This window comes from Euleptes europaea, chromosome 13, assembly GCF_029931775.1.
Source record: "Euleptes europaea isolate rEulEur1 chromosome 13, rEulEur1.hap1, whole genome shotgun sequence".
In the NCBI taxonomy this organism is placed as follows: domain Eukaryota; kingdom Metazoa; phylum Chordata; class Lepidosauria; order Squamata; family Sphaerodactylidae; genus Euleptes; species Euleptes europaea.
Genome location: NC_079324.1, coordinates 50,596,623 through 50,647,512, shown reverse-complemented (window position 1 = coordinate 50,647,512; position 50,890 = coordinate 50,596,623). Strand labels below are relative to the sequence as shown.

Genomic DNA, 50,890 nt, shown 5'->3' with positions numbered 1-50,890 from the left:
GCAATGGCAAACCACCTCTGAACATCTCTTGCCTTGAAAACCCTCTGGGGTCACCAGAAGTCAGGTGTGACCTGAGGGCATTTTCCATCACCACACAATGACCCAGGAACACTGGAGGCTAAAAGCGGAACTTGTGAACCTCCTTATGCTGGTACCCAGAGTTGTCTATTCTTGCCGCTGATAGTTCTTATTCCAAATGTGGGTCTTCCCTTCCCCTACATTCCCTCTGTGCAGGAGTGCATGCATACATCCCAGTAAAACACCACACAAAAAGAAACTTGGGGCACACTGTTAAGTCCAGATTGCTTTTTGGCAATGTTTTATCCACGCACATCAAAATCACAAACAGTGGACAAAAAAAGACGCAAAGGGCTGGAAAGATGTGTGCAAGCTCTAATTCTGAAATTAATTTAGAAGTTAAATTGGAATTCAGAAGGGGTATGCAATGCAGGGTAGCAATGCAGGGTAAAATAAACCCATGAAGCAGTAATAAACCATGTGGGGGCACATCCCTATAATGCAGCAGAACACTGCTAAGTGCAACCCTGGCTTCTTCTGAAAGAGTGTGGCGAATCCTGGTCAACCCCCTTGCTGTGAGATGTCTCCTTGCTGACCTATGCTGTCATCCCCATCATAAAGACCCTCCTTGGAGATACCAGCCTGCCATGCATCAAAGTTCAGCCTCTGGACTAGGCCAACAGTTGTGGGTCCAGGCCCTTTCCTCCCCCCCCCACTTTCTCAGCTTGCTTCCCCCCCCCCTTCTTCTTCCTCAGGAGGCAAGGAGTTAAAACCTCAGCCCCGGTCTCCTTGCGATGAATATTTAACAGCAGCCAGTGCACAGGCTGGGGCTCCAGATTTCTTTGGCTGTCTTGACAGCGGTGGCTGGTGGAAGAGCCTCCTCCAGCCGGAGTTGCTGCCCTGCGACTGGGGGACCGAGAGAGGCTGCTTAAAGGTGGCTCAAAGCTTCTGTCTCTCCCTCCTCTCCCCCTTTAATGTGGCACAGAAAAGGCGAGGACACGGCTGGCTGCCTGGGTCTCTCTGTACCGCTCTCGGCTCGCGTCTCTCTCTTGCCAGCATCTTCCAGGCACAATGAAGACGTCAGGTCTGGGCTTAACTTTTCTCACTTTGCCTCTTGTCATCCAAGTGACCACAGCAGCAGGTGAGCCGGCAAACATCGCCTTTGTTGTTTTCAGCAGAGACCCGGCGGGTTTGGGAACATCCCCCTCTACGTTGTGGATGGGTTGCCAAATAACTGTCCTGTTTGACAAGGGCCCCCTTCCCCCCCATCTTTTTGCCTTTCAAATTCACCATGCAATGAACACCTGTCGATCTGGGGACAGCTGCTTGTGCCTGTTGGCATCTCTGGCTTTTGTTGAATCGGTGGAAGATCCCGTGGGTTTCCCCCATCTCCCTCCCGGTCCTTAAATAAGGGTGCTCATTGCGAGAGGGGCTTGTCGTCGTAATTCTCAGCCGGTGCATGTCAATTTAGATTAAGAGCTCCGCTTTGTAATTCCGGATGGCCCCCAAAGTGACTTGCGGTGCTACGACTGTGCTAAGTGGGAGTAACTTCGGAGTGGCTCGGACGCTTTCTGGCATGTTTGTGCTCGTGTGTGAGAGAGCGCAAGCATAAGACAGAAATGTTAAAGGGTGCATTACCAGCAAGGTCTGATTCGCACGAGGCTAGATGCAGCCAAACGTCTTGTGAGTACGCAGAGTGAATTTGTACGCCTGTTGACGTGACCACGTGGCTGTTACGGCTGCTCTGACTTTATACCCCGAAAATCTGCTGGACTCGAATCTAACTGTTCTGATGTTTCAGTACATGTTCCCGGCTTGCTGTGCCACCCCTGCCCAACCACAGTGATAGTTAATACAGGTGCTGCAAAGGGTGAGGGCGCATTGATTCGGGCGCATGCTGAAGCGGTTGCGCTATATGTTTACTGAGTGCATGATTCAAAAGACACTTTGGGTCACGCAGACCGGACCTCGTTGGGAGTCAATCCAGAGTGATTCAGGAGTTGTCAGTGGGGATTAATCAAAAAGGCATACTAGAGACAGTTATTAGAGTTACTACAGTTACTAGAGCCAGTTTGGAGTGACTCTAGTAGACTTTTTTTGGGGAGGGGGAGGTTTTCTGGATTGATGCCTCAGATTTGGTGAGTGATGGAAAGGCCATAATAGTGGGGGCACATATATTACTCAGATTTTTTTTTTAAAAAAATATTTTTTATTAAAAATTTCAAACAATTACATACACTCTAGTCATTCTTCAAGGGAAATCTGTAAATAATTATAAATACATCCGTAAATAATCAGAGAACACTCGTTTAAGCCATACAATAGATTTAACTTAATGATGAACTACTCTAAGTTACATATGTCATATAAACATCTTGCTCTTTAACTGTTCCAATCTTCTGATTAACCAGATCTTTAAGTATAAGATGTTGAGGCTTAGAGAGGTCTTTTGGAGAGTGGGGAGGATACATGAACACGTAAATCTGCCTTATACTGAGTCAGATGATTGGTCTATCAAAGTCAGTATTGTCTACTCTGGCAGCAGCTTTCCAGACTTTCAGAGTTCTTTCACATCACCCACTATCTGACCCTGGGACCTTCTGAGCAGATGTTCTTGCCACTGAGCCAGGGCCCCTTCCCAAAGGAGATGAGCCCTAAGAGGTTTTCTGCCTTGACTGTCTGAATGTGGTGTTCCTGGTTGATCTCACGGGCCTTATGAATGTATGCAGCTGCCTTATACTGAGTCAGGTCAGTGGTCCATCAACCCTTTTTTTTGTCCAAAACTCTCAAAGGCTTCCTCCTTGACTCTTTCCATTACTTGCTACCTGAGATTCTCTTAAAAAGCGATTCTGGAGAAACTGAGTCAGGACCTTCTGCATGTAAAATCTGTGCTCTGTCTCTGGTACAATGGTCTCAAACTGAACGTATGGGAGCAGGTGCCTTCATAGGGTATAGGGTTTCCACTGGTCTCCATCTGACAAACCACCCCTTTTATCATTTTCATGCATTCTGCCATGTCTAGACACCCCAGAAATATATCACGACTCCGTAGACAGTGGTAGAGCCTCTGCTTGGCATGCAGAAGGTCCCAGGTTCAATCCCCGGCACCTCCAGTTAAAGGGACTAGGCGAGAAGGTGATGTGAAAGACCTCTGCCTGAGACCCTGGAGAGCTGCTGCCGGTCTGAGAAGACGATACTGACTTTGATGGACCGAGGGTCTGATTCAGTATAAGGCAGGTTCATGTGTTCACCTTAAAAGCCCAAGGTTATAAAAACGAGTACTAAAAACATCTTACCACTTTGCTCAGCTAATGGTGGAACAGGCTCTTGCATTGGAGGAACACATGAACACATGAAGCTGCCTTATACTGAATCAGACTCTTGGTCCCATGAAGTCAGTACTTCCTACTCTGACTGGCAGTGGCTCTCCAGGGTCTCAGGCAGAGGTCTTTCACATCACCTACTTGCCTGGTTCCTTTAACTGGAGATGCTGGGGATTGAACCTGGGACCTTCTGCATAATAAGCAGATGCTATACCACTAAGCCACGGCCCCTCCCAAGAAGGCTCCTTGTGCCAGCGGTAAGCAACACATTCAGCTGAATGGAATGGTAGGGTATGACTCCTGATCAATGATCATCTGTATAAAGTGCCATCCAAACTTATCCGCTTCCATCTCTACCAAAATAATGACCCTTATTTTCTAGGAACAGGGCTGGAAAATCTTAACATCCTAGACCCTTTGTTGAGAGGGATCCAACTGGAAACGTACCCCTACCTCCCTTGGGAGGGGTGAATACTCGCTGCCTAGAGCAATGAAAGGCAAATTTCAATATCCTTGGGAATCTTTATAATTTCCAGGGACCCAAGAGTGTGTTTTCCTGAACCATATGAATTATATAGGGTGGCAGGCTCATGCCAAACCATGGGTAAGGAACATGGGAGGGGGTATAGCTTGGTGGTAAAGTGCGTGCTTGATGCACAATCCCTGGCATCTCCAAAGATGAAGAATCACAAGGAACAAAAGAGACCAGACAATGGAATATTATGAGAAAAGACAATGCAGCGCTAGATGAACCAGCTTGGGACCCGTGACACTGGAATTCTGTGTTTGGACCACCAAGGGAGATTGGAACTCCCCTTGGGGAGACCCAGTTAGGTGAGGAGAATTTAATTCGTCCTGTGCCCCTTTCCTGTACAGAAGCGACCCTTTCCTCGGTCACAATATGGATATTTGCCTTTTCATACTGGTGTGTAAACCGGCCAACTGGGGTCATCGCCATGCTGATCCTCAGTACAAGGCAGATCCATGTATTCAGTTTAACTAGAATTTGCTAGGATGTCTACTGCCAGACTACAATTACAGCGGTTTATTGTGCCTCTGCAGCTTTCTGCAGTCGTAGAGATGGGCGTGCTGAGCAGAAAGCCGATGTGCAGCTCATGGCTTTCACATGAGTGTGGAAGCTCAAGCCATGGTTGGGATCTAAACTCTGTTTGGGGCCATGCCTGAATTTACAGTGCAGTCCTAAGAAGATGAGGAGTTGGTTTTTATTCGCCGAATTTCTCTACCACTTAAGGAAGAATCAAACCGGCTTACAGTCACCTTCCCCTCCCCACAACAGACACCCTGCGAGGTAGGTGGGGCTGAGAGTGTGTGACTAGCCCAAGGTCACCCAGCTGGCCTTATGCGTAGGAGCAGGGAAACCAACCCAGTTCACCAGATTAGCCTCCGCCGCTCATGTGGAGGAGTGGGGAATCAAACCCGGTTCTCCAGATCAGAGTCCACCACTCCAAACCACTGCTCTTAATCACTACACCACACTGGCTCTCTAAGCAGAGTTACACTTTTCTAGGTCCATTGCAGTGACTGATACCTCATGATTGGGTTGGATAGTTCCATGGATGTTACTCATGCATCTATTTTCTTCACACAATGCATAGTTCAATTGTGGAACTCCCTGCCCCAGGATGTGGTGATGGCTGCCAACCTGGAAGGCTTTAAGAGGGGAGCGGACATGTTCATGGAGGAGAGGGCTATCCGTGGCTACTAGTCAAAATGAATACTAGCCATGATGCATACCTATTCCCTCCAGGATCAGAGGAGCATGCCCATTATATGAGGTGCTTTGGAACACAGGTAGGACGATGCTGCTGCAGTTGTCTTGTTTGTGGGCTTCCTAGAGGCACCTGGTTGGCCACTGTGTGAACAAACTGCTGGACTTGATGGACCTTGGTCTGATCCAGCAGGGCTTTTCTTATGATCTTATCCATTCATGTGTGTAATGTGGGGAAAGAGGATGCCTAATTTTTAAAAACAAAAATGGAGCGCTTGGGCAAGGGGAGGTAAGCCCTGCTTTTCCCCCTTCCCTCTCTGTGCATTGTTGCTTCATGTGTGAGCATTTTCCACTCAGCCTGCCTCACTTCCAGAACTGGAACTTGGCGTGGCTCAGGGGTGGAGTTGGTAAAGTAGGACAGAGTACCGGTGCCTGGTGGGGGCAGGGGATGGGACCTGGGTGCAGTAAGAGAAGAACCTGGGTGTGGGACCAGACGGCGTTGAAAGAGGATTAGCCACATTCATAGAGGTTAGGAACGTTGATGGCAATTGGTCATGATGGCTAAACAGAACCTCCAGGTTCTGGGGCAGTGTACCTCTAGGCACAAGCTTTGGTTGGGGAAACAGCAGAGGAGGATGGTTGCCTTCATGCCCTGTTTCCAGGCTTCCAAGGAGCCTCTGGGTCGCCATTATAGGCAAGAAAATACTGGACTTGATCGGCCTTTGGTTGATCCAAATGGGCTCTTCTTATGTTCTGAAACTGCATAGTGGTGGGATGAGTTATGAAAGCTAAGCAGAAAATAGCTTGCACCCTTGATTTTGTCATGTCACCCTGATATTTTTAGTTAGGGGTAAGAGATATTAAGAAGGACAAATACAGCCTGAAACTTTGGGTGACACCCTGGTACCTGAGCACCATAGAGGACCCTTTCATGAACACACGAAGCTGCCTTATACTGTAGCAGACCCTTGGTCCATCAAAGTCAGTATTTTCTACTCAAACTGGCAGCAGCTCTCCAGGGTCTCAGGTAGGGGTCTTTCACATCACCTACTTGCCTAGTCCCTTTAACTGGTGATGCCAGGGATTGAACCTGGGACCTTCTGCATGCCAAGCAGATGCCCTACCACTGAGCTACGCCCCCCCCCATCTTGCTCTCATTCTCATCAGGCCACCCGTTGACTCTCTCTTGTGAACTCTTGAGTGTCAGGTGCTACTGAAAAGGATGGATGAATGAAATGAGAGTACAGAATCTCCCAGTGCTATGTATGCCTCAGCAGAAATGAGCCTGCTTCTTCCTGTAGCACGCTGTGGTTCGCTGCCAAGCTGGAGATGTTTTTTTTAAAGAGGTTATTATTTTTAAACAAACTGAGTCAACAGGCAGAAGGCCAAATTTCTTCTGTCATTTCTGCTGGAGCTGCTCCAGAGTAATCTCACTGTATGCAGTGGGGTTTTTCCATAAAGGGTCTGGCGGCTTTATAAATGTATGCACATAAAAGGTTAGCCATTGTTAGTATTTGAATGCTGCTGCAAGTGGTAGAGGAGGCTTGAGCTGTGGAATGTACTGCAAGGGCTGATATCTCATTGATGGGATTTTCTTTAGTCTCAGATGTCCTCCAAGGAGATCAGGATAGCCTGTATGCTCTCTGTCGGTTGTATCCTCACAACAAGCCTGTGAAGTAGGCTAGGAAAGAAATTGAGGAAGTAGTTAGAAATTTTCTCCCTCTCACTAGAGGGAGAATAATACTAGAACTTAGGGGGACCTACGGTTGCCAGCTCCAAGTTTGGAAACACCTGAAGATTTTGGGGGTGGAGTCTGAGGAGGGTGGAGTTTGGGGAGGGGAGAGACTTCAATGCCATTGAGTCCAATTGCCAAAGCAACCATTTTCTCCAGGGGAACTGATTTCTATTGCCTGGAGATCAGTTGTAATAGCGGGAGATCTCCAGCCACCACTTGGGGGTAGGCTACCCTAGGGAGTCTCAATGAAGATGACTGGTGAGAGAATTCAGGATGGACAAAAGGAAGTACTTCTTTACCCAAAGTATGGGTAAGGATATGGAATTCACTGCCTCTGGACATAGTGAGGGCCATCAATGTAGATGGCTTTAAAAGGGGGTTAGACAAATTCATGAAGGCTGTTTGCCATGATGACTAAAGTGGAGCTCCCATGTCCAGAGGCAGTATACCTCCAAATGCCAGATGCTGAATGGCAACAATAAGGGAGGGCTTAGCCTCTGTGCCCCACTTGTAGGTCCTCTGGGGTCACCTGGCTGGCCACTGCATGGGAAAGAATGCTGGCCTAGATGGAGCATTGGTCTGATCTAGCAGGGCTACCTGGAGACAGTGGAATCAGCTACCTAGGGACATGGTGAGTTTCCCCTCACTGGCAGTCTTTAAGCAGAGGCTGAACAAACAGTTGTCGGGGGTGCTCTAGGATGATCCTGTATTAAGCAGGGGGTTGCATTATGGCCTATATGGCCCCTTCCAACTCTGTGATTCTACTATTCGATGGAGATGGGCCCTAAATAATCTAGGGAGCTTCATAGATGAGAGATCTGAATCCAGATCTCAGTCTACCCACTCTAACTATGACACCACACTGTTTGTGTTCATAGATGCTGCAGTTTGGCTGTGAGAGAATGCAGAAATTTGTTGTAGAATATTCCGGCTCTTCCAGAATTCTTCTAGATTTTGGGAAGTTTTGCATCGCAGCCAAAGCATAATGTGGCCAAGGCCATGTTGAAATGGAACAGCCTCAAAGAACTGGCTAGTGCAAATAGAACAAATATGGAATTTCAAATTTGAATTAAACACCCAAAGGTTTTCAATTTTCTGTTTCTTGTTTCAAAATTAGATTTCATAAAAAAATAAATTGGGAGGAATGAAATTTTGAGCTTTGGAAGGAATGTATTAAAAACATTGATATGTTCTGCACCAAGTCTTCCTTCACCACGGCAAGGGAAACTTAGGAAACTGCTAATGGGATTGTACAAAAGTACCCTTTTATCATGTTGATTTGTTTGTGTGTGTTGTCATTGTGTGCCTTTTCGTTTCATCCATTTTTCATTGCTGGCATTTCCAAATTAGTTTCTTTTTATGGCATTTTTATGCACCGGACACAAAAACAGGCACCTGTTTTAATGGTGAAAATGCCTATCAAATTCCAGTGGTAGGAAATATGACTTTACAGTTTCATCCCAAGCAGGGAGAAATAGGGTTGCCAACTCTGGGCTAGGGTATTCCTGGAGATTTGGGGACGGAGCCTGGGAGAGCAGGGCTTGGGTAGGCGAGGGACCTCAGTGAGGTATAAGACTGTACAGTCCATTCTCCAAAGCAGCCATTTACTCCAGGGGAACTGATCTCTGCAGTCTGGAGATCAGTTGTAATTCTGAGAGATCTCCAGGCCCCACCTGGAAGCTGGCAACCCTAGAATCCAGGGCAGAAACTGGCATTTCTGAATCCAAGTAGCCTGCTTGCTAAATTCGGTAACATCCTTAGCGTCAAAGGATTCTGGGAGCAGCTTTGATAGGGCTGGTTCTATGGTCCTTGCACCAGAATGCTGTGTCATTGGACTGGTGAGCGTTTCAGAGTGGACACCTTGTGTAGGCCAGGGGACCAGAACCTGGATTTCAACCACGAAGACTCACTTGTAGATCTGTGCCATCTCTCAGCCTAACCGACATCACAGGGTTGTTGTGAGCATAACATGGATTTGCCATACTGAGCATTTTAGAGGAAGGCCAGGAAACGTGACTCAAGAACCGATTAAGAGAACAACAGTTATGGCACGAAATGTGTTTTGTGTGGTTTCCATCATTTTGCAGGTGTGCCCACCTCTTGTTTGCGCTACACTGCAAGTCACAGCACTGCCATTGTGTCAGAAACTGCATTTAAATGTGCACTTTTCTGACTGTCAAGAATATTATTAATTCACTTGTTTTATTTAAAATATTTATATCCTGCCATGTCTCTTTAGACTGAAGGCTAATAACCAAGCAACAAAATGTTGCATGGACGCAATAAATTAGCAGTCCATTGACATGATGAAAACAGGTTAAAATATATAGGTTAAAAATGCAGCGAGATCCACCAAAATAGTTTACCCTTCATCAAATGGCCTCTGAACTTAAAACTGGCAGTCTTTAAGCGAAGGCTGGACAAGCACTTGTCAGGGATGCCCTAGCCTGATCCTGCATTGAGCAGTGGGGTTGGACTAGGTGGTCTGTATGCCCCCTTTCAACTCTATGATTCTACGCCTTGTTTTATTTATTCATTTATTTTACTTAATTTATTCCCCACCTTTCCCCTCAGTGGGTATCCAAAGCTGCTTATCTCACTCTCCTGTCTTCTCCATGTTATCCTCACAACAGCCCTTTAAGGTAGGTTAGGGTGAGAGCATGTGACTGACTGGCCCAAGGTCACCCAGCAAGCTTCCATGGCAGGGTGGGGATTAAAAGCTGTCTGCTCCGGATCCTAGACAGGCACTGAAACTACTACACTAGGGTTGCCAGTCTCCAGGTGGTGGCTGGAGATCTCCTGCTATTACAACTGATCTCCAGGCGACATAAATCAGTTCATCTGGAATAAACGGCCACTTTGGAAAACAGTCTCTATAGCATTATACCCCAGTGAAGTCCCTCCCCAAACCCTGCCCTCTCCAGGCTCCACCCCCAAAATCTCCAGGTATTTTCCAACCCTGAGCTGGCAACCTAGGCTGTAGGGTTGCCAGGTCCCTCTTCACCACCGGTGAGAGGTTTTTGGGGTAGAGCCTGAGGAGGGCGGGGTTTAGGGAGGGGAGGGACTTCAATAAGCATGTGGACAGGAATGAGCCTCTGGATATTGTGTATTTGGATTTCCAAAAAGCTTTTGGCAAAGTCCCCCACCAAAGACTGCTAAGCAAACTTCATAGTCATGGGATAAGAGGACAAGTCCTCTTATGGATTGAGAGCTGGCTGAAAAATAGGAAGCAGAGAGTAGGAATCAATGGCCAGTTCTCCCAATGGCGGGATGTGAGCAGTGGGGTGCCTCAGGGATCTGTGTTGGGACCGGTGCTTTTCAACCTGTTCATCAATGACCTGGAGTTGGGGTTAATCAGTGAAGTAGCCAAGTTTGCAGATGTCACCAAATTTTATTTAGGGTGGTTAAAACAAAATCGGACTGTGAAGCGCTCCAGAAGGATCTCTGCATACTGGAAGAATGGGCATTAAAATGGCAAATGAGATTCAATGTGAGTAAGTGTAAAGTGATGCATATTGGGGCAAAAAAACCCAGTTTCACATATATACTGATGGGATCTGTGCTGGCAGCAACAGACCAAGAAAGGGATCTTGGGGTGGTAGTGGATAGCTCAATGAAGATGTCAACCCAGTGTGCGGCCGCTGTAAAAAAGGCAAATTCCATGCTGGCTATAATTAGACGAGGAATAGAGAATAAAACTGCTGATATCATACTGCCCTTGTACAAATCTATGGTGAGACCACACTTGGAATACTGTGTACAGTTCTGGTCACCACACCTAAAAAAGGATATTACGGAGCTTGAGAAGGTGCAGAAAAGAGCAACCAAAATGATTAGGGGTCTAGAGCAACTGTCCTATGGGGAGCGGTTAAGACGCTTAGGGCTGTTTAGCTTGGAAAGAAGGCGGCTGAGGGGAGACCTGATAGAGGTCTATAAAATTATGCATGGTTTGGAGAGAGTGGACAGGGAGAAGTTTTTCTCCCTCTCCCATAATACTAGAACACGGGGTCATCTGCTAAAGTTGGAGGGTGAGAGATTCAAAACAGATAAAAGGAAGTATTTTTTCACACAACGCATAGTTAAATTGTGGAACTCCCTGCCCCCGGATGTGGTGATGACTGCCAGCTTGGAGGGCTTTAAGAGGGGAGTGGACATATTCATGGAGGAGAGGGGTATGCATGGCAGTTAGAATGGATATTAGTCATGCTGCATACCTATTGTCTCTAGTATCAGAGGAGCATCCCTATTATTTTGGGTGCGGTGGAACGCAGGCAGGTCGGTGCTGCTGCAGTCGTCTTGTTTGTGGGCTTCCTAGAGGCACCTGGTTGGCCACTGTGTGAACAGACTGCTGGACTCAATGGGCCTTGGTCTGATCCAGCAGGGCCTTTCTTATGTTCTTATGTTCAATGCCATAGAGTCCAATTGCCAAAGCAGCCATTTTCTCCAGGTGAACTGATCTCTATCGGCTGGAGATCAGTTGTAATAGTAGGAGATCTCCAGCTACTACCTGGAGGTTGGCAACCCTACTAGGCTGGCGCTCTCTTAAATGCCTTCCTGAATGCAGTGAGTGAAGCCCACACCCCTTCTTGGACTGTGTGTGGTGGGGAGGGGGGAGCAGCTTGCAGGGACTGAGAGATGCTGTGGAAAAACAGTGCATGGGGGAAGGTTTAAGCACCATAACCTCTCCTGCTGCCAGTGCCCCCCCCAAGCCATTTTTCCCAGGCAGAACTGGCCATTGGGAGTTTAGTTCTGGCATGAGAATCTGACATGTGTGTGTGAGTCTGGCGTGTGTGTGTGTGTGTGTGAGGCCTCTGTTCACATTTGAGGGGGGGAACATCTGGAGAGGGGCCTTTTCACACAGAAAAGAGAAATCCTAAATCGGATTGCTGATACCTGAGGATTTCTTTTTCCTAAAGGAGACTGAATTTGATTCTATGGTCCCTAGATGGCGTATTTTGCTCCTTCCAAGCGAAGGAACTATATATTTCTCCAGAGTGTTTTTCTCAGGCTGTCAGATATGTAGTCTGGCTACCCCTGATTTCAGCGGAATAGCTCGGCTTGTGTTACAGCTGATTCCCTGGACAATTTTTTTCATTAGAAGAAGAAGAAGAGTTGGTTTTTATATGCCGACTTGCTCTACCAGTTAAGGGAGAATCAAACCGGCTTGCAATCACCTTCCCTTCCCCTCCCCACAACAGACACCCTGGGAGGTAGGTGGGGCTGAGAGAGCTCTAACAGAGCTGTGACTAGCCCAAGGTCACCCAGCTGGCTTCATGTGAAGGAGTGGGGACAGAGTGCTATGTGTCACTGAGTCTCCTTTTTCTTTTGATATGCCTATTTTACAGATGAGAAATAATAATAATAATAGTGTGCTGTCAAATCATAACCAACTCATGGCAACCCCAGGATCATGGGATTTTTAAGGCGAAAGATGAGCAGAGGTGGGATTGCCTCTGTATAGCAACCCCTGTCTTCTTTGGTGGCCTCCCATCCAAGAACTAACCATGACTGACTGTGCTTTGTTTCCAAGCTCTGACAAGATCAGGCATTTTAGGGATATTCAGGCTACTACAAAGAGGAAACCTGGCAACCCTACCTTGGGCCAGTCACCATCTCTCAGCCAAAACTACCTCACAGGATGGTGGTGAGAATAAAACAAAGGAAGAGTGAACCATGTATGCTGTCCTCAGCTTAGGGTTGCCAACCTCCAGGTACTAGCTGGAGATCTCCTGCTATCACAACTGATCTCCAGCCAATAGCGATCAGTTCACCTGGAGAAAATGGACGCTTTGGCAATGGGACTCTATGGCATTGAAGTCCCTCTCCTCCCCAATCCCCGCCCTCTGCAGGCTCCGCCCCCAAAACCTTCACTGATGGTGAAGAGGGACCTGGCAACCCTATCTCAGCTCCATGGAAGAAAAGTAGAATAATCTGTGATAGATCGATTTCTGTGGGAAATTCAGCATGTATAAGGAGTGTGTGAGAAAAGATGTGTAATGCCCCTCAAGCTGTTTGATGCTGCTATAGGCTTCCATTCTACATGGAAGTCTTCACACCAGACATGACGACCGAGGATTTTAGATTTTAGCTTATTCAGAAGTCCTCATCTGGGCAATGAGGACAGAAACAAAGATAATTTATTTCTTGCAAACCTATAAATTTATGCCCAGAACCATGTCCCGCATGAGGCCATCTCTCTTATTTCCTTCAATTGCTTCCTTGAAGCTGGGTTGCTTTTGGCACAGCTCTGCGGTACGCTGCGGAAACTTGTGAGCACATATGCTTCCCTGGTTTATTTGTCTCTGCCTTCCTCTGTCGCCTCCCTTAGGCCAAATTTTAAACTGTAATCTCCTTGGGGCAGGGACCTGTTGTCTTGCACTTTGTAAATAAGCAACTGGCTAGGCAGATGGTGTCATCAGGAAAGGTCTGGTTTCTTGGACCACGGCCTGCGCTTTCCCGATTACGTCAGGAGATTCTAGTTGAGTGCTCTTCCCCCTAGGGCTTCCTCCCAGGGAAGTGTCCATGGGACAGGAGGTCACCAGTAAGTACCCACTCAATATTGGTAAACAGACACTTTAATTTTAATATTAAACTGTTCTCTGCGTACATCAGACCCTGGGTCCTGCAGGTGTAATTTCACCACATCTTCTAAGAACCCATTTCTTAAAATCACAACATTTAAAAACAGTTGTTAATATGAAATTAATTAAATGGTCACTACAATATTTAATAAATGAAGTCAGATAAAGCATGCTTGGTCCAGGCACCTAAAAGTGAAGTATTCTTTTCAGTAAAGGGGGTCACCGCACTTTGTATTCCCAGCGATGTATTAAGAGTTTGAAAATGTTATAAAAAACATCAGGTTACCGCACTTTGTATTCCCAGCGATGTATTAAGAATTTGAAAATGTTAGAAAAAACATTGCTTTAAAATGTTTTTTTGGATACCATGGCTTATAAATGGTTGGAAGACGTCTTCACAGCTAAAGGGGCCAAACAAAGTATTTTTTATAATGTTTTCAAACTCTTAATACATCGGTGGGAATACACAGAAAGTACGAACAGTATTTTTTATAACATTTTCAAACTCTTAATACATCGCTGGGAATACAAGTGCGGTAACCCCCCAAAACGAGCGAAGTCAAACATCCTTTAGTGAGCTTTTCCTCAACAGTTCAGGAAATCAGTTGATCCCATTCTTGACGCCAACTAAATCCGGCTTTCTGCTAATCAGCACCTTTACATATTAACTGGAAGACATAGTGCAAGATTCCTCACCCGTTTTGTTATCTGGAAGAGTAAAGTTTTGGAGAATGGTCCTATTTCACTTTACCTTTCCCCAAATATACCTTTCCCCAGGCATGACCCAACGAAGGCATTTGGTTTCTTCACAACATCGGCTTCTGCAAGAACATCTCAAAACAATCGCTCTTAGTAAACGGTATCCTTTGTCAGATAAAGTGATCTTTGATTGCATAGACAATAGACTTTATGTGCTTTAGAGAAGATTCCAATTCAGCCTACTTTAAGCTTTTCCTGACAGGCATGTTAAAGATTTCTGGCTTTAGACCAAACTCATGGTAGCCGAGTGATCAATTGGAATATGACTGTAAGACAAAAGGTTATAAAAAACCAGGTAAGGGTTGGCAACTCTGAGTTGTGAAATTCCTGAAGATTTGTGTGTGTGTGGGGGGGTCCAGGGTGGGCAGGGTTTGGGGAGGGGATGAACCTCTGTGGGCTAGAATGCCATAGAGTTCACCCTCCGCAACAACCATTTTCTCCAAGGGAACTAATCTCTATTGTTTGGACAGCAGTTGTAACTCTGGAGGTTCTCCAGGCCCCAGCACAAGGTTGGCAACCCTAAATCTATATTCCTACGGACTAGACCTCCCTTGGGGTCCTCATGGGGTCGCCCTTAAGTTGGGAATCCTACAGCTTCACCCTGTCCAGGTCAGACTCTCTTCTTCTGTAGGTGGCACCAAGCTGTGTGTGCCCTAGGGTTGCCAACCTCCAGGTATTAGCTGATCTCCTGCTAATACAACTGATCTCCAGCTGATAGAGATCAGTTCACCTGGAGAAAACGGGCACTTTGGCAATTGGACTGAATGGCATTGTAGTCCCTCCCCTCCTCAAACCCCACTCTTCTCAGGCTTCGCCCCAAAAACCTCACGCCTGGCAACCCTAGTGGGGGCACAGACCATGCTGCCTCTTGCCTCTCCTAGCTTCACGGCAAGTCATAGCTGTGATGGAGTTCTACCAAAGGCAAAAGCATCCTTGCAGGCATCAACAGAAGGCTCATTGTACCAGAGGAAAGACAGAAGCATCAGCAGAAGGGCCGCCCCCTTGAGCTGGAGGAAAGGTGTTGATAGAATAGATCAACAGGATCCAACCCACTGGATTGTTTCCTTATATAATCACATCTAATACTGTGCATGTGGGTAGTAAGAGAGTGACTGAATGCTCAAGGGAGCTGGCAACAGCTCCTTGAAAACCAAGCAGCAACAAACTAGAGTAATTGGTGAAGGAAACAGAGCAACCCTGAGGCTTAAACTTACTGTTTTAGCAGCAGTACATTAGGAAATGATAAATACAGAGTATGCAGGCTATTAGCAACCACCCAACTCAGCAGTTTCTGAAAAGGCAAACCATTAGGGACAGGTGGTTACCTAAGAAGATTGTGTATAAAGGGAAAGAACAGCCAGGCACACTATGGTAGGGACAAAAGAAACGGCAAATGAAATCTCCCACTCCAAAGTTCCAGGACAATTTGGGAATGCAGCCTTCTGTTCCTCTCAAGGAAAAGAATTATGCAGAGACATCTAGATTAAATGTTTCTCTGAATAATGAGTCACTTGAGACCTGCAGGGAAAAGAGCTGATCCCCCCGCCCCCACTCACAAAGCATGGATGAATGGGCAGGTTTAAGTGGTTAGTGTATTTGGCTAATTTTGTTAAAGACTGTAGACTTCACTGCCAGTAAATACGTTCATTTTTGATTGGGCATGACTTGTAGCAACAGCTACATCCTTTGGACTCTCATTGTATGCTAGTTAATTAGCAGTAGGCAGCATTCTAAGGTTGGCATTCCATATCCCACCCAGTGCCAGGCTACCAAGAATATAACCACAGAGGTCTGATTTAGGATGAGGCTGTTGCATGCACTGGGCAATGGGGTTAGGGTTGCCAACCTCCAGGTAATGCTGAGATAGAGCACGGAGCAACCCTCAGGGAGCAAACAGTGACAAGCTGAGAATTGAATTGATTTTCTAGATTTTAAGCATTGCTTGAACAACTTAAGGAGTTTCGTCTCCCAGCACACGGAGAGCTGAAGAAGCCGCCCTTTGCGGCGGTGAAAACGCACAGCATCCGGACGGCGTTCCAACCTTAATCTCCCTCTTCTGCCTCATGCTATGGAATAAGAGACTAAGCTATAGAGCTGTTTGACTCTGATTAGACTATATGAGCTATTTTTTCATCATATGAAAAAGAGTATATTTATTTCCTCATTTATATCCTCGTTGTTGCTTGCAGCAGCTATAGCTACCTTTGTACAGAATTTACTCTTAGAATTGATAAGTTTCCTTTGTCACATTTAGAGCACTTGCACTTCTGTATTTGTTAATACATGTGTTTTGCAATCAATTGAGAGCCTGTACTATCTTTATCTCAACCTCCAGGTAATAGCTGGCGATCTCCTGCTATTACAACTGATCTCCAGCCGATAGAGATCCGTTCACCTGGAGAAAATGGCCGCTTTGGCAATTGGACTATGGCACTGAAATCCCCTCCTCTCTCCAAATCCCACCTTCCTCAAGCTCCACCCCAAAAACCTCCCGCCGATTGCAAAGAGGGACCTCTCAACCCTATGGGGTGGGAGGTTAACTATTTTCCTCTGGCATCCTTTCAGCAATCCGAGAAGGAGGACCTCCCAAGCAGCCAGTAAGAAGAAAACCATAAGGCAATCATACATTTCACAGCAGAGGGGCAAATAGCAACATTTTAGTTTGTTAAAATGGCACTGGGGAACGTTCACACCTGCACTGGCACAGCAGATCTGAATTGCTGCTGTGCTTACCAATACAAAAATATGTTGGAGATCTCTTCAGGGATCTTAGGGTTGCTAACCTCTGGGTGGGTGCCTTTACCTTTATCTACCCCTCTGAATACAGTGCTAGGAGGTGGAATAAGGAGAAAGCTTTGGCCTCTTTACCATGTTTGTTGGCATCCAAGACAACCAGTTGGTCACTGTGTGAAACAGGATGCTAGACTAGTTGGCCCACTGGTCTGATCCAGCATGGCTCTTCTGATGCTTCATGCTTTGGCTATCTCCCCCACCCTCTTTTTGCTCTAATCCAGGGGTTCTCAACAAGGGGGGAATTAGGACATTAGGAAGAATTTTCTAACCGTTAGAGCGGTTCCTCAGTGGAACAGGCTTCCTCGGGAGGTGATGAGCACTCCTTCTCTGGAGGTTTTTAAGAAGAGGCTGGATAATCTGTCAGCAATGCTGATTCTATAACCTTAGGCAGATGATGAGAGGGAGGGCAACTTGGCCATCTTCTGGGGGGGGGTGTCACTGGGGGTGTAGGGGGGAGGTAGTTGTGAGTTTCCTGAATTGTGCAGGGGGTTGGACCAGATGACCCTGGTGGTCCCTTCCAACTCTATGATTCTAAAGTGTGATGTCCTGTAGATTATGTACAATCTGTAAAATTGTAGTTTGTTTTTTTGAGTTAGGCTATCTTGGGAAGGGGGAAATTATATTCTGAACAATGGGGAAAGGGGGGAATGGAATAAAAAAGGGTGAGAACCACTGCTCTAGTCAAAGGAGAGTTCTTTGCACGTGGCTGTTACATGCAACAGATTTCAAGAAATACAACCTAAAGCCCCTTGAGCTTTGCCGATCCAGAGCTCAGTAAACTACAGCTTTGTAGCAGTGGTAATTATGAATTGGGGCAGCGCTTCTCGTAAAACGAGGTAGATGGATTTCCATGCACATAACATACAGATCGAAGACCCATAAGGCATACAGGGGGAAAAAACCCCACTGTGGGATTTATTCATATAAACTCACCACACAATTTTGCAGGATCTCAAGCTGCAAAGTGCTTTCCTGGTAGGAACAAAGAGGTCAGATCTCATGAGGCCAGCGCCAAACCATAATGTGGAAATATTTAAAGAGTGGCTGGAAGTGGAATCCTAGTAGAATTTCATTTTGATTAGATCTGAAGTAAATACAGCACAGGGCAGCCACAGACTGGTTAAGGGAGAGATGTAAAGAATTGGAAGAGCAATAAGCAAGAAGGTTAAAGAAACACAATTAACTTGCAAAGGGAGAGCAGTAAAAAATCCACACTGGCAGGTTCCAGAGATAATTAGAGGAGGGAAAAAGCAAATATTGAGTGCTTAACTGCAGAGGCTATCTCAGTGAACAATAAAAGCCTCTTCAGATCTATTATTAATTGACAGAAGATAAAAGAGGAAAACCAGTCCAGGGAAAAAAACAACCCTTTTATAAAGACGAGTGATGGCCCGGAATGCGTGCATGTTGATTGGGCAGATTTGATGAGAGTTTGTTGATCTCTTTGAAGCAGGAAGCACTTAAAGGAGCCCTGAAATGTGGGAATGAATTTAATTGAAAAGGTCAAGGGCTGGAGGCCCACTTCCTGTTGGATTTCTTTCCAGTTTTGTCCTTGTCACAGTTCCTTGGACCTGGTTGAGGCATGGTTCAATCAATCAATCATTTATTTTATGGTCATTTGACCAAAACAACAGATCTAATCAGAAGTAACAGAAATTTTCAATAAAAATAGTATCAACCAGTCAAAGAATCCACAAAGTAAAATATATCAATAAAATCCCATAACTAAAAAGACAAATACGCTAGTTTCTAAAATGTTTATCAATCCGATTTTATCTATTTATAAATAACATCCTTTCGGGTCTTCTATATAGCAACACAAAAATTGGCCACACATCTTGAAGTTTGTGGGTTACGATCCTCCAGTAGTCGTTGGATTTGCAGCGTGGTTGTAATCTCCATGACTTGTGGAAATGCTGAATGTGTTATTTTTATTGATTTAATAAATGCTCAGCTCTGCATAGGGACGATCTCAGATTTCTCAGCCCTGCTGTTTCTAGCCCCAGATCCTCACTGCCTTCTCCCTTGTGCCAATTGCAACCATGATTCTTTATTTACAGGTTGTGTTTAGCCTCCTCATGCTGAATTTTCCTCATAAAATGTACGCATGTTTAACATCAATAAACCCGTAGGATACTTTCTATGCATATTGGCATGTATCCAACCTGGGGTGCCAAGTCCAGGTTGGGAAATTCCTGGAGATTTGGGAGTAGAGCCTGGAGAGGGTTAGGGTTGCCAGGTCCCTCTTCGCCACCAGCGGGAGGTTTTGGGGGTGGAGCCTTAGGAGGGTGGGGTTTGGGAAGGGGAGGGACTTCAATGCCATAGAGTTCAATTGCCAAAGCGGCCATTTTCTCCAGGGGAACTGATCTATATCGGCTGGAAATCAGCTGTAATAGCAGGATATCTCCTGCTAGTACCTGGAGGTTGGCAACCCTACATAGATTCCATCCTCCAAAGCAGCCATTTTCTCCAGGGAATCTGATCTCTGTAGTCTGAAGATCAGTTGCATTTCCAGGTCTCCAGGCCCCACCTGGAGGTTGGCAACCCAGCCTCTTGGAACTTGTGGCACAGGACTTTCCCCATTTCCCCCTCTTGCTGCACTTGTAGCCCACCTGAGCCCCCTTTTATTCCTGGGGGTTAGTGGATCATCAGGGAAAGCACAAGGGGCAAAATGGGGGGGGGGAGAATTGGTAGAAATAGCCACCCCCGCTTTTGAAGTGCCCTTACATCTTCAGAACTATGTGGCAATACCGTATACAGTCTATTATAGACATAAATACTATATCCTGTATGTAGTGTTTCAGGGGGACTGGGATGCTATCTTCATTCTCTCCATGTGGATTTAAAACCATCCCACTATTTTTGGGGTGGATGAAAACCATCCTGGAATGGAGAAAGGTCACATCAGTTTGGTCAAATGTTAGGCCAGATTCATTAGTGTTGTTGGCTTCATTCACAGCAACTCTCTTCTTGTTAATGATTAGGGTTGCCAACCACCGGGTACTAGCTGGAGATCTCCTGCTATTACAATTGATCTCCAGCCGACAAAGATCAGTTCACCTGGAGAAAATGGCCTCTTTGGCATCTGGACTCTATGGCATTAAAGTCCCTCCCCTCCCCAAACCCTGCCCTCTTCAGGCTCCGCCCCAAAAAAACCCCGCCGGTGGCGAAGAGGGACCTGGCAACCTTATGCCAGGGGAAGGCTAGGCAAGGGTCAGGGAAGACCCAGCTTAGCTCATCCTCACACTGGGAGCTGCATCAGTTTTTGCTCTCTGTGTCTGCCTGTGGGTCTACGTCACAATGGGTCAACCAGGACAGAATGGTAATCCATTTCTATGAGCTTCCACCTACCATCTTGGTCTCAGGAAAAACCCTCAGCGATGACCTTGTCTGTTGTGGAACCTCCACATCACCTATAATGACCAGTCAGTCCCTGTTTATTCCTGACGGCATGTGATGAAATTGCTGTAACCTTCAGAGTAACGTCTTGAAGGATAGCTCTTCCAATAGCATGATGCACAGGTATTAATCAGAATGTTTCCTTGGCTGTAACCCATCAAGTTTTTAATCGATTTTTCTCCAACCCGATTTGAATTACTTTGAGGAGCTGGATTTTTTTTATGACGCTCTCTATTAGCATGCTCTGCCAGATGATTTTGTATATGGTATCGGGCATTTGGCAAAGTGTGCTAATAGAGAGCCTCATAAAAAACCCAGCTTCCCAAAGCCATTCCATCATCCCGTCGAAGAGAAGAGAGAAGCGTGAATTATTTGCAAAGGATGACTCTTCATTTTGACCTAATCCTACTTATTCCTCTCCCGCTGTCCTGCTTAAGTGCCTTTTCTTTAATGCAATGCTAAGAAATCTGTTCAGCACCGAAGGTCACAGAGGAAACATGACTCCAGGGAGAAGTACGGTAAATTGTATATTTGTGAATATTCAAAAGGTGGCGAATATCTAAAGTTTGCCATTCTTGGCTGTCCCTAATCATTAGCAACAGTTGAAGAATATCAGTGCCATCCTAAGCAGAGTTACACCCTTCTAAGCCCATTGCCTTCAAGTGATTTAGAAGGGGTGTAACTCTGCTTTAGGACTGCACTGCGTGTGACTTCCCACCCCTGTGCCATTCAGCATTGGGCAGTATTCTGCTCAAGAGGCTGATAGTCCGACGGCAGCTTATCGTATAATTTTATTCAAATTTGTGTTTATTCAAATATCGGCACCCAAGTATGAAATGAAATGCGAGCAGCCACTGTGAGTTTTGATCCTGAATTAATGTTGCCCAGCAAGTAGATAAAGAACGACACTGATTAAGTAAAAGCATTAAAAATCTACATGATCTGAAAGGCTGGATTTTAGAAGCAGAAATCAGAAACGAACAGCGCGGCTTCATTGACAGAGCAATTGTTTCTTCTGGTGCTGAATGTCGTGGTTAAATGTTTATTGGTAGGATGGTGGAACATGGCCAACCACTGATAAGGTAAGGGACTTCTGCGTACCCTGGAGAGCTCCCTACATAAGCAGAAAAAAAATCATGACTTTGTAAATATAAAAGAAAAAGAAATGGGAGATTTTTATACCCTGCTTGAGGGTTTCATGGAAGCATCTGAATGGCTGCTTCTGGAAAAAGGATGCTGGGCTAGATTACACTTGGTCCACCTGAACGCTTCTTATCTTTCCCCACAAACAAAATTATCTTCTGCCATGAAATTAGAGTTTGGCCGACATCGTTTCCTAGATCTACTGTACGGCAGGTTGGATCCCACAGATTCATTCTTCCAGTGGAGGCGCTTTTCTCCTGGGAGAAGCTGCTTCTGCCAGAGGAAAGCACATCTACTAGCAAAATGGATCCACAAGATCCAACCCCAAATCATGAAAACTAAAAAAAAAACAACTAAGCCCTCACACAAATAAGGTAGGGGTTTCTACAAACTGGCAGAATTCCCAGGGGTCAAACCAGTTTACAATCTCCTTTCCTTCCTCTCCCCACAACAGACATCTTGTGAGGTAGGTGAGGAGAGAACTGTGACTAGCCCAAGGTCACCATGCAGGCTTCATGTGTAGGAGTGGGGAAACCAACCCGGTTCGCCAGATTAGAGTCCACCGCTCCTAACTACTACACCATGCTGATACCAACTGACATACCAGTACTAAATGCCAATGTTAATGTCTTTTACCGTTTTTCTTCTCTCTTGGTTCTGTTGGATTGTGAGGGTTTTGTTATGCCCAAGTCCCTGCTAAATTTTCAGAGTGCACAAAGGCAGTTGTGCGCAGAGACGCTCATCCAAACCTCTGTGTGTGCCAGGAACAAATTGCTAGAAGCCTTTTGTCTATTTAACTAATATACTTCATTTATTGTAGGAAATCCATTTCTGGATAGGATAAAGTATAGTTGCCTATCTATTCTAACTAACTAGGATGGAGGGAGATCCAGGGCATGCATCCTTTCCTCATGGTGGCAAGAGGGAGAAGAGTGCCAGTGTGTGTGAGGAGGTGAGGAAGAAGCAGGAAGGAAGGAAGTTTCCCTAAGAGTAGCAATCTACACATCAAAGGGATAGGTCAGAGCAGTAGAGAAAGGATGCCCCAGTATCTTGTCCCCTCTGTCTCTCTGGGCGAAAATGTACGGTTGCTTTATCCTCCTTTAATCCCTGTTTTAGCCAGGATCAAACGCACATTAGGCGAAATGCATGCGTTCGATCCTAGCTGAATCCTGGCTGAAACAGGGATTAAAGGTGGATAAAGCGACCTGCGTTTTCGCCCTCTGACTCACTAGTCTTGTCCCCCTCTGGAGTCTGAGGTTAAGAGACAGCGCAAAGTCCTTCACTTCCAACAGGTTCTTCTTTTTCCCTTTCTGTGGCAGGCCACAGGAGGAAAGGAAAAGGTATGCCTTGGCAGCCTCTCACTCCGACCAGATTAACGTCTGCAACTTGGATGGATCTTGTGCCCGGGCTGGTGTCATAACGGTTGGGAACATGCAACTGCCTGGCAAAAGGCCCACCCGCAACTGGAGACACTGTGATCTCCTGTTTTGCAATGAGGGGAGTGACTTAAGGCACCTGAGGAAGCAGAATGCAAGAGAATTGCCTTCTGCTGCCCGCTTCAGGAATCCCATTGTCCCACAGTCCCTGGCAATATTGCATTAACTCTTTCTTGGTTCTTTTAGACCTGCCAGTAGCAATAGGCTTAAATTTGTGAGAAAGTGACATTCGGCTCCCTCCAAGATAGCCATAAGTGGGGGGCAGCCAAGGGGGAAGATAGCTATGGTGTATTGGGATAGGGGGTAATGGCCATTATGGAAAGTGAGCTGCATGGGTCCCTTTGTGCACATCCAAACCTGCAACTGGCCCTATTATGTGCTCCTGACCCTGCCCTGGAATTAGGATTGCCAGATCCCTCTTCGCCACCGGTGGGAGGTTTTTCGGGCAGAGCCAGAGGAGGGTGAGGTTTGGGGAAGGGCTTCAATGCTATAGAGTCCAATTGCCAAAGCAGCCGTTTTCTCCAGGTGAACTGATCTCTGTTGGCTGGAGATCAGTTGTAATAGCAGGAAATCTCTGGCTACTACCTGGAGGTTGGCAACCCAACCTGGGATGCCTTTCTTCTTGGCTCTGTACCTGAGTATGTGTTTGTGCAAATCATCTCTCAATCTCTATCTCTGGTTCTCCCTCCCAGCTGTTGCACCCCTTGAATTGTTGCTTTGCACGATGGATCGAGAAGTTAACGGTGCAGCCTTTTCTCCTCCAGAATGAGGGTTTCATTTATCTTTTGGCTTTTCTCTCTGTATCGGCTGGTATGTTTCATTTCTCTGTTTCCCCCCCTCTTCCAGGTATTTGGTGCTATGATTCACAAGATGTGAAATGCGGTAAGTTCTTGGAAATGTTTTTGAAACTTTATTGCTTGTTGTGTGAACTTATGCCGGTACATGGTTATGTTACACACTGCAAAATATGATTTTTTTTATAAATAGTCATCTTCATCATCATAATTATTTATTTATATGCCCTCCTCCCCCTGCCAAAGCAGGGTTCAGGGGGGTTTACAACAAGGTAAAGACATCATCAGTGCAACAATATTATAAAACATAATATTTAATGTAAAATTAAATTAAAATTGAGAATTTACAACCGTTAAAATATGGCAAATGGAAACTGCAGCTGCGGAGGCTCCCAATTCAGATCTGGGATGTGGTCTGTAGAGTGAAGGAGTCCCCTGTGTGGAGACTCATTGATTCTAAAAAATCATTTAAAGAATCCCAAAGGCTCATTGTTTTCTTGTGGTGTAGAACTCCTGGGTGGGATATATACATACTAAAGGAGTCTTCCCCGGTTCGGGTTTTTGATAATTTAAGTTACAAAATCTTAACTCCTTAATGGAAGTGGAAAGAACACAGGAAACCAAGTCACCAGTTTCATCTCAGCAAGACTTGATACAGTGGTCTGATTCACCTAACCACCCCAATGCAGTTACAGAACCTTCTTTTCTTAAAAACTCCATAGAAGAGAATTTTCTATTAATGCTCAATAGCAATGATTCACCTCCTCGATTGCCTGCTGCTCCCAGGAAAATCAAATTGAGAAAGATAGCATAAGCTCTAACAATGGCCTGGGATTCAACTACGGTCCCAGGTTCAATCCCCAGCATCTCCAGGAGGGTGTGGTTTGGGGAGGGGAGGGACCTCATCAGGACATGATGCTATGGAGGCCACCATCCAAAGTAGCCATTTTCTCCAGGGGAAGTGATCTTGGTCATCTGGAGATCAATTGTAATAGTAAAGATCTCCAGATACCACCTGGAGGTTCACAATCTTACTGGAGAGGCAGCTCAGCAGGAATGTGATGCCACAGAGTCCACCCTCCAAAGCTGCCATTTTCCCAGAGGAATTGATCTCTGTAGTCTGGAGTTCAGCTGTAATACCAGGAGAACCCCAAGCCACACCTGGAGGTTGGCATCCCTGAGACTGACCTGATCAATAAATAAGCAGGCCCTTGCAGTATCTCAGCCATGGTAACAGCAGTACTGTAGTCCACAGTACAACTAGGGTTGGCAGGTCCCTCTTCGCCACCGGTGGGAGGTTTTTGGGGCGGAGCCTGAGGAGGGTGGGATTTGGGGAGGGGAGGGACTTCAATGCCATAGAGTCCAATTGCCAAAGCGGCCATTTTTCTCCCGGTGAACTGATCTCTACCGGCTGGAAATCAGTTGTAATAGCAGGAGATCAACACCTAGTACCTGGAGGTCGGCAACCCTAAGTACGACTACTTCCAACGGGGTTGCCCTGAGAGAGAAAGAGAGAGAACAACAAAAGAACAAATAGCATTAGAATGGAAGTCATTGTGGGTCTTTGGAAACTGTAATGCTCATTAAAACAGTTGGCTTAGTCTGTCAAGCTAAAGATAGGCCCAGGGAAGGAAACCCTGTTGAATTATAAATGAGAAAACCCCCTCCTCGTGATTATTAATGAAGGTCGGCTCAGCAAGAGGGCATCTCCTGTTGAGGACGAGAATGGCGGAAAGAACACCGCAGTCGGCCTAATGAGCCTCCTGGCTGAGGCGTCTGGGCTTGTTGGCTAAGTTGTGGATGTCACCAGCAGCCTCCACATTAATTTTAGTTTTTTTTAAAAAAAATCCAATCTCAAGAGCTTCCGTCCCACTGACGCTGAGGGAAGCAAGAAACGCTTCCTTACCTCCGCTGTCAGGTGCCAGCATCAGAAAGATCAAATGGCTGTGTGTTTATTTGTGGGGGAGACACATGGAGAACTGGCGGTGATGCCCGCTGTGACAGAAACGGAGAATCTTGGATTCCTATTTTGAACTTTGGTTTGTCTCCAGAGGAAAATTGCCTTCTGAAAGGACAGCGTTTGTATCTGCTCTCCCATGCGGCAGAGTGATTTATATCTTTTTTTACCCCACTTTTCTCCCCCATTGGAGACCCTACGTGGTTTATAACATTCTCCCTTCCTCCATTTTATCCCCACACCAACCCTGTCAGGTAGGTTAGGCTGAAAGAGAGTGACTAGGGTTGCCAGGTCCCTCTTTGCCACAGGCGGGAGGTTTTTGGGGTGGAGCCTGAGGAGGGCGGGGTTTGGGGAGGGGGGGACTTCAATGCCATAGAGTCCAATTGCCAAAGCGGCCATTTTTTCCAGGGGAACTGATCTCTATCAGCTGGAGATCAGTTGTAATAGCAGGAAATCTCCAGCTGGTACCTGGAGGTTGGTAACCCTAAGTGTGACTTGCCCAAGTTTCCATGGCAGAGTGTGGATTTGAACCTGGGTCTCTCAAATGTCCTGCTTTGTATATTTTCTCAGATTTTTTTTTAAAGCTATATATTGAACATGGTAACATGTATTTTTACCCTTCATTAGTGACCTTCTTTGTAATATGGCTCGAGCAACTACTGTATACTGAATGGACACATGAGCACATGGCGTTTGGGTCTCCCAAATCTTAATTTGACATTCTAACCACTACACCACACTGGAACATGTACATAAATAAATGTGCATATATGTAGTAGGTGTGCATGCACAACATTTTCCCTAGCAAGAAATTGAGGAGAACCAGGCTGCCTGCCCCAGCTCAGTCAGTGAGGGGCACATGGTAAGGAGGACCCTATGCCTGCCTTCCGCAGAGCTCCTCGTTTCTTTCAAGGGAAAGAGCATTCCTTTCCCCATATAGAATCAGTACATCTCATCCACATTAAGCCCCATCTCTCCTGTTTTCCTCCCTTTCTCTTTAGGCCCTTCACACTGGAAGGACATGACAAAGAGCTGCTCGGGAGATAACCAGTCGCCCATTAACATCGTCAGAAGAAAAACTCAACGGGACTTGAGCCTTGATGAAATCTCGTTTGAAGGTTATGACCAGGCCCCTGCCGGCAGATGGCAACTCCTCAATGATGGACACTCAGGTGGGGGCAGAGCACGTCGCCAGCTTTCCTCTCTTAGGTGGGGCTGCCTGATTTCCAGGCAGGGCTTTCAATAAACGAATGGATTTGCAACAGAAACCTCTAGGAGTTTCACCAAGCCCAAACGGCTTTGAGCTGCACATGCCCAATAAGGCTTCTCAAATTCGAGAGACAAGAGTTCAGGAAGTCCTTTTGGGCATGAACTGCTTCCCATGCTGTCTTTAAATGTTGCCTGGGAAATAAGGAGGGAAGGAGCCATAGCTGCTGTCTTCTGGGAGGGGGCAAGGATGGTGACAGACAGTGGGGTAGAGGTTGCAAGAGGCAGGGGCCAGCGTAGGGTTGCCAGCTCTGGGTTGGGAAATAATTGGAGATTTTGGGGGTGAAGCCAGAGGAGGGCAGGGTTTGGAGATAGGGTTGCCAATCTCCAGGTAGTAGTTGGAGATCTCCTGCTAATACAACTGATCTCCAGCCGATAGAGATCAGTTCACCTGGAGAAAATGGTCGCTTTGGCAATTGGACTCTATGGCATTGAAGCCCCTCCCCAAACTCTGCCCTCCTCAGGCTCTGCCCCAAAAACCTCCCATCGGTGGCGAAGAGGGACCTTGCAACCCTATTTGGAGTGGGGAGGGACTTCAATGCCATAGAGTCCAATTGCCAAAGTGGCCATTTTCTCCAGGGGGACTGATCTCTGTCGCCTGGAGGTCAGGTTGGCAACCCTAGGCCAGCAGCAAGGGGTGTGGCTGGGACAGTGACCACAGGCAGCACCCCTTGTTGAGCCGCCACTGCGTGGTTATCAATTTCTACATTACTAACAATGTGCCTGGCACTTTACAGCATAGCAAGTAGTCAAGTCACGATCTGAAATTGAACACACAGGAAGCATCATGGCTGGCCTCAAGGGCTGGTATAGTGGGACATCTGTTGAGGCTCACAGCCTGGCCAGTGGTACTCTGCTGACCAGAGACGCTTAGTCCAGCTGTTTCCGCCTGGAATGGGAAATTATTCCAAAAGTACTTGTGACTTTAGGGGCAACCCTTTATGGTACTTTTGCTACATTCTGCACCTACTGGTTTATCAATCAGGTTTCTTGCTCTGGTTGCAGCATGGCTCAGATTAATATTCATTTATTAATACGGCAAATGCCATTAAAACATTCATATCAGTTACAGAATTAAAACTGGAGAATATACAGTAACTAAAACTATAGGACATATGATTCATAGACAGTTTATATAATTTAAACAGACCTCAAATTAATAAAACATTCTCCATTTTAAGTTAAGTTACCAAGCCTGACGAATCTTATATATTGCAGCACAGAATTTAGCTACTTGCTCAACCCTCTGGTCTGATCCTTCCCATAGGAGACTCCTCAGTCCCCCTTCCTCGGAGCTGTCCTTTATTAGATTAAGGAGAGGGAACAGCATGGTTCAATTTATGTTATAGGCAGGGTTCCCAACACTTCAGTGGAAAATGATGGATGATTTTGGAGGTGGTGCCTGGGGAGGGTGGAGTTTGGGGGAGGATGCGATGTCACTTTTGGGGTCACTCCAGTTCCCCTTGGGGAAAATGGTTCTTTGGGTGATGCTGTAGGCTGCCTCCATTAGTCTTTATGGCCTTTACCATAGAAACTAGAGCGTCTAGAGATTTCTAGAGTGTCAGTATATGGAGGACATTTTTTCTCCCACTCCTCAGTCCCCAGTGGGAAACTGAGCCCAGGTAATTTCCTGCCTGGGCAGGTAAATGGGGGGCCTGTTCATGGGCAACTGGTCCGTTCTTCCTTTCCATGTGCAAGGAGGGAGGAAGGAAAGCTGAGCAGTAGCTGCCTGACGTGCAGGGAGTCAGGCTCTCTCTCTGACCTCTCGATCTTTGATCTGCCTCCCTTTGCAGTGACCATGAACCTGGACGGAGCCTCTGCTTCAGATCAAATCAATATCACCAAAGGAGGGCTTCAAGACACATATCGGGCCCTGCAGTTCCACTTCCATTGGGGGGACTCCAACAAAAATGGTTCAGAGCACACTATTGATGGACGCCAATACCCGATGGAGGTAGATACCCTTTCACTCTTTTGATTTTGTAACCAGTCTATTGCAATACCAGGGAGGTCTCTCAGGCTAGAGACTGACAGTAGTTCTTGAAAAGAGTAATCAGTTAGGAAACCTAGTTTGCGCTCAGCACCATCTCATCCAACTAAGTCTGCAGCGTGTCCTGTTTTCCATTTTGAAACGATAGGTGCAGACTTTGGATGTAGCCACCATGCTCCAAGAGAACTTTATTTTCCTTCTTCCATCTCTCCCTCTTCTTGTACATAACATGGATCCTGATGAAGTCTTCTAGAGAACTCGAAAGCTTACACGCTGTTTTGCAATGCATATGGTTTGAGGACATTTTGGTTGGTCCTTGCAAATGACTTCTAGCTTTGGAGTTGTCTGTTGGCCAGCATGACTACTTGCAAACTTTAGTGTAAGGAAGATGCTTCTTGATGCAATCCAGCTGGATTAGGCCTGTTCCTTGGCTGATGTCAGTTAAAAGGACAGCTGGCGGCAGCTGAAGAGCTGGACATTGGAGGCCCTTGGTTTAGTTTCTTAGTTTCTCTCCACCTTGCCTACCTTGCAGGGTTGCTGAAAAAATAAAATTGGGGAAAGTGGAAATGCCCAGTGCCCCGAGTTCCTTAAAGGAAGGGTGAGCTAAAAATGCAACTGAATGAATGAAATAAAAGGAAGGCATGTATGCGTATAGCATGAGGAGCCATTCCTTTAGTCAATAATCTTCAGTTCTTCAAGGTTTATTGAAACTATTCCCGCTACTAGCTTCTTGTACACCGGTAGGGAGATGGGAAAAAGTTCTTCTGTTATTTCAGAGGAGACACCATCCAATTACGTGGGTCATATAATGAATAAACTCATCTCCAAACTCAGTTCTCTGTATTTTCAGCAAGAAGCTATTAATTAAGGAAGACCCTGGGGCATAACAGATGAGAGACTGTCCAGCCATTCCCCATGAGAGTCAGGCAAAGTGAGGAAGATGAGAAAGGGCTTATTGTGACCCCTGTCTGATCACGAGCAACTGGTCGCATTGTTGCAATGATTTTCATGATTAAACAAGGAGTTTGTGACAATTCACTGGTCATTTTTGCCCTCTTATCTTGTGCCGGAATCTCAGTTTGTGCAGCAGGGGTGACCAGCACAATACCATGCATTCATTCATACCTAACAGTTTAACTATAGTTCTTTAAAACCATAGGTGTGTGGCTCTTGGTTTCCCCCCTTCCCCCAGAATAAGTGAAAGTATGATGTGTGATGTGTGATGACTTATGGCATTCTTAGCAGTGCGCTTTATGATGGTTTCACAGCAGTTTTGCAGCACTGTGAGTCAGCAAGAGACATTTGTCGCTTTTCATTGAGAGGATACAGGAGGAACTTGGACCAAAGGTACAAGTATGAATAACAGAAGGGCTTGTTGATTGCAGCTGTGAAGTTTTGCCGTGGCTCTTTCAAATAGTTCCTTGTTAAGTACAAAAAGAATCAGTTTGTGTCTCCACAAAACTGAAATGTTTTTCCTCCCTGAACTCTGCTTTTTTTGGGTATGATTTTGTTCTTTTTCCATCCCTTTTCTCTGCCCCTATTGGCAGCTGATTTAGTACTTTTTCCTTCAAAAAAAGAAGTCCTTCTTGCCAACTATGGGATCCAGCTAGGGTTACCAACTTCCAGTTTGGGAAATACCTTGAAATTTGGGGGTGGAGTGCAAAGGGCAGGATTTGGAGATAGGAGGGACCTAATGCCATGGAGTCCACCCTCCAGAGCAGCCGTTTTCTCCAGGGAAACTGATGTCTGTCATCTGGAGATCAGTTGTAATACCAGGAGATCTCCAGCTCCCACCTGGAAGTTGGCAACCCTAGGACTCGTCCAGCCAAGCATGTAGCCAGTGTACAAATGTCATGGTGCCAGATAGCCAGTCAGATTTGGTTTTGTGATGATATCACAAATCAAAGTCAAAAGAATAGGAAAATATTTTTCTGTACCATTTTGCAGGCTCGAGGGTATGTGAATATTTCTCAGACTGCAGATTTATTCTTTAGAGACACTTCCTTTCCAGTAAGATTTAGCCCTGCATATGGGAACCATGGGCATGTGCCAAATAGTGCTTTCCCTGAGCACATCAGACTTACTCATGTGGATGTCATTGCAACTGACAGGCAAAGATCACAAAAGATCTTTGGACTCAGAACGATTCTTTTTTCTCCGCAGTTGCACCTTGTTCACATGAATACCAAATACAAAACCATAAATGAAGCAAAGGGACACCCCAAAGGATTGGCTGTCTTAGGCTTCTTGTTCAAGGTGAGTCATACTAAGCTGCTACTGTTATGTAGTCAATTGGTGCTCAACCGACTGGAATAACATCAAGCTCTTTTGTCCTTTGACCATGGAATCAGGGCTGCTGAGAGGGGGGCAGGTGGACGTTTCAAGGGCTTGAAATTAGGGAAACCATGTAATTTTGTTTTCATGTGATGTGATGTGGTGGTTAGAGTGTCCGACTAGCATCTCAGAGAAACAGGCTTGACTCACATCTGCCCTGAAACTAACTGGGCAACCTGGAGCACATTCATTTTCTCGGTCTAACCTACCTCACAGGTAGGGTTGCCGGCTCTGGGTTGGGAAATACCTGGAGATTTTGAGGGTGTAGTCTGAGGATGGTGGGGTTTAGTGAGGGGAGGGACTTCAGTGCCATAGACTCCAGTTGCCAAAGCGGCCATTTTCTCCAGGGGAACTGATTTGTATCGCCTGGAGATCAGTTGTAATAGCTGGAAATCTCCAGCCACCACCTGGAGGTTGGCAACCTTACTCACAGGGTTGTTGTGAGGATAAATTGGAGGAGAGGAGAATGATATGAGCAGCTTTGGATCCCCATTAGGGAGAAAGGTGGGGTGTAAATCAAGTACATCGTTTCAGTTTGGATTAGGGTTGCTAGGTCCCTCTTCCCCACAGGCGAGAGGTTTTTGGGGCAGAGCCTGAGGAGGGTGGGGTTTGGGGATGGGAGGGACTTCAATGCCATAGAGTCCAATGGCCAAAGCGGCCATATTTCTCCAGGAGAACTGATCTCTATCGGCTGGAGATCAGTTGTAATAGCAGATCTCCAGCCACCACCTGGAGGTTGGCAACCCCAGCTTGGATGGTGTGAATTCAAATCTCTGCCATGCAGCTCACTGGATAACCTTGGGTCAATTATTATCTCACAGCCTAACCTACCTCACAGAGTTTTTAGGAAGACAAACTGAGGAAGGGAGAACCATATACACAACTCTGAGCTTCTTGGAGGAAAGGTAGGATAAAAGTGTACTAGACAGATAAACAGCAGGAGTCCTCAGTGAGAGAAAGATAGCAACCCCACCTGCAGGTTTAAAAAAGAGTTTCTAGATCTCATGGTTCCAGAGGTAAGTTTGGAAACTAGGAAAAAAGTGAGAATGCATTCATTCTTTGTTACAATTTAACTGTTTTGTAAGCCACCTCGAGAGCCCGGAGTCTCACAAGGCGGCTTACAAAACTGTTAAAACAACAACAATTATTAAAAAAACAGCCAGCATAAAAAGTTTCCCTAAAAACAGCAGCAATAAAAATACAAAGATACAGTATAAACAACACAACATTAGTCACAACAATTAAGACAAACTTTTTGAAGGATCAACAGGGTGAAAACGGTCAGTTAAAAACTAAACGGAGGTAGTAATAAAATAATTTAAACAATGTTATGACAATTAATATTTAACAGAAAGGACTATTAAGATGTATCATTAAAAAACAACTTGCTGCTTGTTCCTGATCCTTCCACATATCTGAAGTTATCACTGTAACAAAGAGGTCTGGAAATGAGGAATTAGCTTGCAGCTAGAATTGACAGACTTTTTCATAGCACCCCTTACGCTCTTAACACGTTTCTTACAGGTTCTTAGAAAGCATACCTGGGGAATCTTGCAAGGGGGAAAGGCATGGTGAATATAGATCATTTCAGAAATAAAACAGATTTCTTTCAAAAACTCATGAGATTGTATTATGAGATTGGACGGGATCGGGGAGGGGAGGGCATGTTATAAATTTGTACGAGTCCTACCTTCCCACTTTGGGCCTGGGAGCAGAGCATCACCGGAGGCTTCATGTAGTCAATTTGTGGTTCTTTCTCTCGTTGAATGGCAGGTGTCGGAAGTGGATAATACCAATTACAACACAATCATTGCTGGCCTCAGAAACATCTCTCGTGCGGGTAAGCAGCGAGATTCAGACAAGCGTTTGACTACTTTGCTTGGGTAATCCAGGGGAAGGAGCCCCGTGGCGCAGAGTGGTAAGCTGCAGTACTGCAGTCCAAGCTCTGCTCATGACCTCAGTTCAATCCCGAGGGAAGATGGTTTCAGGTAGCCGGCTCAAGGTTGAGTCAGTCTTCCATCCTTCCGAGGTCGGTAAAATGAGTACCCAGCTTGCTGGGGGTAAAGGGAAGATGACTGGGGAAGGCACTGGCAAACCACCCCGTAAACAAAGTCTGTCTAGGAAACGTCGGGATGTGACGTCACCCCATGGGTCAGGAATGACCCGGTGCTTTCACAGGGGACCTTTACCTTTTTAATCCAGGCGAAGCAAGATCCGATGTTCGGAGATCCATGAACAAATCTACTCTGGCTTTCTTGTTTGGATCAGGATTGTGGCGCAGGGGTTTAATGCCCCCCTCACTGTTTTCCTGACCTCAGTTGGCTCCTTTATGATATAGCTATAGCAGTTAACGAAAGAAGATCCCTTCTGCGCTGGACCAAGGCCAGCATCAGTTTCTCATAGCAATCAACCTGATAAAACTGCTGTAGACTGTAGATAAAACTGCTGGCTTCATTAGATGCCTGGTGAAAATATCCTTACAACAACCCTATAAGGTAGATTGTGTCAACAATGTGTCATTAAGTCACCCAGTGAGTTTCATGGGTGAGTGAGGATTTGTCAATAAGAAGTGAAAGGACACAGAACACTTGTTAGACAGTGGTAAAAGAAACAACTGAACTCAATAATTTTTAAAAAAAGAAATTAGGAGAGGGACTATGGACTGGTTAGAGCAGGGGTGTCGAACTCATTTGTGACAAGGGCCATAAATGTCATTTGGTCAGGCCGGGCCATGTGTACCATAAAATTTAATACCAGGTACCTGAGTTCGATCCTGATGGAAGTTGGTTTCAGGTAGCTGGCTCAAGGTTGACTCAGCCTTCCATCCTTCCAAGGTTGGTAAAATGAGTAGTGGTTCATATAGTCCAGCATCCTATATGGCCAGCCTGTTGCTCTGGATGGCCAACAAACAGGGCATAGAACCTTCCCCAGTATTGCTTCCTAGCACTGGTATTCACTGCCTCTGTATGTGGAGGTTCCCTTTAGTCACCATGGCTAGTAGCCATTGATAGACCTCTCCTCCACAAATCTGTTGAATCACCTTTTAAAGACATTTATGCTTGTGGCTATTGTTACATTCAGAATTCCACAACTGAATTACTCATTAAGTAAAGAAATACTTCCTTTTCTCTGGCTAGAAAATTAAGACAAAAACCTAAGAGTACATTGTAGGGAGCCCCGTGGCGCAAAGTGGTAAGCTGCAGTACTGCAGTCCAAGCTCTGTTCGCGACCTGAGTTCGATCCCAACGGAAGTTGGTTTCAGGTAGCCGGCTCAAGGTTGATTCAGCCTTCCATCCTTCCGAGGTCGGTAAAAAAGCTTGCTGGGAGTAAAGGGAAGATGACTGGGGAAGGCACTGGCAAACCACCCCGCAAACAAAGTCTGCCTAGGAAATGTTGGGATGTGATGTCACCCCATGGGTCAGGAATGACCCGGTGCTTGCACAGGGGACCTTTACCTTACTTACTGGAGATAGAAGACACAGACAAAGCCAATTAATGATATTATTTTTTACTTAAATGATATTATGATGCTTAATGATACTTAACGATACTTAAATGATATTATTTTTACCTAAAATACAAACATGCTTAAAACAATAACACTCTTACAATATTTTCTTTTATTTATCAGTCTTTGATAATTTACACCTTGGGACTGGGGGCGGTGACTGGCTTGTGGGTCGGATCCGGCCCCTGGGCCTTATGTTTGACACCCATGGGTTAGAGTGTCAGACTAGGATCTGGGAGACCTGGGTTCAAATCCCCACTCTGCCAAGGAAGTTGCTGGGTGACCTTGGGTCAGCCACACATGCTCATCCTAACCTGCTTCACAGGGTTGTGGTGAGGATAAAATAGAGGAGGGAAGAATTTAAACCAGCTGGAGTCCCCATTGGGAAGAATAGTGAGGATAAATGAAGTAAATTTTATAAAGATCATATGAGTCTGTCTTGTGTTGAATCATACTGTTGATGCTATTATTGTCATTGTCATTGTCATTGTTGTTATTATTACAATTATTACTATTATTTTAACCTGCTGTCTTCCTGGCCAAGGTTATTGTCTACTCCAACCGGCAATGGCTCTCTAGGACCTCAGGTAGGGAAAAGTCTTCCCCACCATCTGGTTCTTGAGATCCTTTAACTAGAGATGCCCAGGACTGAACCGGGGCCCTTCTGTGTGCTCCATGGCTGAGTCATGGTCCCTTTGTAGCTGTCATGTCTCCCCTGAGCTTCCTCTTTTCCCCAAACATTGTCTTTCCAAGGCACCGCCCCAAACTTCCAGGCATTTCCCAAACGAGAGCTGGCTTCCCCATATAAAAGCTGCCTTACTGAGTCAGACCATTGTTCCCTCTCGTTCAGAATGTCTACCCTGACTGGCAGCTCCTTTCTAGGGTCTTGGGATAAGAAGGGCCTTCCTCAATACCTTCTGCCAGGGACTGAGCCTGGGACCTTCTGCACGCAAAGCAGGTGCTCTTTTACTGAACCACAGCTCAGTGGGCGATCCCATTTTATGTGCTGCTTTTTGCATGTGGAAGCAGACACATTGCTTCTTTCCCATCCTCATAACTTCTTCAGAACTACATGGAGTGGATGTCTTTGTCTTGCCTACACATTTCTGTTTCTTTGCCTAGGGGTTTCGGTCGACTTGGCATCCACGTTTCCTCTGAGCAACCTGCTTCCCAACATGGACTCGCTCTCCAAATATTATCGTTACAAAGGTTCCCTCACCACCCCCGGGTGTGAAGAAGTGGTTGTCTGGACTGTCTTCGAAGAAGAGATCCCTATCAGCAAGCCTCAGGTAAAAAAGCTGTTTGCACATGTGGTTCTGTGACTGTGGTGGTCCTTGCATGTCACCTTGGTAAACCTGGGTTGTTATCCTGTTCAAGCCTTGGCCTGGATGATCCAGGCTAGCCTGATCTCATCAGATCTCAGAAGCTAAGCAGGGTCAGTCTTGGTTAGTACTTGGATGGGAGACCCCGAAGGAATACCAGGTTGCTATGCAGAGGAAGGCAAACCACCTCTGTTAATCCCTTGCCTTGAAAAGCCTACTGGGTTGCCTTAAGTTGGCTGTGACTTGACAGCACTTTACACACACACCTTGTTCAAATTGGGATCCCAGATAGCTTTTATTCAGCTTTCAAAAGATGCAGGGATGATCTTCCCATAGATTCTACCTGCCACAGCTTCTCGTATTTTACAAGGATATGCATAAACATTTGGCACAATTTTTTTATTATTAAAAAATCCCATATTTGTTTTAAAACTGGAAAAGAACTGCTCTGGGGAGGGGAGGTCACAGCCACTAACCAACCAGTGCTATGCACCATCCAGTTTTTGCTGGAAAGCAGTGAAACCAGTTTGCCCTAAGCTCAGTCCTGCAGGAAAAGTGGTCCCACTGTTCTAGGTATGAATATCTGTTGGCCTCCTCTGATAACTGGCAATGGTCTCCTCTCTTTCTCTTATTCAGCTGAATGCCTTTGTGAACACCCTGTACTTCAAAGGTGGAACAAAGCTGGTGAAGATGGCGAACAACTTCCGTCCTTCGCAGCCTCTGAAAAATCGCAAAGTCTACGCATCCAAAGATGCCACCATCAGCCACAGTCCAGCCCTGCCCTCCAGTCTCCTCTTTCCTCTACTTTTGGCTTTTCTAGCTGGCCAGTTGTTTGATCTCTGTTAACTGTTTTGGCCAGTTATGACCAACTGCTACTTCATAGCGTTTTCATAGCAATGCTTCTTCACTGTGATCCCTCTTCAAGCACTGAACTGAACAAAACGATAAGGGGAAGTCAGCTGGGTGGGAAAGGGAATAAAGTAACATCTGGCTATTGCATTTTGGGTTTTTAAAGAATATGTCATTCTCTTATATGTAAGGGCACATAGAACTTGCTCTGCATGGATAAGGGCCTAGGTTCCACTTCCTGGCACCTTCCATTGAAGCATCTCTGACAGAAGAACTGAAAAAGACTTTTCTTTGCCTGAGACGCTGGAGCGCTGCTGCCAATCAGAGTTGGCAGTACCAAGCTAAGGATCATTGGGAATGGAGTAGAGCTGAGCAATAGAGATGTCTGCTTGTGATTGTCCATTGTGATGCGCTTGGGGTAACAAGGCACGCGAAGCACCTTGTCATCAGAATGTGAAAAAACACAAGTTTAAACAATGTAAAATGTAGAACAAATCCAGAATTCTTACTTTCTCCACAATGGGAATTTGCTTGGTTCTTTTTGATTTTCAGTAAGACTCCCCCTCACTGGCAGTCTTTAAGAAGAGGCTGGATGAGCACTTGTCGGGGATGCTCTGGGCTGATCCTGCATTAAGCAGAGGATTGGACTAGATAGCTTGTATGGCCCCTTCCAACTCTATGATTCTATGATAAGCCTTCCTCGAGCTCCGCTTCCACCCCCCCAGCAGTGTCCTGTCACCAGAGATAATGATATGATGCTATTGTGGTTCTAGACATCATAATTCTATTTATTAAGTGAGTAAGTTGCTAGGCAAGGCTGTGCAACAGCTGGTACGCATGCTAAGACTCCAGAGATGCATTGTTGCTGTTCATGCTGTACAAATGTTATCAGCCCATGGCAAAGGTTCATGGGGCAGTAAGAATGCGGCTGGATCATGGTGTTATCATGAGGGCTCCCTCCCAGATGCTCCAATGGCTCCCGAAGTCTTGTCCAGATAAGAGGGCGAGACTATGCAAGTGAGGCACATTAGCCTGGCTATAATTTCCAAGAATGGAAATGTTCCTTCTTGCCTAGTATTAGAGCTCAGTTCTCATTAAAGTGTTATGCTTGTGTCTGAACTGTCCCACTACAGGATGAAGGTAGAAAGGCTTCCATGGGAAACATCAAGGAGAGGGGTTCTAGCTTGGTCTAGGTGACAGAGTCCAAAAGGGCCTGAAATCTAGGCCTCAGCCATTATCACATGGTTTTCATTAATAGCAGGGATTCAAGTTTGTCATCCCTGCTTGGTTTGACTGGAAAATCCTCCATTTCAATTTTGCTTCCCCCTTGTGTGAATCAAAGGAGGGAAGGCGGCATGGTATAGCCTGACCTTGTCAGATTCCAGAAGCTAAGCAGGGTTGGTACCTGGACGGGAGGCCACCGAGGAAGACTCTGAAGAGGAAGGCAATGGCAAACCAGCTCTGCTTCTCACTTGCCTTGAAAGCTGCTTGCTGGGGTTGCCATAAGCAGGCTGCGACTTGACAGCACTTATGTACGTACGTGTATAAATCAGTTTTGTGAGTATTTTTGGCAACATTTTCTATTTCCTTGCACCACATTTTCCCTGTACACATTTTTTGTTATTTGGTGCAACTGTTAACCAGCATTATACTTAGGGTTGCCAGCTCCTGGTTGGGAAATACCTTGCGATTTTGGGGGTGGAGCCTGAGAAGGGCAGGGTTTGGAGAGGGAAGGGCCTTCAATGCCATAGAGTCCAATTGCCAAAGCAGCCGTTTTCTCCAGGGGAACTAATCTCTGTCGCCTGGAGATCAGTTGTAATAGCCACCACCTGGAGGTTAGTAAACAGAGACAGCAGCATAAAATGCAGAAACACTATGATTTGTAACAGTAGTGGTATTATTGAAGCATATCCACTCAAGGTTACATACATACAAAAGATACTTTCAAAGTAGTATATACATTGATATACATGGGTCAATTTGAAAGCAAATTTACTTGTACATTGACAAGATTAAATAAATCAAATATACTGATTATTCAGCGTCTTGTGGTTCTTCCATTCAAGAGGTGTAGTTCTTTACAGAGGTCCAGGTTCTCTCTCTGTTTCAGCTAAGAGGCCTTCCTCAGGGACCAAACCAGTATTGGTCCCTGAGGAAGGCCTCTTAGCCGAAACAGAGAGATAACCTGGACCTCTGTAAAGAACTACACCTCTTGAATGGAAGAACCACAAGACGCTGAATAATCAGTATATTTATTTAATCTTGTCAATGTACAAGTAAATTTGCTTTCAAATTGACCCATGTATATCAATGCATATACTACTTTGAAAGTATCTTTTGTATGTATGTAACCTTGAGTGGATATGCTTCAATAATACCACTACTGTTACAAATCATAGTGTTTCTGCATTTTATGCTGCTGTCTTTGTTTACTAACTAACTTACAGCAGGCTAACTCTTGTTTGCTACCACCTGGAGGTTGGCAACCCTAATTATACACTATATAAGTCATATGTAGGAGCCCCATGGCGCAGAGTGGTAAGCTGAAGTACTGCAGTCAAAGCTCTGCTCATGACCTAAGTTCGATCCCGAGGGAAGTTGGTTTCAGGTAGCCGGCTCAAGGTTGACTCAGCCTTCCATCCTTCCGAGGTCGGTAAAATGAGTACCCAGTTTGCTGGGGGTAAAGGGAAGATGACTAGGGAAGGCAGTGGCAAACCACTATAAACAAAGTCTGCCTAGTAAATGTCGGGATGTGATGTCACCCTATGGGTCAGGAATGACCTGGTGCTTGCACAGGGGACCTTTACCTTTTTAAGTCATATGTACAAATGTTACACATTGTACCTGTAAATACTGTGGATTGGATCCCATGGACCTGATCTATTGATAGGCGTGTTTTCCTGCAGTGCAAGGAACCATCCCTTGATGCTATACAGGCTCCTGGGTCAGGGGAAACGCTTCTTGTGCTGGGGGAAAGCACCATAGTTTGTGTAATGGATCCACCACCATTTAAACTGCCTACACAAACTATACACCATGGATACATAGTATAAATGAATCGACAAAACCAAGAGCAAAAAGCGGGGAACTGAAACTATCAACAAAGCTCTAAACATATATAAAAATAATAAATAGGAACATTTGCTCATCCCTAGTTAATGTGTACAATTGCCAATCTCTAGGTGGGGCCTGGAGATCTCCCGGATCTGATCTCCAGACTAGAGACATTTGTTCCCCTGAGGAAAATGACAGCTTTGGAGGGTGAACTGTATGACATTATACCCCACTGAGGTCCTTCCCCTCCCCAAACCCTGCCACCCCCAGGCTCCACCTCTGAATCTCCAGGAATTTCTCCAACCTGGAGTTGGCAACCCTATAACACTGTGGAGCAGTGGGGGCTCTGAAATCCTTTAACTTATTTGCCTCATCAGCAGCCAGCGTTATGTAGTGGTTAGGATGTCAGACTAGGAGCTGGGAGACCCAGGTTCAATTCCCCAATTCTGCCATGGAAGCTTTCTGGATGAACGTTGACCAGTGGCACCGTCTCAGCCTGCCTAACTTCACAGGGTTGTTGTGTGGAGGAAACAGAGGAGAGGAGAATGATGTAAACCGCTATAGGCTCCTTTTGGAGAGAGATATGGATTATACATGAACGGAATAAATAATAAATCAGTTAGTTGCTGCCGCTTGCTGGCAGTATTTATAGGAGGTGTCATGTATAGCGTTGACTAACAGGTACCCAAACAACAATGAAAAATACATACTATTAATGGAAATACATCTGATATGAGTTAAGAGGGTTGATTTCATACAAAAGGGAAACAACACTGAAACGGGTTTTTTTCTATCACAACAGCTGGAGTAAAATCTTTTTGAAACCATCCCTATTTATGCATTGTATGGCCTCAGACAGTGTCCAGAGCATTATACACTTTACAGTTGTTTAGCAACTGGCCAGAGGGGCTCATGAGTGGTGTGAATGTATGACCAGGGATGATTTCCGATCTGGGATAGTCGCCTTCCCCAGTCTGCCCAAGTGTAAAGCACCTCCGGGGTCTGCCTACTTCCTTCATACACACACACTGGATGTTGCCTTTGCTAGTACTGATTGGGGAATCTTTCCGCCTGGCAGAAGATCTGCTCCATCAGCTAACCTATGATAAATTGACCGGCCTCGGGAGGGAACTAATTATAGGCCGAGAAGGAGTGAAAAGCATTTTGAGCGAAGCTGTGAAAATGGATGGAGCTGCCATCCTGACTTGTTCCCCCCCCCCCCGCTCCACAACTTGCTCCAGGGAAGAATGGGGAGTTACAGAGAAGCTAAACTGTTGGCAGGTTTGCTCTTCCCCTTAGAATCAGACAGGGGAAGCAGTATTAGGGTTGCCAGGTCCTCCTTCGCCACCAGTGGGAGGTTTCTGGGGCAGAGCCTGAGTAGGGTGGTGTTTGGGGAAGGGAGGGACTTAAATGCCATAGAGTCCAATTGCCAAAACAGCCATTTTCTCTCGGTGAACTGATCTCTCTCGGCTGGAGATCAGTTGTAATAGCAGATCTCCAGCTAGTACCAGGAGGTTGGCAACCCTAAATATGATAGGGTGTAGGGTTGCCAGTTCCGGATTGGGAAATTCTTGGAGATTTGGGGGAGTGGAGTTTTTTTTTTTGTGGGGGGGGGGGAACTCAATGGGATATAATGCCATGCAGTCTAGCCTCCAAAGTGGCCACTTTTTAATTTAAAGAACACTTCATTAAACTGCCATTTTCTCCAGGGGAAGTGATCTCTCTAGTCTGGAGATTGTAATTCCGGGAGATCTCCAGGCCCCACCTGGAAGCTGGCAACCCTATTTTGATGTCCTTTCTTTGGTTGCCACCTCAGATGTAAGGGACACCCAAATCTGGGCCTCTGAAGATGACTTTAGTGATCAGGTCATTTTCTGAGGGAGTAGGTGATCCTTAGGAGATGTTGGTCCCGAGCCATATAGGGCTTTGAAGATCAATACCAGCACCTTGAATTGGGTACAGAAGAAAATTGGGAGCCAGCGGAGGTGGAAAGATCTTCCTAATTTGCCAAGCTGCGATGGGGACCTTCCCAGTCCTGTTTTCATCACCTTTTCTTTCCTGCTTACTTTTGTGTTCTTTAAAACTGTGAGAGTGGCTCCAGTGTCTGGTTGCCAACTCTGGTTGGGAAATTCCTGGAGATTTGGGGGTTGGAGTGTGGGGAAGGTGGGGTTTGGGGAGGGGAAGAACCTCAGCAGGGTATAATGTTGTGGAGTCAACCCTCTGGAGCAACCATTTACTCCAGGGGAACTGAGCTCACTTGTTTGGAGATCAGCTGCAATTCCAGGAGATCGCCAGGAGGTTGGCAGCCCTACCCCAGAGGGCATTTTTGTTTGGGGTTTTGTAGTGGCTTCACTAGTGGGATGGGGTTTTACTTCCTGAGGCCTCAACTAAATCCTAGACGATCCCTCAAGCAGAAGACCCTGGCTCACAGGCAGAGCATATGTTTTGCAAGTAGAAGGTCTTGGCATATCTGTCAACTTTGGTCGCAGAATCTCAAGTGTTGAGATGAGGGACAGGCCTTTCACTGCCTGAGATCCTGGAACTGCTGGCAGATGGATCCATAAACTGACTGGAATAAGGCAGCTACATATGCTGGAGTTGCCAACCTCCAGGTAGTGGCTGGAGATCTCCCACTATCACCTGGGGAAAATGGCTGCTTTGGAAGCTGGCATCTATGGCATTGAAGTTCCTCCCCTTTCCAAACCCCACCCTCTTCAGACTCCATCCCCCAAATCTCCAGGTATTTCCCAACATATGCTCATATGTGACTAAAATACAGATTTAGAAATTCCTTTCCAAATTTGGCACCTTGAAAGCTTGCCTGATTCACTTTGGGCTTTCTTGATGCCATTCACTTCCCGTTACATCTCCATAATTCAGCCGTGTTTAAATTTCGAACAAGCTTTGACTAGGAAAATCCCATTGAGAAGCGAGAAAGAACAGGCAGGTTTTTCTTTCCCTGTGCGCCATTTGTCACGAAACAGAAAACCCCAGGAAGCAGAGCTCCTCTCCAAATAGCGAACCTGCTCCAGAGACACTCAAATGCCCCCCCCTTTATTCTCCTAATTACAGGTTTAAATTTAGCACCGAGGAAGAAAACTCTTGCAGGCTAAAATTAACTCTGGGAAAGGCCAGCCTATACTTAATGCACACACATCCAAAAGAAACCATTGTACCTACACAGTGCTTACAAATTAGACTTTCTCTGTGTGTGGATGTTTTGCTTCTTTAGATAATTGGCCCATTAGCTTTGTTTATCATTTCAATGGCATATCTCCTGAAGTCGTGTATAAGACTGTGAGATAATGGGTGTAATTGACTTCATTTAAACCCTACTTTTCTCCCCAGCGGGCACCTAATGTGGCATACAACATTCTCCCCCTCCTGCGTTTTATCCTCACAACAACCCTGTGAGGTAGATTAGGCCAAGAGTATGTGCTTTGACCCAGGTCATCCAGCAAGCTTCCAGGTAGGGTTGCCAGGTCCCTCTTCGCCACCGGCGGGAGATTCTGGGGGTGGAGCCTAAGGAGGGCGGGGTTTGGGGAGGGGAGGGACTTCAATGCTATAGAGTTCAATTGCCAAAGCGGCCATTTTTCTCCAGGTGATCTGATCTCTATCGGCTGGAGATCCGTTGAATTAGCAGGAGATCTCCTGCTGCTACCTGGTAGTTGGCAACCCTACTTCCAGGGCAGAGTGGGTATTGCAATTGTAGCCACCCCCAATTTTCCTTTATAATCTTTTCCTCTGTTTCCCTTTTATGTTCTTCATTTAGTGATGGGGCACAAAGGGTGAATAAGGAAGAGGCAGATGATCTATTAGGAGGGAAGATATATCTATCAGATCCCGGAAGCCAATCAGGGGCGGTACTTGGGAAGACTCTGCAGAGGAAGGCAATGGCAGATCCTCTCTGCTTCTCACTTGCCTTGACAATCCCTTGCATAAGTTGGGTGTGACTTGACGGCACTTTTTATAGACACACATACACAGAAAGATGATATATTCCTGTAGAACAGTTCCATCATTGGCTACTAGCCAAGGGGACTTAAGGGAACTTTCATTGAACACATGAATCAGACCCTTGGTCCATCAGACTCAGGATTGTCTACTCAGACTGGCAGTGGCTCTCCAGGGTCTCAGGCAGAGGTCTTTCCCATCACCTACTTGCCTGGTCCCTTTAACTGTAAATGTTGGGGATTGAACCTGGGACCTCCTGCATGCCAAGCAGATGCTCTACCACTGAGCCACAGCCCCTCTCCATGGCTCTCCAGGGTCTCAGGCAGAGGTCTTTCCCATCACCTACTTGCCTGGTCCCTTTAACTGGAGATGCTGGGGATTGAACCTGGGACCTTCTGCATGCCAAGCAGGGGCTCTACCACTGAGCCACGGCCCTTCTCCTAAATACCAGAACTAGGAGGTAACATTAGGGGAAGGCCCTGGACTATATGACCTGTTTATGGGTCCTCCAGAGCAACCGGTTGAGTCTAAGCAAGAAAGCAGATTACAAATGAATTAAATAAGTGACGTAAATATACTGTGTGCGACAGGATGCTGGACGAAGAAGAAGAAGACTTGGTTTTTATATGCCGACTTTCTCTACTACTTAAGGAAGAATCAAACCGGCTTACAACCACCTTCTCCTCCCCTCCCCACGACAGACACCCTGTGAGGTAGGTGGGGCTGAGCGAGCTCTAAGAGAGCTGTGACTAGCCCAAGGTTACCCAGCTGGCTTCATGTGGAGGAGTCGGGAAACCAACTCGGTTCACCAGATTAGCATCCGCCGCTCATGTGGAGGAGTGGGGAATCAAACCCAGTTCTCCAGATTAGAGACCACCGCTCTTAACCACTACACCATGCTGGCTCTCAGTTGAAGGCTTGCAAGCAAACCACTGCTAACCCTCTGGTCTGATCCAGTAGGGCATCTCTTATGTTCTTATCCACAGGAGGGAAAAGGCAGACTGAGTTTTATCGGGTCTTTATTTGTTTTGCTGTATTGTCAGTCTCAAAATCAATGACATTTCAGCAGACGCTCTCCTCCCCACCCAGCCAAATAAGGCCCTCTACTTTTTGCAGAAAACCCACCACTCCCACAAGACTTCGGGTGCAGTGATGGACGTGAGGTGCTGAGAGTTTGACATAACAGAGAATCTAAGCAGTGGCAGATCACAGCAGTTTTCTCAAATTGCTGGCAGGGATGTTTGCACGACGTCTCAGTGCTGCAGATACTCTGTGCTGATAAAGCTTTTGATTACTCTGGAAAGGGAAACCGAACTTTCAGTTGAAAGCTCGCAAGCGTTTGCTTCATAATTTGCCAATGCCATTCAAGAAGAGTAACGTGATGCTGCCTGTAAACAATTGTTAGCCACGATGAATAAATAGAACCTCCATGTTCACACGCAGAAGATCAGTTGTTGGGAGCAATAGTTGGTGAGGGTTCTTGCTTTCATGCCCTGCTTGAGGAGTTCTCAGAAACATCTGGCTGATTGTTGTTAGAAACAGGATGTCTGTCCCATCAAGGCTTTTCTCCTGTTATGTTCTTAGCTATGTTAGCTCAATAGAAGCTCCATATTCAGGGGTAGTATACCTCAAAATAACACATGGTGGAGATCAGCAACGAGGGAGAGCTATTGCTTTCATGTGCTGTTTGTGGACTTTGTGGAAGCATCTGGCTGGCCACTGTTGGAAAACAGATGCTGGACCTTTGGACATATCCATCAAGACAATTCTGATGTGGACAGACATCAGCATCCATTAGCCATGATAGCTAATGGAACTTCCACATTCAGAAGCAGTCTACCTCTGAAGACCGGGACATTGGCTACCATTTTCTTGGGTGGCTGTTTGGGCTGGTCAGCTGGAAACGGTGTCCTGCACCAAATGGTCAGAACCGTTATGGCTCTTCTTATGTTGTGTTTATAGCTATTGTAGCTATATAGAAGCGCCTTGTTCAGAGGCAGTATACTTCTGAATGTCCTGGCTCAGCGACAGGGAATGACTGTGGTCCTTGTAAATTTCCCAGAAGCCATCAGTCAGCCATGGTTGGAAACAGGACCCTTGGACCTTTTATAATTGGCTGTTTCCCTTGCGGCCACCCCTCCAATGACTGCGGGTCTTTGTTTGGGTTCTGCATGCCTTTTCTGACCGTCAGTGGTCGCCTCGCTCTCCCCCCGTATTTCCCCGCATTTGGCCCATGTTTTCAATTCGAGACAAAACAGGTGCCTGAAAGCACAGGCAAAACACGCAGAAATGTAGGGGGAGAGCGAGGCGACCTCTGACGGTCAGAAACAGCATGCATAATCAAAATAAAGACCCTAAGTCATTGGAGGGGTGACGGCGAGGGAAACAGCCATGCATGAAGGCCTTGGTCTAATCCATAGGGTTGCCAGGTCCCTCTTCATGACTAGCGGGAGGTTTTTGGGGTGGACCCCGAGGAGGGCGGGGTTTGGGGAGGGGTGGAGTTTTCCATCGAGTCCAATTGCCAATATGGCCATTTTCTCCAGGTGAACTGATCTCTATCAGCTGGAGATAGGGTTGCCAGGTCCCTCTTTGCCGTCGGCGGGAGGTTTTTGGGGCAGAGCCTAAGGAAGGCGGGGTTTGGGGTGGGGAGGGACTTCAATGCCATAGAATCCAATGGCCAAAGCAGCCATTTTCTCCAGGTGAACTGATCTCTATCGGCTGGATATCAGTTGTAATAGCAGGAGATCTTCGGCTATTACCTGGAGGTTGGCAACCCTAGCTGGAGATCAGTTGTAATAGCGGGAGATCTCCAGCTAGTACCTGGAGGTTGGCAACCCTACTAATCTAGAAGGGTTTTTGTAGTTCACTTTCTCTCTCCCGCTCTCTCTCTTTTTTTAAACATTCCAGCTCAAAACCCCACTTTGGGCTTAACCCCCTTAGTTTGTTCCTTCAAGAGAAAGGAAGTCCAAGTTTGCGTAATTGCGTTTGCGTGCCATTCGTTTTTCCTATTGTGGGCACAGATCTGAACCTATAGATGGCAGCCCAGCCTGAGAGTAGACAAGCTGATTGATCGGGCTGCATGCAGGGATCTGTCAAGAGTGTCAGAAATTCCCCAGCAATCCATTACTCACCCTGCGGCACTCAGAAACTCTTAATTGACGTAATAGAAACATATCCACAGTGACACAGCAAGACAATGACATGCTTTAGAAGAGGCCCGCAGACTTGGCCTAGCTGGGACAATTCCCGTGTCAGATATGTAACAGCTATTGGTTAGATCTCTTCATTTATCTCCCTTGGGATTCGGCCCCCCTGACTAGGGCTGCCAACCTCCAGGTGGCACCTGGAGACGTCCCACTTTTGCAGTTAGTGTTGTCAACCTCCAGGTACTAGCTGGAGATCTCCAGCTGATAGAGATCAGTTCCCCTGGAGAAAATGGCTGCTTTGGCAATTGGACTCTATGGCATTGAAGTCCCTCCCCTCCCCAAACCCTGCCCTCCTCAGGCTCTGCCCCATAAACCTCCCATTGGTGGTGAAGAGGGACCTGGCAAGCCTAATTGGTTGATGTCCAGACAACCAAGATCAGTTCCCCTGGAGAAAATGGCTGCTTTGGAGGATGGCCTGTATGGCATTATATTCTTCTGAAGTCCCCCTCCCCAATCCCACCCTCCCCAGGCTCCATCCCCAAAAGGTCCTGGTATTTCCCAACCTAGAGCTGTCAACCCTACCCCTACCCACCTGTCCAATGCCTACAGTCCACCCACCAAAGCAGCCATTTTCTCAGGAAACTAATCTCTATCGCCTGGAGATCAGTTAAAATACCAGGAGATCTCCAAGTCCCACCTGGAGGCTGGTAACCCTATTCACCCCCTGTTTCTTAATAAAAGTTTGTCATCCTCTTGCTGGTGAAAACAGGCATTCAAGACATTCAATCTCCAGCTAAATGTACCCAAGAAAAGTCTTAAAACATCTTTGTCACATTTTTAGTCTCTCCTCCCTTCAGCCAACTCAGGGCAGTTTTCATGATTCCCCTTTCCTCCATTTAATTCTCACAGGTAGGCTAAGGGTTGCCAACCACCAGGTGGTGGCAGGAGATCTCCTGCTATTACAACTGATCTCCAGCCGACAGAGATCAGTTCACCTGGAGAAGATGGATGCTTTCGCAATTGGACTCTATGGCACTGAAGTCCCTCCCCTCCCCAAACCCCACCCTCCTCAGGCTCCACCCCAAAAACCTCCCACTGATGTTGAAGAGGGACCTGGCAACCCTAGGAAAGCCCAAGGCCAGGCAGTGAGCTTTATGGCTGAGGAGGGATTTAGAACCCTCAGTGCCCGTCTCCTAGATCAGCACTTTAACTATTATACCGCATGACTTTCTAAAGCACTGGTTCCCAACCTTTTTTTGACCAGGGACCACTAGGACTTTTTTGTTCGGTGCAGGGACCCCAAGGTTCAAAATAAAAATTCAGAGAATTTGAAAATAAACTTTAATCATAACTGTTAGTTAAACATTAAACTTAGAATAACATTTGAATATATATATTTTATAATAGAGAACTTTTAATTGAAAATATTAATTTATTATGGGTTTATAACTTTGTTTCGCGGACCTTAATTTCGTTCTCACGGACCCCTGGGGGTCCACGGACCCCCAGTTGGGAACCAGTGTTCTAAAGCATCTCACATTGCTCTTTGACAGGCCTTCTTCATCTAGAGAAATTCCTTGTACAGAAAGAGGATGATTTTTGCTCTCTTCCGCCACCCACCTTCCCGTTGCTACTGGTATGCCTGTTTGAAAAAGCCAGGAAGATATTAAATTCCATGTTTTCATGCAGAATCTGTGACAATCATGGCAGAAACAGAGGTGGAAAATACCACTTTAGAACCATATCTGCACCTCCATGTTCTCTGTGTACAGACGGTTGATGCTCTAAGGAGCCAGAGAATAACAGATCTATAAGAGACTCTGTGTCATTTTTTATTTAACTCCTATTAGCACAGAAATACTTAAGCTTTCAAGATATATTGAACTCTTTAGTAAGCAAAACAACAAGGCAGTGCTCCTTTTCGACCATGCTAAGAGGGAAATTTTCTCAAAATGGAAATATCCATAGCACATCCCTGATGATTCCAGCTAATGAAGTCAGCCCAGTTGAGCAGTCAATTAAAAAAAAAAAAAAAGACTATTTTGTATTTTGCTAAAGTTGAGATTTATGGGGACTGCGAATTTTGGACAGAATAAACTCTATTTCCATCCTGTCTTTCCTACAAGGAGTTCAGAGCTGTATACACAGTTCTCCCCTCCTCCATTTGAACTTCACAACAACCCTGCGAGGAAGGTTAGGTGGAAAGCAATGAAAACCCAGAGAGCTTCATAGCTGAGGGGGATTTGAACCAGGGTCTTCTCACTCCTAGTCTCTAACCACTGTGCCACAGTGGCACATGAAAAATTAAGCACTGTGCCAAGAACAAGAAGGATGGAACCAAAAAAATGAAAACTAACCATACAAGCGGAAAGCCCAGTTTGATATCAGCATGAATATGAACACTGGTTTCCACGGGGAGCTGGTAGAAATAGAACTTTTGCACTCAAGTATATTTTATGGTTAGGGTTGCCAGCTCCGGCTGGGAAATAACTGGAGATTTTGGGGATGGAGGCTGAGGAGGGTTGGGTTTGGGGAGGGGAGGGACTTAAATGGGGTATAATCCCATAGGGTTCACCTTCCAAAGCGGCCATTTTCTCCAGGTGAGCTGATCTCTGTTGCCTGGAGATCTGTTCTAATAGCGGGAAACCTCCAGCCATCTCCTGGAGTAGGGTTATCATAGGGTTGCCAACCTCCAGGTACTAGCTGGAGATCTCCTGCTAATACAACTGATCTCCAGCTGATAAAGTTCCGTTCACCTGGAGAAAATGGCTGCTTTGGCAATTGGACTCTATGGCATTGAAGCCCCTCCCCTCCCCAAACTCCACCCTCCTCAGGCTCCTCCCCAAAAACCTCCCGCCGGTGACGAAGAGGGACCTGGCAACCCTAGGTGACCAGGTCCTCTTTGTTGCCGGCGGGAGGTTTTTGGGGCGGAGCTTGAGGAGGGCGGGGTTTGGGGGAGGGGAGGGACTTCAATGCCACAGAGTCCAGTTGCCAAAGCGGCCATTTTCTCCAGGTGAATGGAACTCTATCAGCTGGATCTGTTGTAATAGTAGCAAATCAGCTACTACCTGGAGGTTGGCAACCCTACCTAAAACCCATCTACCTTCCAAGAGAAACAAAGAATAATCTCAAGAATAATTTAGTTGTTCACAAATCCCTTCAATGCACAAATTCTGCACCTACGATAGGTTTCATCTGCTCACCACTTGAGCCCCTGAAACCGAAGTAGCCTCGAGAGTTTGCAGGTTACAAACCTTTCAGCAACCAGGAGACGGGAGACAAAACACACAAAAGAACCTCTAGCTTACAAGACTGTTGCCTCCCTAAAGACAGCTGTGTGGGTCAAGTTACATTTTTAAAAATGCAGATCTTAGCAAGTATTTCTTACAGAGACAGGCTGGCCCAATACCTTCTGGCACTTTTATCATCTCACCTGTTATTGTCTTGTCACAACCTTGCCTTTCATTTCTTTGTAAGTGCCTATCGCTTTACGACTCACAGGGCTGGCTGGAGCTAAGGATGCCACTTGCAGCAAATTTTGCATGAGTGTCAAGCAGAAGTTAGATTTTAAAAGGTGGCTGTAAAAAGCCAGTTGTTTTGAATGGGAAAAGAAATGCAGTTAGAGGCATTTACTTGAAGCCACTCAATAAAGAGTAGAAGTGAGAGAACAGAGCCAACCACCCACAATCCTATCAATGTAGCGTCCATCTGAACTAGACCTGTGGAACGCAGAGCCAAGCCAGGGGGGAAAAACCAAGTCATCCAAATCTTGAGCAAAAAATCTCTGTAGGAACAAATTT

The 50,890-nt window shown here is 46.0% G+C and overlaps 1 protein-coding gene across 1 annotated transcript; it reads left to right on the top strand.

Annotated features, from left to right (window-relative positions):
• Nucleotides 1-21,390: 21,390 nt before the first annotated feature.
• On the top strand, nucleotides 21,391-36,933 carry LOC130485926 (carbonic anhydrase 15-like). The gene is made up of 9 exons (XM_056859066.1): nucleotides 21,391-21,419; nucleotides 22,800-22,954; nucleotides 23,763-23,798; nucleotides 26,669-26,839; nucleotides 28,727-28,887; nucleotides 31,087-31,179; nucleotides 33,031-33,097; nucleotides 35,888-36,054; nucleotides 36,724-36,933. The coding sequence occupies exons 1-9, from the start codon at nucleotides 21,391-21,393 to the stop codon at nucleotides 36,931-36,933; spliced, it is 1,089 nt and encodes a 362-aa protein (XP_056715044.1).
• Nucleotides 36,934-50,890: the final 13,957 nt, after the last annotated feature.

Coding starts and splice junctions, on each gene's coding strand:
- LOC130485926 (XM_056859066.1), top strand. CDS start 21,391: ATGGTGGAACATGGCCAACCACTGATAAG. Junction 26,840..28,726: donor CCTCAATGATGGACACTCAG/GTGGGGGCAGAG, acceptor CTCCCTTTGCAG/TGACCATGAACCTGGACGGA. Junction 33,098..35,887: donor CAGAAACATCTCTCGTGCGG/GTAAGCAGCGAG, acceptor TTCTTTGCCTAG/GGGTTTCGGTCGACTTGGCA.